Source organism: Ziziphus jujuba, chromosome 10 (assembly GCF_031755915.1).
Source record: "Ziziphus jujuba cultivar Dongzao chromosome 10, ASM3175591v1".
Classification (NCBI taxonomy): Eukaryota; Viridiplantae; Streptophyta; class Magnoliopsida; order Rosales; family Rhamnaceae; genus Ziziphus; species Ziziphus jujuba.
The window spans coordinates 25,001,627-25,073,715 of NC_083388.1; the positions used below are offsets into that span (position 1 = coordinate 25,001,627).

A 72,089-nucleotide genomic window follows, 5' to 3' on the forward strand; every position below is an offset into this window, starting at 1 on the left:
CACCCTAATACTAAAATATTGTATACTTTTTTCTATCCATATTTGAATGGTTAAAAATATTGAGATTTAAAAATGTTATTTAATTTATATACAGGATTTATCTTATTCTTGTATTTTACTAATATTTTACTAAACTAATGTAAATATGTCCTCGTGTTTTACTAATATTTTGTTAAACTCCTATAAATATAATTCAAAAGGCATATCTCTGTCCTCGAAACAGTTTCAGAACTAATATACAAACACCTAAAAGGTGCCTTTAAATGCTTGAAGAAGGACCAGTCAGCCAACATGAGTTGGGTTATGTTGCCAAGTACAAACGTCTATCTATCTATCTATCTATATATATATATATATATATATAGGGAGACATTATAATACAATTTTAATATGGTTAAGACATTATAAAGAATTTATAGAGGGATATATATGCTATGTCAGCAACTACGTGCACGGAGGAAAAAGTATTTAATAACCATAAATGTGTTGAGTTAATCACAAATAATAGTTGATGTTTGATCCGCCATATTTTATGGATTATTTTTTTCCACTTTAGGTTTTATTTTTAATTAATTAAAAAATATTTAAAATATAGATTAACATATAAGTACATAAGAGTTGCTTCATATAAATCCCTCCTTAGATCCTCACCATATTGAATCCCTATATATAATATATATGGTTATTCTCTTATTAAAATGTTTTGAAAATAAAATTATTATGACTTTATTATTAGTTTTCAGATTACTTTAAAAAGTGACATTTAAAAATATATTTATGAACTATATAAATTTAGTAAAATTCTAAAATTTTAAAAAACAAAGTGAACCTTTCTATATTTATATTAGTTTCAAATACTTACTTAAATCTTAGTCATTTAAACAATACAAAAAGTAATAAGGGACAATTGTATGGTTTTCTATTAGAACAACCTTGATTTGAAAATTTTCTATATAAAATTTTATTATAAAACACATGTACACCTCATCAAACATAAACCACTATATTTTACATGTAACTGGATAAAAAATTACATATAATTTAGCCTGCAGGTTTTTAATACCATATGCAAATATCAGTTTTTTTTTTCTTTCTTTTTGGTGACTATACACATATACACATTTGATAGCAAAAATATTCCTATATGCACATAGGATAATTATTAGTTAAATTTTAGCGACTATTAAACAGGCATGTCCAAAAGTGAATAAAAAATTGAAAAATTAAAAGTATACGCTCATGATTTATACTTTGTTGATGTATCCATTCAATGGCTAAGATGATATTTATCAAAAATCTTTGTCAAATGTGATACATATAACTGCTCTACATATAAGATGTATTTGTACCTTCACCCATTTCAGCATTCATATATATATATATATATGAAATGCATGTACACCTTAGGTATCCAGGGCAATGGATTATATGTAATTTATCAATTATATCCGATACATATAATTAAGTCATTATAACTCATTGTAATAAATAAGTTACATATAATTGATCAAACACATTTTTAATATCGAGAATATATCTGTATTTTATAACAAAATTATATACATACAGTTTTAATCTATAAAAATTATATTTTTATTTTATATTAAATATTTAATAATATATATATATAATATTTTTTATATCAATTTTTTAAAAAAATTATCATTAATATTATTACATAAAAATAATAATTTTTTTAAAAATTATCATTTTTAAAAATATTTATACAATAAAAAAAATAAATATCCACACCATAAAATTATCTTATATATAAATATATTTGGATGTGGTTCCTTCGTTTTCCCTTTCAGCACTTATATATTCCCATTTAAAAAAAAAAAAAAAAAAAGAGAGAGAGAGAGAGAGAGAAAAATTAGATATATATATATATATATATTTGCGATCATGATAATATGTAGTACGGTACCACAACTCTTTAACAGGTTACAGTCTGAGTCATATTCGATGGATCGATGCAAGGCTTACCTCGTTTGAGTGATGACCAACAGTAACTAGCTAGTTCTTTTACATAATTAAAAAAAAAATTAAATTAATTGAAAGTGTAAGGTTTTAAGGGAAAAAAAAAAAAAGAAAAAGAAAAAGAAAGTGTCAGGTTTTGTAATCAGTGGAGAAATTTAAAGTAAGAAGAAATTAGGACCCATTTTGTAATGAAGAGGCTGTTTGAAATTTAAGCGGCATCATGGAGATTTTTTTTTTTTTTTTTGGATAAAAGATCATGGAGATGTTTTGACAAGAAGAGTCTGAGTTGGGAATTGCTAGCTGCTCTCGTTGTCTCGTTTATCCTTAATTAAATAATCTATTCTTCAAAAAGTTAAAGTATGACAACCAATTGACAAGAAAGAGCAACCATTTGCTGTCACTTTGGTATGATGGGATTAGACATTGTGCTAAGCCCTCATTGATTTCACTAATTAATATTAACTTTGCCAACGCATATGTATATGTCAGACTGAGATAACATTTACTATATTTAATCACTCTACTTGAAACATTTGAAAATTATCGTAACAATTTGACTTTTACGACAAAGGGAAGGGAATTACTAACATAGATAGAATTACAAAGAGGATTCACAAAAACCATTGTGGATCTATGTTAATTAAAAATATAGGGTTAATTGCATTGGAAAAAATTTCATTTTTAGGTTTTTGATTTTATCTTAATTATATTTTGATTCCATATTTTTGAAAATTTTTTATTAACCTACCATTTACTAACTTTTATCATTGATTTTAATAACTAAAGATAAGAATTGTATTTTTATAATATTATTCGATTATAAATATTTATTTTTTTAATCTTTTTTGCTTTTTAATTTTTAAAATTAATTTATAAAAACTAATAAATAAATTTATTCTGATAGATATAGAAATTAAATGGAAGCTAAAAATAATTTTCCAAAAATATAGAGTTCAAGTGTAATTATGAAAAAATTAAGGAAGCTAAATAAAATTTACTCATTGTATTTTGGTAGTTTCAAATTTTAGAATTTTACAATTTAGATTATCAACTTTTAAATTTGGCAATTTAGGCTTTGAACTATTCAATTTATTGCAATTTGGGCCTTGATTGGCTTTGATTATTGGATTTAATACACATCTTACATGGCTAATATTTAATTATATCAATTTTCTAACTATAACACGTTTTATACGGCTAATATTTTATTGAATTTAATACATATCCTTGATTATTGAAATCTATAAAATTCTATTATAATCCATCAAATTCTTTAAAATCTATAATTTATTTTAAATTCATTAAACTCTATATTTAATACACTCCCTTAAAAAGTTATTAGATTTCCACTTTGGTATCTTTTATTTTTATTTTATTTTTCTAAAACAAAGGGGTGCAAATAACCTAGATAGTATTCACTTGTATCAAATTCTAAATTAAATGATATTTAGAATGTAAATTTCTTACAGCCAATTTTAAACCTTTGTAGTTTAATATCTTATAGTTCGAAATTTAATATATTTAATATCAATCATATAATATAACTGTTAAACTATCTAAATCAAAAGTTAAAAAGGTTTAGATTATAATAAATTAAAAAAAATCAAGAGCCTGAATTTTTAGGTTGAAAAAGTAAAAATACAAATTATAAAATCTTAAAATTAAAAATATTGGAATGTAATTAATCTTACCAATATATCCTATTACTATGATTAACAGTAGAAAATTCTCCTCTCGTGGTAATTAACTTGTAGTGGAATGCTCTGATGGCACTTTAATTAAATCATTGACCCTGACTTTCTGATCAATATAGTTAATTATATTATTAATTAACCATTATTTTTATTTTTGTTTGAAAGAGAACCATTATTTTTACTTCTAGTTCTTACATATTTGCATTCGGTTGCCTTATCAAATTTCACTCCAATCAACTAATGATTAATCTTTGGGATCTGGTATTAAGATCCCAACTGGAGCCACTGCTTGACCTTTCTATTGAAGCACAAAATATCCAACTCATCCTGCTTCAACTTTTAATTTGTCACTGTAATTAAGGATTAAAAAATCGGAATTTTAACTGGATAGAAAATTTTGGTTTTAAATAAAAAGGATAAAAATTTTCAAATTTCTACCAAAATTTTTTATATTTTCATAAAAATTTTATTAAAATAATATCCATATCAATTTTTTCATAATTTCTATAGATATTTTTGAAATTTATATTAAATTTATTTTTTAAAAATTTTTATTAAAAAATTAATAAATATTATTGATATTTAACTGTCTCCTTATCTATTTTTGTTACCATTGTAAATTTACTATTTCTATAAATATTATAAAACAGATATAAACTATAATATAAACAAAAATATGTTAAATAAATTATAAATATTGTAAAAAGATGTGCAGATAATATATTCTCTAAAAATATGGCTAAATGAATTGATAAAATTTTTCAAATAGAGATTTATAGGTACGATTTCAAATTCAATAATTAAATAATACTAATTTTGCATATAGTCAATCAATAATATATAATTATTATCTATAAAAATAATCACATCTAAAGCAAGATTCATATGATTGTCAGATTAATAATTACATACAAAATTATTAAAAAAATATAATTTTTAATAACTATTTTACATATTTTGCATTTTAAAATGAGGATAAGAAAAAGACTGATAATTTGCAACGACTTAGAAATTCTATATGGTATTGAGATAACATTTTATAACATATAATATTATTGTAATAATTATTTTAAATACCCCAATTAAAAAATATTTTTATCAAATATGTATTTTTTGTAAATTTTTTTTATCGATAACAATATATTTATGATAGTTCATACTTATTGTACACTATTAACTAAAAGAAATATGAAATCTATTTAATATTTTTATAATTTTATAGTCAATTTAATAATTAATTGATTAAATAATCTAATCCTAATATTTTAATAAAAATAAAAAATACAATAGCTACTGCTATTAAAAAATTATAGCAAAGCTACAATAAGGAGGGATTGTTTAGATAATTCTTAAGTACGATAAGTGAAAAATGGATAAAATTATTGAAAAAAAGAGAGATGAATATTTTTTTTTATTTTAAACATCTAAAGTAATGAAAAATGCCTACCGCTTTTATTTTCACTAATTTTGCCTAACTTTCTTTTATCCTTTCTAATGAATTACTTAAAATACCCCTTACCGTATATTCAAATAAATCCAAAAAAAGGGGGTTTGATTTACAACTATCATTATTGTCAAATATTACCAAGAAATTTGATAACATAATTAACATAATCGGCACGTAGCTTTGCTACAATTTTGAATAACAGTAGCTATGATGTTATATATATATATATATTTCAAACATTCATCAAAGGGATTTTTTTAAAGTTAAAAATGGGTAAGTTTAAAATTTATAAATCTAACAAGTGATACTTAGTAAACAATAATATCAGATTTTTTATTTTTATTTTGATGATAATTTTCATTTTTATCTATAAATAGTTAAAAAAAAATATTACAAAATGAAAAAATAAAGAAAAATCAAGTAATTGGAGATAGGGTAGTTTTACTCTATTTTCTCCATATTCCTCCCCTAATTATACACCTTGGCCTATGGTAGGGGCTCCCTTCCTGATGAGGATGAGGTGTGTCATCTTTAATTTCAAACTGACATGTTTTTTTTATTCGTGATTCTTCTTAATTTTCTTCATTTTTCTCATTCTTTCCTCGCTATTTTTCATATATTCTTCTAATCATTTAAAAAAAAAATGAAATTATCATCAAAGTAAAAGAAATTCGATAATATTGTTCATTAAATATCTATATTTAATTAATAGATTCATAAATATTAAAACTTGCCCATTTTTAACTAAAAAAATGCTTTCATAAATATCCGAATATATATATATATATATTATAGAAAACATTATAGGTGTCATTATTTAAAAATTTTAGCAAAGCTATAAGTTACGATGATATTGATTATTTTGTAAATTTCTTAGTAATATTAGACAATAAGAATGGCCGCAATCAAACTCATAATATATATATATATATATATATTATATAAAAAACATTATAGGTGTCATTATTCAAAAATTTTACCAAAGCTATAAGTTACTATTATATCGATTATTTTGTACATTTTTTAGTAATATAAGACTATAATAATGGCTGCAATCAAACTCATTTTTTGTGAGTTTATTTGGATATTTGACAAGGGATATTTTAGATAATTTTTAGATAAGATAAGTGAAAGATGGATAAAATTATTGAAAATAAAAGAGACGAACATTTGTTTTCGTTTTGAACAAGCGACGGGTTTTTTGTGCTTTTCCCAAAGAAAATGAATGAGACATAGAGAGTTGGGCCTAGGCTATTTGGGCTCCCCTCTTGTTACTTTCCATGCCACGGGCAGGGGAAGACGCAAGCATGCTTGGGCTTGTATGTTGGGTGGGCTAAAGGCCCAAATCCACATAAGCTAATTTTTTTCATTTTTTAACTTTTTTTTTTTTTTTAATGAAAAATTGGTGGGGTTAGTTGCTTTCAGTTTCAGAAGACTTGGTTGCGGTGCAGGGTTTAGTCAGAGAGTTGCATGAGGTATGTATGATGGTGAATTTTAGGGGTTTGGGAGAGATATGAAAGACGAAGACTGAAGAATAAAAATCGGAAAATGGAATTGGGGGACGTTCGAGAATTGATAAAGAAGGAAGTGCCGGATTGGGACGATGAAGTGCTGGCAAGGGCAAGATTCAAGGCCTTTAGCGGACAGAGACCCGATTGGCAACCCATTTACCTTTTCTGGAGAAATTTGATCCTCACCATAGCTCGCCATTTGGGCCTTGTTGTCCTCCGACCTTCCCAGGTTTTATTTTATTTTATTTTTTAAATATATATATATATATATATATAAAAGAATACTTTGGTTTTTAATTTCATTTTAATTGTTGTGTATTTTTAGATAAAGAAGGATTGGTTTAATCGAGGAGGCTTAACTCCTTTATGTCTTGACCATGTTTTGGTGAGCATTTGGACCCCAGAGCAACCATAATTTTTTCCTTGTTTAAGGAAAAAAAAAAAAAAAAAAAAATAGAATCCTTATCTAACCCTTTACCCAATTTTGTGGTTGTTTTTGTTTACTTATATATATGTGTGTGTGTGTGTGTGTGTGTGTGTGCATATATATTTTCTTTTCAGTTTGTAATGTGTAATGAAGGTGACATAGTACGAAGTGCAGACCTTGTTGATCCAACGGCAGGGCGACTCTCTCAGATTTTCAAAAAAGTAAGAAATTTGATGGTTAGGCCCATCACAACTTGCCAAATCATGGACGAAGATGTTATCATTCTTTTGTCAGTATTGAAGGTAGGAATTGTCTTAAAACTGTTTATTCTTCAACTTCCATATTTATGTATTTCCTGCTCTACTTGCCATAAGCTAAGCTGATATACAACCACCATTTTAGGCAGATGAGTTCTCTTGTGAGGATCGGTCTTCAAATTCCCTCTTTTGGAATCTTGTTTGCCTAATTTATTAATCCTAAATAGTAAATATCACATTTTTTTTTTAACCTTTCATGTGAACTGTTTGAATTGTTTCTTGTTAATAGATTACACTTTGAATGGGCGTAGTAGGTCAACGTGAAGTTGATTTTGAACATTCTAGTTTCAACTATATTATGGAATGGTCATTTGTATACTTCTTACTCATAAAACTTTTTATTAATTTGTATTTAGGATAAAGCTGTTGATGTTGTCAAACTTTTATCTGAAAGTCATTGGACGTCATCGTCTGTTATTACCTTGAGGAAGTTTCAGAACATTTGTGGAGGTGCAGATGAAGCATCTGCCATCTTGAGTTATTTGTCAGGACAAGGAAAAGCCCAGTATATCCAAGTTAATAAGGGAGAGATTATACAGGTAATGCATATGCTTTATTTTTTTTTATCTCTTGTTTGGGTTATTTTTTTTCATGAAATTGTATTGGATTTATTAATTTTCTACATAAGGTTGGCCTTGGGATTGACACATAGTTTTGCACATAAATAAGTTGATTCGATGCTGAAAACATGGATAATTACTTAACCTTATCAGACAGTCAAGATAGGATCCCAGACCAATTTCATAAATGATAAATTAGAGAAAAACTTGTAAAAGAAGCTACTCAAGAATTCAAGATATAATTTTTTTAATTTTTTGTATGGACAAGTAGCTCCAAAAATTTCTAGCGCATAAAAGCCTTCTTGCAAGTTCGTATTTAATCTATGTGGAGGCAATATAGGTTTCTCTAGTTCCTTGAAAGACTTTCTGCTAATCTGGTATGCAAAAGTATTTTGTTTTCATGATCTGTGCTTTTCTGTTTTATAGGGTGTAAAAGTCTCCCTTTCTGCATCTGTCGCTTCTGGTTTTTCAAGTCTGGATTGTGATGTTTTATATTTAATTTGGACAACAGAAAAGCTTCAGCAACAACTTAATGCGATTGACCAACGCTGTGAAAGGTAACTTTTTGTCGCTTGATAATGCCTTTAATGCAGAACTTTCTTGGTTGGGGATCCTAAAATTTACATTAATCTCAATTACCATAGTCATGTTGATCTTAACCAATGTAGACATTAGACACTTGTGGTACTTCTCCAGACACTGGTAAGTGCATGACACAAATGTCACGAATTCTGTCTTATGTGCATTCTTCTTAGTGACACACTCGTAAGAGACTATCGTAGGTTATTGTTTTTCATAAGTATAGTTTGTCATTTGTCAACCCATTTGAGATGACTGACTGCCAGCAGGTTGGAAAGTGTGGTCAATATAATGGACCGTGTGGAAAACACTAGTGCCTGGTTGTCTATATATATGTTAGGCGTAGGATTGGCTAGAAATTAATTGAAACTTTTATGATGTAAATATGGGGCCAACCAGTATATGCTTATTAGGCCAAGTGTGCTATTTGTGCAGGTCAAGAAAATCGGCACTAACTTCGTTGAATTTGGGAAACAAGAATATTGCTCTCAGGCATGCAAGGGCACTAAAGTTGGCCACTGACAGTAGAGAAAAATGTGCAACCCTCTTGAATAGAGTGGAGGAAGTCCTTCACGTTATTGCCAATGCTGAATCCACAAAGAAGGTACCTGCATCATTAAATATAATATTTGCTTAAGTTCTATGCCTTATTTTGACAGTTAAATCACAACAGATAACAAACAACTGAAAATCTTATTTGGACAGTTGTGTGCCTTATGTACTCTCAGTTGTGAAGTCCGTCTAAATCTTATAGAATTTTATTTTATTTTTTATCACCCAAGTTTAATGACTTGAGTTTGTTAATTGGACGAATTACCTAACCAAATCATCAGTTACGGAAAATAAGGTTCCCCATTTGGATTGTTGGCAGGCTTCAGAAGCCATCCGCATTGGAGCTCTAGCAATAAAGGAAAATAGGATTGGTGTTGAAGAAGTTCAACATTGTTTACAAGAACTTGAGGAGAGCATTGATTTGCAAAAGCAAGTAGAAAATTCTCTAGGTAATTTCTCCTTTCCCAAGTTATAAGGCGGGTCCAAGTTGTTGGTATGTAAGATTACTTGGAATCTAGTCAATTTTACTCTTGTATCTAAATTCTCTTGTTCTATTGTAGAATTGAATTCACCATATTCATTAGCTGAGGACGAAGATACCGAAGAGGAGTTCAGGAAATTAGAGCAGGAAATTGAAAGTGCAGGCCATCATCATCCAATTCCAAAAGCTGAGGCTAAGAGTGCAGTTGTAGAAACGGAGGCATTGGAATCCAGTAAACAGCTAACTGAAGCTTTGTCAAATCTCAAGCTCGAGGATAATCCAGTGAGGACTCCAGCAAGTCCAAGCACTTCAGTGAACAGAACAAAAAATCTCAAATTCCAAGCAGCATAGCTAACATTTTGCTATTCATGAATATAATATGGCTCTGTTGTATAGCATTATATATTATATAATACTCTGATGCTTTTTTATATTAAATTTAATGGTCAGTACTTCAAAGAGTAGGTATGCTGTGCTGTCATCAATCACTGATGTTTCTGGAGTACTTTCCAAAATGTTTTTGCTGCAAATCTAGTATAAACGTGATTAGAGATTTCGAATCAAGAAACAACTGAGAAGACTGCAAATGCATCGTTATTAGGCCAACATTTTCGCTGCTACAATAAAAAGAGTCTGCATTCTTTTGCTGTACATCTGAAATTAAGTTGTTATATATATATCTGTGCATGAGTGCTGTACTGTGGCTAAGCAGAACATTGTTTTGAGTTTTGGTGGGTTCCCTGGAGAGAGAGAGAGAGACGTAAATTAAAAGGTCAATATAACAATATATATTCATGTTTATGAACTCTCTCTCTGTTGGTACGTGATTGATTCAATGAATGGTACGTCTATGGTTATTAAAGTTTAAAATATATAGTAAATTAATTTGAAGGGATTCACCTGATGAGTAGAAGTTGATTGGGTAGTCCTGGAGCGCTCAACATGATTTGTAGGAGTGTTGTTGTTGTTGTTGTAAAACATATGGACGAAATGGGGGTTTGAATAATATTTGGAAGCAAAATAAGGCTGATCAAAAAGGGTGGTGGGCCTGGAGATAGCGGGTGGTACGAGGGAATGAAGAGGAATAGTATTGAAGGGAAGCAGATAAGCAGGGAAGGGAAGCATCTGAAATCCAGAATTATAAGGATTAGAATGACCACCAGTTCCAGTGCCAGCGCTAGTGCTAGTACTAGTACTAGTAGTCGTAGGGAAGCAGGGGAGTAGGCTGCTGCTTAGTCTCATCATCGATGGATCACACAAATGTGGCGCTCCAGCAGGCAGCATCATTTGAGGCGCCATAATCTCGTTTCCCATCGACAACATCTGCTTAATTATATGTATATATATATATATATATGATCGATATTCAATTAAGCTCTATATATAATTATATATATACAAAAAAACACGCGCACGCACACACACACACACACACACACACACACATATATATATATATATATATTCAATTAGTTATATTAACAACTTAATATCAATATTATATATATACCTGTAATTGACGCTGAAGTGTCTGGAGATACTCAATGGCCTCGTCAAGCATTGAAACTTTGTCCACCTTTCAGAATTCAGGCGCGCGCAATATTAGGAAACGTAAATAAGGAACATGCATACATATATAGATGATAGATCTATACACATATCCAATATACAAACCTAGGTAGCTAGAACCGAAAAAAGCTAGCTCGCTAGCGTCATTATATATCCCACCTTATTGCAATTGGGTAAGAGCTCTTTTAACTCCCGCATCTTCTTGTTGATGGTATCTCTTCGCCTCTGGTTATTAATATTAATAAAATAAATAAATAAACATATGTTAGCAATTTATCGCCTAACTACATACCGGTTTATTTATTTATTTTTAGGAACATGTCTAGCTAGCTAACCTTTTCGGACAAATTATGGATTTGTGCAGTTCGGTTTCTCTTGGATCTACCTCCTCCGGGAGCAACTGCTGCTTTTATAACAGCCTGAGCCTTGGGTTCATCTTCAACACTCTGAGTGTTGTTGGAACTGTAATTAGCCTACATATATATGTGTGTGAAAGAAAGAAAGAATGAATGAATGTGAAATTAATTGAAGTAGGTGCTTGTTTAATTTTGCACTTACTTTACATGGATAGGCAGACTCTTCAGTGTCCTCAGATGTGCGCTTCAGAGGGTGTGCATGTGCGTGTGCGTGTGCGTGTGCTGGGCTATTTGAAGCTCCCAGAGAGCATACTGAAGCTGATGGAACAGAAGGAGGAGGAGATCGTGTGAAGTACTTTCCAGTTGCAGTTTGGGTTTTCGTTTTTGGTTTTGAGATTTTGGGGGTTTTCGTTTTCTTGTGGGGAAGTTGTTCTTCTAAGGCAACAACTTTGTTACCGAAAGCTTCAGAGTGCTCATCGGCTGGAACATGAGGCCGAAGGGATAAGTAGTGTAGATCTAGTGGTTTGACGGTTGGATTAATTTGGAGATGTTTGACACTAGCAGTATTAGCAGTAAGCGATTCAAGATGATGGTTGGGAACGATGCCTAAAGCATCCGGGCGCCTCTGATGATCTTTGTCCGTGACGATTGAGTACTTGGTAGCAGCAGCAGCAGCGGTGCAAGTGCAAGGTGTATTAACATTAGTAGCTACATTATTAGGTTTAGGAACAGTTGCAAGTCTTATTCCACTGGAAAAGTGGGACAAGTCGCCGCTGTTCCTCCTACTCTTGTTCCACTTCTGGTTCGAATTCTTCGAATTCTTCTCTTGATGATTACTTGCTACTCCTACTCCTAGGAACCACTGGCCACCATAATGAGAATCAGAATGAGAATCATGAGAAGAATGAGAAGAATGAGAAGGAGTTGTTGTTGTTGTAGTAGTTATTTTATGAGCAACACAAGCAGCTTGGCGCTCTAGCACTACTTCTGGCAAGGAGGTTGAATCAATGTGATCACTACAATTCCTCCGTGGGAAAGCTCTCAGCCGATGATTAGTCTGAGTGATTGTTCTCTCCAACTTCGATGCATCGTTAATATTCACTGCTGGTTTTAAATGTGCATATTCATATTCTGGACATTCATTTTCATATTCTGCACAATCATTTTCATTTTCGTATTCTGGAACAATACGGCAATCATTATTATTCCCAGTGGCCGCCGTGGCAGCAGCAGCAATTTTTTCTGAGTAGAACTCATGAGAGTGGTGAGGATGAGGGTGAGGTTTGTAATGATGATCAACACTAGGAGTAGTATATTTCAAACCATGATCACAATCCTCTGTTGCTCTTCCAAAATTCACAATGCTCCCTAACTTGCCTCTCTTTTCTCCTTTAGCTTCAACAATATCACTTTTCCACCTGCAGGATGGTCCTCTCACTTGGATCTCACCTTTTTCCCATACTAACTCCATAAACTCCTTCTCATACCTGAATAGTTAATTAATTTTTTAAAAGTTTTAAATATTAATTATATGGAATACTATATCCCTAGATATAAAAATAAATAAGTAAATAAATTAAACACATTATTATATAATACACAAACGCGATCGATACACGTACATAGAGGCTGCAGCGAAGGAGGTGGATGTCATCCTCGGCTGAGTTGATTTTCGCATAAAAAGGCAGGGCGGGAAGCTTTCCCACCTTTTTTTTTGGCGGGAACATGAAGTTTCAACGACCAACCACTGTTGGTCACTAAAAGTATTTATAAAGGACCAATATATTAATCACTAATAATATAACTTAAAATTTTTTTTTAAGGAAAAATAGCAAATAATGTTAGCATAAGGCATTCCACGACCAAATTATTTTGGGTGGTCAAATGTTATATTTGTGACGAAAATATTGGTCACTAAATAGAATTTAAAATAATAAAATATAAAAAAAAAGTTTATAATAGGTTTGGTTTAATGCCGTCAGTGACCAACTATGTTTGGTGAGTAAATGCAAGGGCGGGAAACCATCCACATGCTTTTCCATTTTAGCGGGAAGTGAGAACCTTGACTAAATGTAAGAAAAAGAAACATGAAATTGGTAATTTAATGGTTTGAGCTACCATGTCAGTGGCTAGTAAATAGATACAAATGATGTTAATAATAATATTAATAAAATAATCCACAATGAAGCTGCATTTTGTAAAGAAATATTTACTTAAAAAAATAAAAACAGATTTTATTTATTTTTTTGTATTTTTGGTTACAATCCCGATAGATCCATTTTTGGATGGATGATCCCCATAAAACCCTTTAGATGATAAAATTGCATCGGCCCTATTTCCTTTCTAAAACTCTCTCCAAGAGTTGTGCTGCCCCCTTTGGATTGCCTCACCTCTCTGACCATTCGTTGCTTCTGACTGCTTGGATTGGCATCTCTCTCAAGCTCCATCTCAGGTGTGTTTCCTCTCCCATTTTCTCTCTGTGCTTTTTCTTTTCTCTGTTTCTTCATTTTTCCCTAAGTTGCTCATTCTATGAAACGTAGGTGAAAGATGGGTTAGTTCTTTGTTACGAATGAAAAAGAGTCAACCGGATTTAATGAGCTGATAAAGGAAGGATTGAAGGATTTATTAGCTAGGGATGTGAGAGGAAGCAAATCTGTTCTTGGTAAGAGACATCTATAACTTCTTTTTTTCCCTCTATGTTTGTTGTGGTGTTTTGTGAGAGATAGGTATATTGAGTGAGAGGAGTCTCTGGCCCTATATGTTATTGGTTTTTGGCAATGTGGTTGATATTTTCAAACAATAAAGTTCTAGAAATTTTTCCCACATGTTGATACATAATTGCATTTTTATCTTTTTTCCTATGTTCTTAACATAATGTAATGAGTTTTCATGGATTGGAATTTTCTTGAACTGCTTTGTTGCTTTTGAAAAAAACACAAGCATCGTAATTTGATTGGCATTCGTTGCTTCTAACTGCTTGGATTGGCATCTCTCTCAAGCTCCATCTCAGGTGTGTTTCCTCTCCCATTTTCTCTCTGTGCTTTTTCTTTTCTCTGTTTCTTCATTTTTCCCTAAGTTGCTCATTCCATGAAACGTAGGGGAAAGATGGGTTAGTTCTTTGTTACGAATGAAAAAGAGTCAACCGGATTTAATGAGCTGATAAAGGAAGGATTGAAGGATTTATTAGCTAGGGACGTGAGAGGAAGCAAATCTGTTCTTGGTAAGAGACATCTATAACTTCTTCTTTTTTTCCCTCTATGTTTGTTGTGGTGTTTTGTGAGAGATAGGTATATTGAGTGAGAGGAGTCTCTGGCCCTATATGTTATTGGTTTTTGGCAATGTGGTTGATATTTTCAAACAATAAAGTTCTAGAAATTTTTCCCACATGTTGATACATAATTGCATTTTTATCTTTTTTCCTATGTTCTTAACATAATGTAATGAGTTTTCATGGATTGGAATTTTCTTGAACTGCTTTGTTGCTTTTGAAAAAAACACAAGCATCGTAATTTGATTGCTTGAGATTTTTTGTTTTTGAGAGATACTGAATCAAAATGTAAAAAAAGAAAAAGAAAAAAAAAGAAAGAAAAAAAAAAGGGTAACCGAAAATGGGAAAAAAACTTGAGGTAAAGAAGTAAATATGGTTTTCCAACCTATAAACAAATAAGACAGTTTCTAGATTTTTACTATATTTTGGTTTTTTTGGATTGGGACTTTTAAGAAATTCTAAATTGTTGAATGTTGAATAATGGACTCTGTAACTTGTCTAATAATAAACACCCATAACATAGCAAAATCTAATTGAATATCAATATATAAAATTATTGCATATTGGGAATTGAATGGAGAAATCAAATTAGAATAACTCCTGTTGAATATATATAACTAATTGTCTAAATATTATTTATGATCACCTTGTGTAGGCATGGTGCATAATTTGTGGAGATTGGAATACTGATGGCATCCTCCATCTACATAGATGTATGTACATATATAAATATGTGGGTTTGAGAGATAGAATAAGAAGGGACTATAACATTTCCACAAGATCAGTGATGATTGCTTCATTTATGCATATATACATGTATGTATATATATATATATACGTATAACAAAAGAATTGAATGATTAAGATTATTGACAATATCAATCCCTTAGATATAGTATTGATATTATTTTTTATGTTTGCAGGATGGTAATATAGGGGAAACAAATATTGCCAAAATATTCCTTTAAATATGCCACCTAAGAGATCAAGATATGTACCAGGAAGAGAGACTTTGGTTCCTAGGAGGTCTCCTAGGACTACCCCAGCACAAAGAGAGACTTCAGTCCCTAGGAGGTCTCCTAGGACTACCCCAGCACAAAGAGAGACTTCAGTCCTTAGGAGGTCTCCTAGGACGACCCCAGCAGAAAGAGAGACTTTGGTCCCTAGGAGGACACCATCACAAAGAGAGAATTTGGCTCCTAGGAGGTCTCCTAGGATGACAGCATCATCTAGAAGGACTGCATCGCCTATGGAGACACCATCCCCTAGAGGTCGACAACCTATGCAAACACCAGATCGTTCCACAACACCAACGCCTAGTGAGACATCAATACCAAGTGGTCCAGAGTATGTGGAAACACCAATTCCAAACATTACATCGTCTAGAGGTCATTCTCCTATAGATCCTGTAGATGAGAGTACTGAAGATACACCTGTATCCACTGGTATGTTGGTAATCTATAATATATGTTATGTAAATTGAGAATCTATATTACATAGTATTATTAATTAACATTATTTCACTTTGTAGGTTTAATGAAGAAAAATACACGTGGCATTACGCGAGGATTGGAAATTCTTAAAACAATGGCATCCAATACTAAACTTCGCGTCCAAGTAAGTGATGGGGATATGCATGCATATGGTGACCATTGTTCTCCCTTTGCCAATCAGATTGGCATTGCTGTGCGTAACTTTGTTTCACCAAGATTGAAGGGATGGAAATATGCTTCTGATGATGAAAGGAAAATTGTCTACAAACATATTGCTGTGAGTAAAACTTAGACTCATATCATTAATATACCATATTAGTATTATAATAACTAACAAGGTTTTATTTTCCTTTTGTGTATAAGGATCGGTTTGACATTGATTTGAATGATCCTCAATGGATAGAGATTGTTGAGAGGCATTGTCGTGATAGGTACAAAAACAATAGGAGTTATTGCAACAATCATTTCAAGCTGTGTAAGATGCAAGGCAAAGACCCATTGCAATTTAGACCAAAAAGAATACGATGTCAAGAAGATTGGGAGTGGTTGTGTGCTCATTTTGAGAGTCCAGAATTTTTGGTGAGTTAGAACTATTTAAACTGTTTCAAACTTTTTTTAAATTCATGTGTATATTTTATCATATTCTAAACCATTTATTTTATATATACAGAAACGTTCTAAAGCAGGGCAATGTAATAGGGCTAAAAGGCTATATAATCATCATGCTGGATCAAGATCGTTTATTGCAACAAGGGCAGCACTGGTTTAACATTCTTCAACAATTACTTTAGTTATATTTGAGAATGGATTATGTTTTCTTTATTATTTTTCCATATTATGGTAAATACTCGGTTCATAAAGTGCTTGATAAGTGAAATTTCCAATTGCATTAATATCTTTGATATCTTAGTGTTTACTTAGCAATTTTAAGGATAAATCTCTTGCTCATGCATCTTATGTCTATTGAAATTTGGTTGTCATTGGATGCTAATGGATTTTTACTAGTTTTGGTCCTTTGATAGTTTATAATATATGTCATGTATCTATAGTAGAATTGGGTTTGAGCTTAGAATTCCATGGCTTTAATGACTATTTAGTTTCATTGCCATGATAAAAAGGCAAAAATGTCAACAGTATCAGCTAAAAAGGACATTTACTATTACTACCTTTGTTATTCCGACAAACCTTTTATGCTTCAACTTTGTTGATATTGGATTTCTACTACCTTGTAGCTATAGTTCTATGTGATTCTGTTGATTTGTTGTTACCTTTGTTTGTGAGCTATTTCTAAGCTATGAATCTTGGTGATTCATTGGGATGTTGAATTGAAGTTGGAGATTATGATTATAATGTTATATAAGTGTCTATATATACATATATATATACATACAGAAGGTTTAGTCCCAAATGTGAATGTGACTTTCCCTTTGTTTAAGCATGCAAGTAAAATTATCTTTCTTTTTATTTTGTAGTCATCTCCAAATGAACCAATTGGTGAGATTGAGTTTTTCAAGAGAACACACTGGACACAAAAAAAAGGATGGAATAATGTTATAGCTGAATCAAGATATGTAAGTTTTACTTATCACTCCTTAACTGGTTTGACATACTTGTAATATCTTATAATGACATTTTTATACCTTTCATGTTGTTAGAATGAGATGGTTCGGCTACAAGAAGCACAAACATAGCAGACACAAGATGATGCTTCTCCTGATGATACTGGTGCACCGGTTTTTTTGACAGAAGCTGACATTCGTGCACAAGTCCTAGGTAGAAATGCTGGATTCATTTCTGGTGTTGGATCAGCTCCAAGAAAGAGCTATAGCAGGCTGCTTAACCAACCTACCCCTCAGTTGGCTACAGAGTTTGAAGATTACAAGGTTGAGGTAAAAAGACTTGCATAAGTTGTGGATCAACAGGCAGAACTCATTGCCAGACTTTCTGCATTCTTGGATGGGAGTCAGCATCCTTCATGTCCCAGCCAGTCGCCGCCACCACCACTACCTACTGCAACAATGACTTGATGTTATGGTTTCTGCTTGTGATATGCATAGCATTAAAATTCACCTATACATAGTTTTTTGATAGTGTACATAGTTAGAATGCAAAATATTTGCATTCACAGGTGAATTTTTGGCACTATGCATTGTTATAGACATTTGCAATCACAAGTCCTTTTACAAAGCATGTACAGGCACAAGTGCTCAGCTTACAGTCCTTTTGATACACTACTTTCTGTTTGTAGTGTAAGTATATAAATGTATGCAATGACAATTATGTGTAGGCAAGGACACTACTTTATAATCCTATAATTATGACATGGATTTTGACTGAATTCGATACTATGCCCTCTCCATGGTAGAATGACATTTAACTGCAATGTTTTAAAGGTTTAGGAGGTTAAACGAACTTGAGGACAAAAATGCAAACTTAAATAATTAAATTAAGGATAAAAAATGCAAAATGAAAAATAGTTTGTGGGATTCCATCTCTCCCCTACATGATTTTAATTTTGTTTTTCTGTTTTTTGTTTTTTTTACATTTTATTGTTCTCAATAACAAGAATAAACATAATGAGACAAAAAAAAAAAAGCTTGTTTATATTAATGTTGTTTAAACTCGAGAGGAGGCAAGCTGCATTTTCTTTATTTTGCACTAGTTTGAATTTTTTTTTTTTTTGTTTTTTTCACTAACTTTAATGTTATACTTATTTTTGAAGTAACTTATTTTTAATTTTTAATGTATTTTTAACTGTTCACATGCAAAATTTTATGTATACACATATATATATGTATATATATTTTGTGCCTCAATGAATGCTTAACTTTTGACTATGAATTTATAATAAACGTGTTGTAAATTAATAATTGGTTCTATGCTAGGAAAAACACTTTTAATGTAATTGATTATTATTTGTCAAATCTTTTTGTTTTACTTAATATTCTTATCATTTTTTTGTTTTCGCAAATTAGTGCCACGATTATTACCGACATAACGTAATAATTATTTATGATTATATATTTTTTATTTTAATAATTAATTATAAAATTTACAAATTCTTACTCCCTTAATGATTGATTGTGAAATTTATATTTATAAGTTGTTGGAAGATATTTTGATATATTGTACAAATAGTTTGATGGAAAACGTCTAACATTCATGGTCTTAGTGTATTTTTCTAACATCAAATTATAACAAACCTTATTACAAATCTTAAGGGCTTAGATGTATTATAGCATAGCTTTTATAAGTAACTATATGTATATAGGGGAATATACTGTGTACAAATTAGGGGTTTAACACATATTAGCGATCCTTAACTGTTATTAGCTAATGGTAAATAATCACTTATTTTTATTAAAATAGATAATAAAAATAATTCTTTTTCAAAATTATAATATATTTAAAATATATCAATTTTCAACTATTGAATGATCCTGCAATTGCTAGTGCGATTTGTCAAACATATTTGTCATATATTTTTGATAGAACACGACTCCATACATATATATAGTCCGCAATTTATTTGAGATACTATATGTCGCCGTATAATTATATATAAAGTATGTGTTTAATTATTATGATTTTGATCCTTCTTTGTTTTCTCAATGAACATTTGTTATGTTATTATAGTTTTTATCATACAAAGAAAGATGTTATTTACATACTAATCTACAAAGATACTTGTACATTTATATATATATATATATATATTATCATTAGTGTTTAAATTCAAACTCATTATCATGATATCAAATAATTGCAAATGCACATAAACATTTCTGATACTTAACCACATTATAAATGTGTTTCCTAATAATTTACACTTGATTAATTAAGATGGACAAAATACATTTTTCACTTTCCATACATATAGCTTTCATTGTTATTTAATATATATATATATATATATGGACATTGTTTTATAGAAAATGTATATTACACTATTTGTCATATGAATATTAAATTTTTATATGGTTAACTCTTAGGTTCATATGATTTGGACAGAAGAAAAAAAGAGAAAAAGAAAGAAAAGAAAGCAAAATAGAAAAAGTAAATGGAAATTTATATTGGAAAGTGAAACCCAAATATGAATTTCTACTTTGGTGGGAAGTTTTGCCGCCTTTTTCCATATTTCCCATTTATTTCATTTTGCTCAAATCCCAATCTGTCCCTTATGTTAACGTTTTAGCAAAAGCAAATCCCCATTTGAAACATTTTGTGTGATAGGAGTCCACCCCTCTGTGTGTCCATTTCGACCGGTAACACTCTCAACCTCTCTCTCAGTTTTGTTTTCTTCGTTTCAAAATACAGCTTATTACCTCTGCTACCACCTATCAAATTTCGTCCAATTCCAGAATTTTGGCTGATTGAAGAAGTCATTCTTCATATGTATTTTTGCTCAGCTTGTAAGGTATACGTGAATGATTGGGTTTTTTGGGTTTTATACATATCAAACAAAAGCAACTGGATTGAGGAGCTGGTTGGATTTTCAGTTGGATGTGATGAGCCGAGAGGGAAAAGGTTCTTCATGACCTAAGGAAGGCATTCTTGGTAAGAGACATTTTCTTTCTGAGTTTGTGGTGTCTTTATGTAAATGACAGAGTTCTAGTACTGTAAATATTGAAAAATATATCAGATTTTTATTTTTGGGTTCATACCAAACTACATGATGAGTCAATAGGAAAACAAATATATGTAACCTGCATTCTTTGTTGAAACAACTTACAGCTTATTGCAGCATATATAGGATTAGGTGAATAATTTTAGTTCCTATGACTTATAAAAATTACATTTCCATATCCTATTTGGTTTTCATAATTTCTAAGCGTAATTATATGTCATTTCCTGGAATTATGGTTTGGTTGTTTGTGGATGAGGTGGTTTTTTCCATTTGACTTACCCTCCAATAAGATTGAAAAAACTAATTCATTATTTTCGTAAAAACAATAAAAGTAGTGCATCTACACGAACTTGAGCCCAAAAATCATGTGGCAGAGCAATTGAAATAACCAAATGTAGGGATACTTGCCAAACTCCAAATCAGCTTGTAAACCAAGTCATCATAGAAACATAATAACATTGTCCACATTCTATTTAAAATATTATGTTACAAGATAACTCTATATCACACAGTTTAGCCATAACTTAATGCCTAGTAAGCTGGAAATTTCTATTCTTATTTTTTTCAATAAAGTATATCTACATACATATAATTTTTATGTGATACATAAATATATATTAGCAGCTCCTGACATTGTGCGTCCACTACCTTGCTGTCACCTTTAAAAAGGATCATGCTATAAGAAAACACACTGGACACAAGGTCATTGAAGTTTTATCTTTATTATGATAAAGTGAAGTTGATTATCAATGTTAATTCTAGATGGCTATGAATATACTCCAAAAACAAATATTAGTGGAATGAATAATGCTTAGTATACCTATCATTGTTCTTTTTGTTGTTTTTTTTTTAAATAGACATTTCATGTCTTTGAGTATATGAACATTGCAATATCTGTTCTCCTTTTGCTAGTTAACTAGTTTATTATTCTTTTAATTTCCTATCCTTTAATGCTATCTTGCTGTGTATTGAGACACTTAAACCCATTTTAGCTTCAATATTGTACAAGTTAAGTTATTTTAAGTGCTTGATATATTATATCCTTATAACTATACTATTGGTTTCTTCTAGGAAGTTATGGAAAAAAAATGGATATGGTGTCATGATAAGCTATCAGATGAATACACAAATGGTGTTAAATCATTTATTGAATTGGCTAAACATCATTTAGATGAAGATAATAGGACTAGATGTCCTTGTCGATATTGTCGGAATGTGTATTTCCAAGATATAAGTGTAGTTGAATGACATTTATGGGTGAAGGGATTTTCACCAGATTATCACAATTGGATTTATCATGGAGAGGCATTGAATTTTCAAGGTATTGAAATGGGTTTTGAGGAAGATGATGAAGCTGTTGAACATGATAGGGAAGAAGATGATAATGATGATATCAGGGTAGCATTGCAAGATGCTGCAGGTGACATGGATATTGATGTAGATGCATATGAAGGTGACATTGGAGATCAAGATCATAGAAATAAAGAATTTTCAGGATTATTTGCTGAAGTTGAAAGCGAGTTATATCTAGGGTGTACAAAGTTCTCTGCATTGACTTTTTTGGTCAAGTTAATGCATATAAAAGCTTTAAACCATTGGAGTAACAAGTCATTTAGTATGTTGCTTGAACTTCTCAAAGAAGCACTTCCAGAGGGTACTAAATTGCCAAAGTCTTACTACAAGGCAAAATGTACACTTCATGCACTTGGATTAGGATATGAAACGATTCATGCTTGTAAATGGGATTGTGCATTGTTTTGGAAAGAATCAGCTGAATTGGATAAATGTCCAATATGTGCTGAACCAAGATACAAATTTCAAGGTACTGAGGGGAAAAGGATCCCTCAAAAGGTGCTTCGATATTTTCCTATCACTCCAAGATTGCAAAGATTATTTACATCTCGCCATACTGCTATTGATATGAGATGGCACAAAGAGAAGCGTCCTAACACAAATGGAGTATTGAGGCATCCAGCAGATGGAGAAGCATGGAAGCACTTTGATGAACAATATCCGATATTTGCTATGGATCCTCGTAATGTCCGGCTAGGTGCTGCCACTGATGGATTTAATCCTTTTAGTAACATGAGTACTTCGTATAGCATGTGGCCAGTGATGTTAGTGCCTTATAACCTGCCACCTTGGAAGTGCATGAAAGAGACTTTTTTGATGATGTCACTATTAATACCAGGCCCAACGGCACCTGGAAAAGACATTGATGTGTACTTACGGCCTATGATTGATGAATTGAAAGATCTATGGACAAATGGTGTCACCACTTATGACATCTCTAAAAAGGAGAGGTTTACAATGCATGCAGCAGTGTTGTGGACAATACATGACTTTCCAGCATATGGAAAACTTTCTGGATGGAGTACCAAAGGATACAAAGCATGTCCGACTTGTAATGAAGATACTTCTTCCCAAGCTTTAAGAAGTAAGATTTGTTACATGGGACATCGTCGATATTTATCCATAAATCATGCATAGAGAAATAATCGACAATATGATGGAAAGCCTGAACGAAGGTTAGCTCCAAGGCAGTTTTCAGGAGCTGAAATATACAACAGTTAGATAGGACAATTGAGAGCAGACCGGGGAAACATCCTAACAATATGGATAAAAAGAGAAAACGTGCTGCCTGTGAATTAAATTGGACAAGGAAAAGCATATTTTTTGAACTAGAATATTGGTCTAAATTAAAATTTCGGCACAATTTGGATGTGATGCATATTGAGAAAAACATTTGTGATAATATAGTTGGAACAATGTTGGACATCAAAGGTAAGTCGAAGGATACTGACAAGGCACGTATGGATTTAAAGGACCTGAATATTCGAAAAGAATTGCATTTACAAGAAACTGGCGGTAAAGTTTTGAAACCTTTGGCATGTTTTTCATTAACAAGGGATGAAAAACATGAGTTTTGTAAGTTTTTGAAGTCTGTCAAATTTCCAGATGGCTATGCTGCTAATATTTCAAAGAATGTGAACATTAAGGATGGTAAGATATCAGGTTTGAAAACTCATGATAGTCATGTTCTTTTGCAACAACTTTTTCCCGTGGGTATAAGACCTTACATTAAGAAAGAGGTTTGTGGAACAATTATTGAAATGTGCATGTTCTTCCAAAAACTTTGTGCACGAACTCTATCTATTTCAGACTTGGATATGTTACAAGAGGGGATAATACTTACATTGTGTAAATTGGAAAGAATATTCGCTCCAGCCTTTTTTGATATCATGGTTCATCTAGCAGTTCACCTACCATATGAGGCAAAAATGGCAGGACCAGTACATACTTGTTGGATGTATCCTTTTGAAAGGTAAAGCCTTTGATTATTAAAGTTGATCAATCAATTTACATTCTTTTAATTTTCTTATTTTTTTACTTTTTTTTATTTTTATGATATTTTTCATTCATTATTAGAGCTTTGGGAACATTGAAAAAATATGTGAGAAATAAAGCTCATCCAGAAGGTTCAATAGCAGAGGGTTATGTTGTCAATGAGGCATTAACTTATTGTTCAATGTACCTTCATGGTATTGAAACTCGATTCAATCGGCCAGAACGTAATAAAGATGGTGAGAATCATACTGCTTCGACTTTGTCAGTATTTACTCAACCTGTGAACTTGTTGGGGAAACCTCAATTTGTTGAACTAAAAGATGATGATTATAAAAAAGCTCATTGGTACATCCTTTACAATTGCTGTGAGTTGTAGCCATATTTTGAGTAAGAACCAAAACTTATATATTATTAGTTGAAGTTCAAAATAAGTAAATTATAAATCCATACTTCTAATTAAATTACATTTTTGCAGTGAGCACACCAAACTATTGCAAAACAGGGGTGTCACAAGTATTCTGCAGGTACAAGAAAAGGAATTTCCACAATGGTTTGAACAAAGGGTATGTATTTTTTAGTTATAAAAGGTAAAATTCCAGCGTGATATGTAAGTATTGTTAATTAATTAAAATTACATTTTCACAGATAAAATATTTCAGTAGATGTAAATATCCAATGGTAACTGATGAGTTGTACTCACTAGCATGTGATTATGGAATAAGATCATATAGTGGATGTGTAGTAAATGGAGTTCGATATCGCACAAAAGTTCGTGATGATAGGCATGTCACTCAAAATTGTGGAATTTGGGTTGTAGGTGATCATGATGGTGAATCTTGTGACTTTTATGGGGTAATAGAAGACATTCTTGTGTTAGACTATAGGTCCAAACACTCTGTTGTACTTTTTAGATGTGCATGGTTTGACACAAATGTGAAAAAGAAAAAGATGATCACAGAGTTTCAAATCACAAGCATTAATGTCACTTCATATTGGTATAAGAATGACCCTTTTGTCCTTGCCTCACAAGCTAAACAAGTGTTTTACGTGGATGATTACAAGATGGGTCAACATTGGAAAGTGGTTCGAAAGGTGCATCACCGTCATCTGTGGGATTTTCCAGATCGATTAGATGAAGGTGATGATCCTGGTGATTCATTTGAAGTTGATGAGTTGGATGCTTATCAAGAAAATGATTCAATGGACATTCAAAATTTATTTGAATCAATTGATATTGAACGTCTTAATCGTGAAGATATTGACCCAATAGAAATTAATTTGAAGAGTGCAACAAACTATGAAGATGCAGATAGTGAGGCAGAGAGTGGAGATTTTGAAAATGCAGATAGTGGTGCAGAGAGTGAAGATTATGAAGATGCAGATACTGGCACAGAGAATGAAGATAATAGGGAGTACAATGAGGAAACCGACAATGATAGTGAAGATGAGTTGTTAAGTAATGGTGAAACCGGTGAGGATACTGACTCATTTGCATAAATAACTATATATATTTTTTTCCTTTTTTCAGTTTCCTATGTAATGATTTTTGTTCATGTTAAAGATGATTATGCTCCATTTCAAACTAATTTAATATAACTATATGTTGCTTTTTTAATATAGCTTACTAGCATATATATATATATATATATTAAGTCCAGAATGTTCATATTGTCAGCTAATAATTCGTTTTTGTTTTTATTGTCATCACTTTACATATACTCTTATTCTTTAAAGTTTTATCACAATATGATTATAATGCACCATGTTATCACCTTGGACATATTAGAAAGTTCCTTCACTTTGCATATACTAATTACTTGTACTGTTGTATTTATGTAATGATTTCTCTTCATCATACTGTTGTATTTGTGTAATGATTTATATTCATGTTTATGCTGATCATGCTCCATTTTAACTATAGGTTAATATAACCTACGCTGTCTTTTGAATGTGGTTTATTTGCATATATTAATTACTTATATTTATATTCTCACTTAATAATTTCTTTATTTTTATGTCATCATCAATTCCAATATGCTTTTATTTTTTAAAACAGGGGTGTTATCATAATAAAATATATTGCACCATCTTATCACCTTGGACATGCACCTAATGACAAAAAAGAGTACTTTTTTTTTTTTGTTGCAATTGATTACATCTACAGTGCCGAATATGATCCTAATAGGATATTTCTTAACGTGAATTAGGAGGATTAGATATGTAAAAATATAAATATATAAATATATATATATATATATATATACATATGTATATTTGTTTTTATTCCAATTCATGATAATATTTAGAGTAACAGTGATTCTATTTCCTTCAATGTTTTACCTTGTGCACGTTATTTTTAGATTGAGAATTACTTGTATATTTGTGTAGAGTTTGTTTTGATTGAAAATTAATTATGTATTTTCATTTGTGAATTTATGCTCAATCATGAATGTTATTGGCTTAATAAAAAATGTTTTATTGTTGAAATTATTATTGCATTTTTTAGAGTTTGTCTTTTTTTTCCTAAATTTTATTATTGCCTCTATTTGTCAAATATTCACAAATGCATTTAGTGTTCTTGGAGAATTTCAATGGAAGTGAGGGATATTTATTATAGAATACTATTGGAGCTGAATCAGTTATGCACATTTTTTTCCCCAATATATCAATCAATTAGTAATTTGTTTTTAATTTGTTTCGTTTGTATTTTGTCTTCAATTTTTTTTAATGTTTTTTTATATTTAAGAATGAGATGGTATGATTACAACAAACATGCGTTGATACGGTTTATGGTACGATTACAATAACCATGGATATTGGTGCGTGCTTTTCAAATTACATTGTAGCATCTCACAAGTATAAATTATATTGTTTGCTTTATTCATGTTATATACAGATGCTTTTTCTTCTTTAATATTTTGTGTTTGCAATGTAAATATAGTGTGATATCAATTTCATGTATGTAATGAAATTTATAATAATATAATCAGTTTTATACTTTTTGGTTAAACATATAATTAAAATTATACAATATTATTAATATTTATTAACATTCATAAGCATAATTCACTACCAATCTATTGGTAATTGATACCAAAATAAAGGTTTATAGAAACCCAATATTGGTAATTGATAATGCCCTTTATTTTGGTATACAGTGAAAAAGGGATACAGTGACTAATATTTTTGTCATTAAAATGCATTTCAAATTGCCAATGATTATTATTATTAACCATAACATTCGTTAGTGAAAGGTTTCTCGACGACCAAATAATAGTTACAGAGTAATAAAATTTGCCACCAATTGTAACTAGCCACTATACCAAAAATTTTAGTGACTACAAAAATGTGTCACTCAAACACTATTTAAGGACCAAATAATAAGTCGTTGAAACTAAATTCTTCGACCAAATCTAATTGCTGCTAAAACCATAGTTTTGCAACCAACTACGTGGTCGTTCAAAACCTCTTTTGATGACTGGAACATTTTGTTATTGAATAGGGTTTTTAGTGCCCATAATTTTGGCCATGAATATTTTAATAATTGGTCCCATAACATTTTTTGGTTACGAAGTTATAAGTTTTTATGACTAAAATATATGCTTAAAGTGACCATAAATAGTCACCAACACAACATTGAGTGACAAAATATTGGTTGCTCATATTTTATAATTGGTCGGTAAAAGCTTAAAATTGGTGTCCTTTTTAATATTCAAGGCGTTTTAAAGACTAATTTATGGTCACAAAATCCTTAAAAACTAGCCACTAAAACCTCAACAGATTTAGCAACCAACATATATTAGTTACTAAATAGAATCTGTTACGACGTTTAAGCGACCACGTGGTGACCACGGTTTTTTGGTCTCTAAAAGCCACTGGCGACCAAAATTGGATGTTTTGCAACCAAATTAATGGTTGTTAAAAGGCATTTTTTTAGTAGTGAGATTTTCAATGACATTCTTGTCAACTTGGAAGGCCTTGGTGAGCACATTAGGATTAATACGAGGATCTGAATCAAACACAGCGTTAGCAATGGTGATTACTCCTGCATTTTGGCTGCTGAGATCGGCAAAGGCAACTGCATTGGTATATCCCCTGTTGAACTGGAAATGAATGAGACCAACTTGGAATACAAATACATCTCCCTTGTTCAGGACTTTAGAAAAAAGGAGGTTCTCGTCCTGGTTGGAGGTGACAAAACCAACCTACAGTGTACCCTCTATGACTATGAGGATTTTGGTGCCGTGAGGGTGAATGTGGGGAGGGTTTAGACCATGTGGTACATAGTCAATACGAGCTAGGGATATGCCCAAAGTGTTGAGTCCTGCTATTTTATCGACGTTGAGTTGAGTTACATTTGAACAAAGTGGGTTCGACGTGTCCCTAGGCTTATCGAGCCCCTGAAAGAAGAAATCATTGGCAGTGACATCCTTTGGGTTCTTGCAGAACTTTCCACTCACAAACACTGCTCCATAAAGAAAATAATTTTTGTTAGTTCAGTAATATTATAGTATCATAGTATTATTGTGAAGTCCCACATCGGTTGAAAAGTGGAACGAAACACTCCATATAAGTGGGTGTGGATACCTTTCCCTTGAGAGGCCTTTTAAAACCTTGAAGGCTGGGTTGTAAGAGGATTCCCCTGGCCCAAAGAGGAAAATATCTCATGCAGGTGGTCTGGGCTGTTACAGATGCTATCAGAGCTAGTACCCGATCAGTGTGCCAGCGAGGACACGGGGCTCCAAGGGGGGAGGATTGTGAAGTCCCACATCGGTTGGAAAGGAGAACGAAACACTCCATATAAGTGGGTGTGGATACCTTTCCCTTGAGAGGCCTTTTAAAACCTTGAGGGCTGGGTTGTAAGAGGATTCCCCAGGCCCAAAGAGAACAATATCTCATGCGGGTGGTGTAGGCTGTTACAGATGGTATCAGAGCCAGTACCCAGATCGGTGTACCAGCGAGGACGCTGGGCCCCAAGGGGGGAGGATTGTGAAGTCCTACATCTATTGGAAAGGGGAACGAAACACTTCATATAAGTGGGTGTAGATACCTTTCTCTTGAGAGACCTTTTAAAACCTTGAGGACTAGGTTGTAAAAGGATTCTTCAGGCCCAAAGAGGACAATAGCTCATGTGGGTGGTCTAGGCTGTTACAATTATAGTATATCTGGTTATCGTAGGATATAAAAAAAGTTACTGAAGAAATACAGGAGAAGGAAATAAAAGGTAAACATACAAGCAGATTCAATTTCAGAGTCTTTGACTGCTACACAGAAGTCCTGCAGAGGACTAGGGTCAGAGGCAGAGGCAATAGAGGATGCCAAACCTAAAACAACAAGAGACAAAACGATACGAATGCCTTTCATCTTAATCATAGAGAGACATGTCTGATCGATGTTTTACAAACTTTCTTGTTGTATATATGCAAGTGAGCGATGAGAAATCTTGGTTGCACACCTTCCTATTTATAGCGGCTTGGAGTCAGGAACTAGTCTCTGCGTATTATATTATAGTAATCAATGTAAAGAATAGTTCTTCATTAAGCACTAAAAGAACAAGTAAAAACTTATTTAATTTCCTCTACAACGTTTACTTTTAACGTGGAAATGGTCTTCCTTATTTTATTTTACTTTTTTGTTTATTTATTTTATTTCTGATGTCTTGCTGGTATCCTTCTCTCTTCAGTTCATTGAAGCCCTTTTTTATATAAGATTTATTTTAACCATTAATATGTTGTTCTCAGTAAACGTTAAGTTGTATTAATTTGTCTCCCAGGAAGCCCCTTGTGTAAGTGCGACATAATTTTATTTAGCCAATTAACATTGATTTTATTATTATTATTATTATTTTTTAAGTTGAAAATTGTCAGTGTTGTGCGTGATTTGATCAATTCAAGTATGATTCAACAAATGTATTTTCAAAATTTTGGTTATATTAAATAAAACATATTTATAAACTGTCTTGGTGGACAACAATTATGATATTGCTTCCTAGAAATTAATTACATGGTTAAAGCTTAACTTAACAACCTAATCTTTTGGGGCTGGAGAGGTTTCTGTTAATGCTAGATAAAATTAAAATGCCTTTGATTGTGTCTTAATTTGCCAGAAGTAATCTAATAACATGATTTATTTTATTAATGCTTCCGGAAATAAAGAAAAATTCTAGATGTTTATTTTCATTTTTATGCTACAAATATTTTATGCCTTTGGTTGACAAGGGATGTTGGAACAAGCAGAAAAGTGTACGTTTACTCCAAATAATCTGTATGACATTTAGAATTAAAGTACTATCAATTGCAAGGAACTAAAAAAAATAAAAATAAAATAAAAAAAAATAATAAAAAAAAGCGCAGAGTTCAAATAGAATTTTTTACAATTTTCTTTAATCCAAATTTGAAATGAAAATTGGCATGTGAATCAAATTATACATATAATGAAAGTAGAATTTTACAAGTAATCAGATTAAATTTTTACTTTAAGAGAACCTGCCATTCATGCTTTTCTGGATTGTCCTATAAAACTTTGATATTGACTCAACTTTTCATATAAAATTTGAAGATATGGGTGCTAATTTGAATTACCAAGTATGAAAAGATCAATCTAAACGACCCAATACCTTAGTGTAAACTGTCAAATCACACGTATCATTCTTGATAATCATTTCGTTTATATTGAATTATATATTATCCCACAGATTATTTGATAAAACTTTTTCATTGCTACATCTTTATCATATTTTTGTCACTGAAAGTAATTTATTGAACTGAAATTCAAAGGCATATATATATATATGGTAAGTTAATTTGTAGTAGTACTTCTCCCATGAATGGTCAAGCAGGGCCTTTATCTTTTCTGGTGGATAGTTGTTCGGTATAAATTGGAATACAATCAAAATGAGACACCAGAGAAATAGTCCAAAGCAAAGTGTAAAATACTCAACAACACATGTTTCTTTCATTTTCTACTATAACAGTAATTTTGTGGTAATGTGAGCCTAAAGCCATTGACCATATATGTAACATCCCGTGCCGAACAACATCGAGATTTTTTTCACGTTGATCGAGATTGACCGAGTTTGACCTCCATTGATCGAGAGGGATCAAAATTTGACTTTTTGTTCTGGATGGAATTTCTCTTTGACTGGGGTATCGTTGCAAAGTATGCATCGATCCGAGTCCATAGACTAGTACCACATCGAAAACGGAGCTACAGTTTGAAAGTTATGGGCAAAACAAGTTGAGGTCCGAACTGTCCAAGGGATGCCGAAGTTGACTTTTTGTTCGTGCAAAGTTGAGCTTTGACCCATGCATGGTTGTGAAGTACTCATTTGTACGAGTTCATAGACTGATGGCACACCCAATACGGATATGTGGTTTACAAGTTATGACTCTGCAAAGTTTTTTTTTTAAACTGTATTATTTTAATATTATTTTATATATATATATTTATTTTCTTTTTCTTTTTTTTTTTCCTTTTCCCCTAGCTTCTTCTTCCTTTCTTCTTCTTCTTCCTTCTTCTTCTTCTCTCTTCATTTCTACTTCCCGTCAATCTCTCTCTCTCTCTCTCGATCTGCACCATTTCCGGCCACACGTGCAGGCCACCGATGAAGTCCATTCGTCGGCGAGCTCAGCTGCCAAGTTTGGCAATCGGTCAACCAGAGATGTGCCCAGATCGGCGGTCAACCAGAGATCGGTCCATTCAACTCAATTCCCTGTTGTTTGGGAGATATGACAAGTTGAAGTTCGGTCGAAACCTTCCGTCCACTTTCCGGCCACCTCCGATCGAGTTGAGTCCAACGGAGTTCAGTAATGTGATCTTCGTTTCATTAGCTTTCCATAGACATCTCATTTGCGAATTTTGGATACTGTTTGTGTTAGCTTCCCCGGATATCGGGTATTATTTATTCGAATAAAATATTAATTTATTTGATCCTGTGTAATATTATTATTCTACGAGCACGTGTGAGTTGTAGAATTGATCCTATGGAAGATCTTGGTTGGATTGCATGCTCGAGGTGAGTGACCCACCTTCAAACTTAATTTTGGGTGTTTTAATTATATGTATTTTGTGATAATTAATTATTTGAAAATATGATATTTTATGTGTTAATTGTTTAGTAAAATTATATTTGGAATTTTGATGGTACAATTCAAATAATTGAAATGTATGTGTATTAAAGCATAATTTGATTTTGACAAATTATGGAGACTTTATTTTTATGAAATTCAATTTTAAAGAAATTGTGAATTTATTTGTGTTTAATAAAAATGTATTTATATATTGATGAATTGTGGAATTTAATTATATTTTGAATTTTGAGGTTTTGAAGGAATATTTATTTTAAAGTATTGTTAATTTCATTGATGGATTTGAAATTGATAGAATTTATGCAATGGATTTATGAGGATGATTTATAAAGGAATTGTGAAAATTTACGGGTTTAATTGGATGGAATAAACCTGGTGGTATTTATGAGATTTTGAGATTTGAAAAAAATATATATTGATTTTATGATTTTTTTTTTTTTTTTGGATGCACCGTACACATACCAGTGTTCTGTATATATGGATATGATTAGCGCGCAGGTGGATGTGGTGAGTGCGCAGGTGGGTGTGAGTAGCGCACAGTTGATTATGGGGTTGTCCTGTGGTTGCCATCGGATGAGGATAGGCTGCCCCTCCATGGTCGGGAAGCCTACTGTATGCCGGTTTCTCTCTCTCTGGTGGTGCTTGGGACGCTGGGTACCGTTGGCATCACTGGTATATAGTGAGTGCATCAAATGGTTTTCTCGATACCATTTCCATAATAATAATGTTTTACAGAGTATTTAAATTAAAATGTATTTAATTATGTTTTATCATTTATTAGGATTAATGGTTTAAAAATGTATTTTTCCACGATTTTATTATTTTAATGGGTTTGATGAATTAAAATGGATTTTATTTGTATTTTTACCATTCATTTCAAATCAGTGTTCTAAGATCTTATTTACCTTTAAAATGTGTTTAATTGTGTTTCATCATTATTCTGTTGATGCTTTAATTTGTATTTTATCATATTTGGAAATATTATTTTAAATTGGATTTTATTATAGTCTTACCATTTATTTTAAAATGAGGTTTAAGAATTTATTTAAATGATTCCTGGATAATTTTATGAATTTTATTGCGACTTTTGTATTATTTAATTTATTATATTTTATTTGTAATTTATTCAATTAATAATTCCTTAATTTTTGGGGCATAAAATGTGACAGTCCAGACTACCCGCATGCAATATTGTCCTCTTTAGGCCTAGGGAATCCTCATACAACCCAGCTTTCAAGGTTTTAAAAGGCCTCACAAGGGAAATGTATCCACATCCACTTATATGGAGTATTTCGTTCTCCTTTCCAACCAATTCGTTCCCCTTTCCAACAGATGAGGGACTTCACAATCCTCCCCCTTTGGGGCCCAGCATCTTCGCTGGCACACTGATCTGGATCTAGCTCTAATACCATCTGTGACAGCCCAGACCACCCGCATGCAATATTGTCCTTTTTGGACCTAGGGAATCCTCTTACAACCCAGCCCTCAGGGTTTTAAAAAGCCTCGCAAGGGAAAGGTATCCACACCCACTTATATGGAGTGTTTCGTTCCCCTTTCCAACAGATGAGGGACTTCACATAAAATGTTGGGCTTTGTGAAACGTTTTAAAAAGGCAACTCTTCCAACTGAGTGAATTGTAAGGGTTTTGAGGGAAAATATTATTTTTAACTACCTATTATTTATTTACTTATTTCTCAATAATCAATTAACTAAGGTATTTATCCTATTATTATTATTATTATTGTATAGTAGATTGGGTCATTCACTGAGATGATTAGCATCTCATGTTTTTAAATTCTGTTCCCTTAGGCCTAGGTTAGTAGATGTTGATCGTCCGGGATCGAGCTCGACGTCTTGGTTCGTTGCCGAAAGTCCAAAAGGCTTTTCCTTTCATTTCTATATTGTATTATTTCTTTTTATCTTGTATTGTATTAAATTTCATATTCAATTGTATTTGATAATGCTCTATATATTATTTGGACGATTATCTATTTAATTATGCACTGGTTCCCTGTCATTTATTTGAAGTTCTAAAAACTTATGGAAGTAAATTGTAGTAAAGTGGGAGGAATAAGGTGGTGTATATAAAAGTATATTTTCAGTGCAGAGAAATTGTGGTAAGTCCAACCCTTATGAGAGATTCTGCTGGATTTTCCATTAGAGAGTCCGGTAGGGTTTCCCTGGGATTAGAATTTGTCTAAAGTTTTGGTGAGGGATCTTGGATGGGTTCTGACAATATAACTCCTAGGTTTTGGCTGGCTAACAGCAGCAAAAGCAACAACATTGTAATCTCTCCTGTTGAACTCAAAATGAATGAGACCGACCGAGAATACAAACACCGTCTCCTTTGTGGAAGATGTTAGTGAAGAGTCAATTTTCATCTCGGTTGGATGTGACAAAAACCTCTAATGTTCCCACTACCACCAAAAGGATTTCAGTTGCGCCAGGGTGTGTGTGTGGATGGTTTAGACCATATGGTGCATAATTGATCCGAGAGATATACCCAAAGTGTTGAGTCCTGGTATCTTGTCGACGTTGGCTATGTTTACCGTTGAGCCAAGTGGGTTTAATATGTTTCCAACCTCGTCGACCCGAAAGCGAAGAAATCATCAGCACTGACGTCCTTTGGGTTCTTGCAGAACTTTCCACTAACAAACACTGCATCACACTAATTTTTGTAATTACTATCAAACACATTTTAACAAGTACCATATAATAGAAATTTAAATGCATGCATATTAATATAATATTGTATATGTACAAGCACGGGTTTTGGTGTCATTTAATGCAACATAGAAGTCCTGAACAGGGTCAGGATCATAGGCAGAGGCAAAGGAAGAGGCCAAAGCCAAGATGACAAAAGACAAAAGGAGATGAGGACCTTGGATTTTAGAGAGACTTGTCTTAACTTGTATTTAGTAACAAAAGACATTTTAATCATGGCTAATACCCTGCTTTTCTGTTGAGTGTTTTTTATGTAAAAGTTCTATAACATCTTTTTTTTATTTTGTTTTAAGTTGCTTCCACGCCTTAATATCTTTAAGTACATGGAACAAAAAAATACGCTCTGCCGAATAAAAAATGAAGAAAGGTAATTTTTTTTCCTGTTCTACAATCCCTTTCTATTGGTTTTTATTTATTGATGTATAAATGTCCGTTACACTGTCAAATTTATGAGAATATTTTTTTTTCCATGGCCAACAATTTCTCAAGCTCGAGTTGAAACTTCTCAATATGATGGAGTGATGGCGTTGTAATCCTAGCTATTTTTAATTTTTACGTCAAATAAAGTTTTCAAAAACTTCAAGTGATGGAAACTTTTCTATAAAAAAAATAAAATAAAATAAAAAAGAGAAAGACAGAAGATAAAACAGAGTTTCTGTTTCAAAGACAAACAAATTTGCTAAACAAATTGGAACTAAAAAAAGTTCAATTAGAGATTTTACAACAACATTCTATTTATTTTATAAATGAATCTGAATCCAAAAATAGGGAAACAAAATATACGAATCCTTATTAAAATGTAAAAGTTTTCATATAGATGAATTCATTGTTTGCTTCATATAATATGAATTAGGGTCTAATTATTGTTGTCAACCCAGAACTGCTTCTGAAGGTAGTCAATGATATTCTTGTCAACTTGGAAGGCCTTGGTGAGCACATCAGGATTAATACGAGGATCTGAATCAAACACAGCGTTAGCAATGGTGATTACTCCTGCATTTTGGCTGCTGAGACCAGCGAAGGCGACTGCATTGGTATGTCCCCTGTTGAACTGGAAATGAATGAGACCAATTGGGAAAACAAACACATCTCCCTTGTTGAGGATTTTAGTGAAGAGTTTGTTGCTTCCATCTTGTTGGTTGGAAGTGACAAAACCAACCTCCAAAGTACCCTCTACGACTACTAGGATTTCGGTGCCCCGAGGGTGAGTATGGGGAGGGTTTAGGCCATATGGTGCATAGTCAATGCGAGCCAGGGATATGCCCAAAGTGCTGAGTCCTGGTATTTTATCAACATTGAGTTGAGTTACATTTGATCCGACTTGGTTTGATGTGTTTCCTGGCTTGTCAAGCCCCGAAAAGAAGAAATCATTGGCAGTGACATATTTTGGGTCCTTGCAGAACTTTCCATTCACGAACACTGCACCATATATAAAGAAAGCACTTTTGTAAGCAGTTCACAAATATTGTATAGTATATGGTTATCTAGGATATAAAAAGTCAGTGATGAAATACAAGAAAGGAAAATAAAAAGGTAAACATACAAGCAGATTTAATTTCAGAGTCTTTGACTGCAACACAGAAGTCCTGCAGAGGGCTTGGGTCGTAAGCAGAGGCAAAAGAGGATGCCAAACCCAAAACCAGAAGAGATAAAAGAAAATGAACGCCTTGCATGCTTGTCAGATGGATAATCTGCTATGTTCTTAATTTCTTAATGCAAAAGAGGGATGAGAAATCTTGGTGGGCAATATTCCCTATTTATAGAGGCCAGAGTCTGGAACTAGTCTCCGCATATTTTGTATAAGAAGTAAGGAAACAGAAAGGAGACTTGAAAATTTATCCACTGGGTATTGATTTAATAATATAATAATCGATGAAGAATCATTCTTTATTAATCACTAAAAGAACAAGTAAAATTTAAAACGGAAATGGTCTTTTTCTCTTTTTTGTTTTTCCTAGTGTGTTACACGTATCATTTTTCTTTATAGTAATAACCATTTTATTGGCCGATCCCACTTGGAAGATTTATAATTTTCTTTAGCTAATCAACGCTGATTTTTTAAAGTTGAAAACTGTCACTGTTGTGCGTGAGTTGATCAATTCAAGTATAAATAATATAAATATATAAATATTTATATATATATAGATATGTTGAAAATTTTGGTATTGAATAAAACATATTTACAAAGTCTTGATGGACAGCAATTGTGATCATTGTTTCAAATGAATTTATTACATGGCTGGTTAGAGCTTAACTAAACAACCTAATCTTTTGAGGCAGGGGCAGAGAGGTTTCTTAAAAATGCTAGATAAATTTTAGATGCCTTTGATTGTGTCTTAGTTTTCCTAAATTAATCTATTAACAGGATTTATTATATTAAAGCTTCTAGAAATGAAGAAAAATTCTACTAGCCTAAAATGTTTCATTCGATTTTTACGTTTCAAAAATTCGATGGCTTTGGATGTCAAGTTTTTGTTGGATTTACTCCAATTAATCTGTATATGTCATTCAGAAAGTACTATTAGTTGCAAGGAACTAAGAAAACTGGAAAAAACAGGGGAAAGTACTACGAGCAAGGAACTAAGAAAATTGGAAAAACAGAGTTTCAATTGGAATTTCTTATAATTTTCTTTAATATATAAATTGAAAACAAAATTGGCATAAGCCTCAGACAATACATGTAATGAAAATGGAATTTGATAGCAATCATATTAACTTTTTTACTTTGAGAACATTTGACAACTAATCATGCTTTTTTTGGGTTGTCCTATAAAACTTTAATACTGACCAAACGTTTCACATAAAATTTGAAGAAATTGGTATTAATTTCAATTGCCAAGTACCAAAAAGGCTAATCAAAATTACTAAGCACCTTTAGCTCATACTGAATTTTAAATACCACTAGTTATTTGAAAAAAAAAATTGTTGTTATATTTTTATCATATATTTGTCACTGAAAATAATTAGAGACAACGAAAAATCAAGGGCATCAACAGGGACATAGTTTTAGCATTTTTATATGCTAAAATTTGTATTCCCCATGAATAGTCAAGTAAGGCCTCTATCTTTTCTGGTGGATGGTGATTAGTCGTTCGGATTAAATGGAATATGATCAGCATGAGACTACAGACTACCTAATTGTTTACAGCAAACTGTAATATACTCAACAACATCCAATGCTATTGATTAGCTGGTATTACAGTAACTATGTGGTCATGCGAGCCCTAACCCCTAAAATCAGTGCTGACAATATACTATGTTACTTAAGGAAACGTTAACTTTGAAAATTTAAATAAAATTAAACTATGAGAGAGATAGAGAGACAGAGCTGGAAAGTAAATAAAACGAAAATGCAATTAGAGAATGGTATACAACACCATTTATTTTATTAGAAATGAATCTGATTCAAACAATAGGGAAACATATTTATCAATCATTATTACAATGTTAAATAAGATAATAAATAGTTTATGAATTCATGGACTGCTTCATATAATAATATAAACAGAGTCTAGTTGTTGTCAACCCAGAATTGCTTCTGGAGATAATCAATGATATTCTTGTCAACTTGGAAGGCCTTGGTGAGCACATCAGGATTAATGCGAGGATCTGAACCAAATACAGAGTTAGCAATTGTGATCACTCCTGCATTTTGGCTGCTGAGACCAGCAAAGGCAACTGCATTGCTATGTCCCCTGTTGAACTGGAAATGAATTAGACCAACTGGGAATACAAACACATCTCCCTTGTTTAGGACTTTTGTAAAGAGGCGGTTTTCGTCTTGGTTGGAGGTGGCAAAACCAACCTCCAGTGTACCCTCTACGACGACTAGGATTTCGGTACCCCGAGGGTGAATGTGGGGTGGATTTAGACCATAGGGTGCGTAGTCGATACGAGCCAGAGATATGCCCAAGGTGTTGAGTCCTGCTATCTTGTCAACGTTGAGTTGAGTAACATTTGAGCCAAGTCGGTTTGATGTGTCTCTAGCCTTATCGAGCCCAGAAAAGAAGAAATCATTTGCAGTAACATCCTTTGGGTTCTTGCAGAACTTTCCATTCACAAACACTGCTCCATAAAGAAAGTACATTTTATTAGTTCTGAAATGTTATAGCACGTGGTATATACTTATAGTTATCTTAGAATATAAAAAGTTAGTGAAGAAATACAGGGGAGCAAAATAAAAATGGTAAACATACAAGCAGATTCAATTTCGGAGTCTTTTACTGCTACACAGAAGTCCTGCAGAGGGCTTGGGTCAGAGGCAGAGGCAAAAGAGGATGCAAACCCAAAACTAGAAGAGGCAAAAGGACATGAACGCCTTGCATTTTAGAGAGACTTGTCTTTATGGATGTTCTACTATGTTTTTAATTTTGTATGCTAAGGGAGGAATGAGAAATCTTGGTACGAAACATGCCTATTTATAGAGGTCATATGAGTCAGGAACTAGTCTGTGCATAGTTTCAATAGAATTGAAAATTTATCCACTGTTTATTGATTTAATATTATATTAGCCAATGAAGAATAGTTCTCCATTGACCACTAAAAGAGCAAGTAAAACTTATTTAATTTCCTCCACAACATTTACTTTTGACATGGTCTTTGTTTTTTTTTTTTTTTTTTTTCTCATGTCTTACACGTATCCTTTTCTCTTTAGTTCATTAATGCCCTTTCCTATATAAAATTTATTTTAACCATTGGGCTCTTTTGCAGTCCCTGTTGTCAATGTGCTATTGGTTTCTTTAGCATTTTTCTTTTATGAATATGGAATGAGGTAGAATTCGAAATCAGATCATTGTATGAGCAAACGATTATGGTTGAGCTATCCCTTCAGGAACTGAACTTCTTTAGCTAATTAACGCTAACTTTTTTAAGTTGAAAATTATCAATACTATTGTTCGTGATTTGATCAATTCAAGTAAAATATATATTTATATATATACATATATATATTTTTGATAATTTTGGTGTATTAAATAGAACATATTTATAAACTCTTGGAGGATGGAAATTGTGATCATTACTTGAAATAAATTAATTACATGGTTAATTAGAGCTTAACTGAACAACCCAATCTTTTGGGGCCCGCACCCCGAGGGTTCTTATTAATTCTTGATAAAACTAAAATACCTTTGATTGTGTCTTAATTTGCCAAATCAAGCTAATAACATGATTTAATATATTGAAGCTTCTAGAAATAAAGAAAAACTCTGCTAGTCTAAATGTTTCATTCGATTTTTATGTTACAGATATTCCATGCCTTTGGATGTAAAGGGTTGTTGGAATAAGCACAAAATATACATTTACTCCAACTAATCTGTATGACATTCGGAAAATGATATCAGTTGCAATGAATTATTAACAAGATAAAAGACAGAGCTCGATTGGAATTTCTTACAACTATTTTTAATATATTATAGAACTGAAATGGAAATTAGCATGTGCGTCAAACTATTCATCTTATGCAAGAGGAATTAGTTTAACCTTTTACTTTAAGAGGACATTGAAGCCAGGCCGTGGGGCCATCCATGCTTTTCTGGGTTGTCCTTTAAAACTCTGATTGACCCAGCTTTAATTTTCATACAAAATTTGATGGAAATAGGTATATATTAATTTTTACTAGCAAGTACCAAAAAGTCAATCAAACTTACTAACCTTAAGTGTAAAATAACAGGTACAATTTTGGATAACAATTTAGTTGTTATTGAATTAAAATTCTTCAAGTTATTTAAAAAAGAAAGAAATGTTGTTGCAACATGTTTATCATATTTTTGTCACTTAATCTAATTATATCGACCAAAACTTGTATTTAAATCAAATTAAAGAGATGCATTCGATTTAAACATTGTGTATGCTTAATTATCTTCTAATATTATTTCCCCAATGAATAGTCAATCAAGGCGTCTATTTTTTCCTGGAGGATTTGATTGTCCACTGCACCAAAGTGTACCCTAATAAATAACATCAGGTGTTACTCATTTTCTTTTATTACACTAATTAATTATGCGGTAATGTGGGCCCTAGATCTATTACTTACCATATGTATAATACAAGTTTAATTAAGTAAATTAACATTGACTTTGACAATTCAAATAAAAGGGCCTATCTATTCAATGGCAATGGATGGATTTGGTGGGTCAGCAAGGAAAAGATAGAGAAACTGTGATTAAGAAATAATTAGAATATATTATAGTGTAATGCCGACAAACAATTATAGAAAAAGGCATCCACATAGGACGCTTCAATTTTATTAATAAATTATAGCAAAACATAGGAAATCTTATTAAAATGCAAAAAATACATAACAGATTATAGTAATTCATGGGCTGCTTCATGCATATAGTTGTCTAATTGTTGTCAACCCAGAATTGCTTATGGAGATGGTGAATAATGTTGGAGACAGAGGACTAAAGGAGAAACCAAGAAAATTAATTTTTATTAATATAAAACAATTTGTACACTCTCACTTATAAAGAGAGCAACACACTCACTCACACAAATGAGCAACACACACTAACACACTCACACTCACTTGATTTTTGACTTACACTAGGACACAAAACACCTTTTCACACTCTTCTCACTCAAAGGACACACACTCACACTCACACTTACAGCACTCTCTCTTTTTTCTATTGCTATTGGACATAACACTTAACTCATACATCATCACCTATTTATAGAAGAGAAAGTCGGCTGTGGATACTTCTAGAAATATTTAATTATCGATATTTTTCTCATCACTTCCAAGGCACTAGTTGTTCTTCATTTTTAAAAGAGAAAACAAGATAACTCTAGATTCTTCTAGGGAGCGAAGTCGGCATTGATATTTATCAATACTCCCCCTCAATGTCGACTCTCTTGTTTGATTCTCTATTCACCATGTTGAGCATTTCTCTTAACTTTGTAAGCTTGGTAATATTGAGTGCTTTAGTGAATAAGTCTGCTGCTTGATCTTCCGTTTTAATGTGTTGCATTTTAATTTCTTCTAGCAGTACTTTTTCTCTGATAAAATGATAATGTATCTCCACATGTTTTTTCCTTGCATGAAATACCAGATTCTCCGGCAATTGTATTGCTGAGTGGTTATCACAATGGAGAGAAACTGCATAGTCAACTTGTTGATGTAAATCTTCAAGTAGCTGTCTTAACCACATACCTTCTTGGCCTGCCATAGCAGCTGCTCTATATTCTGCTTCTGTAGTTGACAGAGACACAGTTGGTTGTCTTTTACTACACCAAGATACTGCTCCTGAACCAAGGCTGAATATATATCCAGTAGTCGATCGTCGTGTATCATGATCTCCAGCATAGTCAGCATCACAGTAACCAACCAACTTGCATTCCTCTCCTCTTTTATACAGAAGCCCCAAGTTTATAGTGCCTTTAACGTACCTTAATATTCGTCGGACTGCTTCCAAGTGAGGTTTCTTTGGACTTTGCATATACCGACTTACAACTCCAACTGCAAATGAAATATCTGGCCGCGTCAGTGTTAAATAGATAAGACTTCCTACCAATTGTTGGTACATAGTAGCATCCTCCAAGTCTTTTCCTTCATATGCAGATAGCTTAGCATTCACCTCCATTGGAGTTGATATTGGCTTGTAGTCCAACATTCCAAATTTTTGTAATAGATTCTTGGCATACTTTTGTTGACCAAGAAATAAACCTTTCTCTGTTCGGTCAACTTCGATTCCAAGGAAGTGCTTGAGCTCCCCAAGTTCCTTCATCTGGAAGCGAACTGATAAATTTCTCTTTGTTTGAGAGATTTCATCTTCATGATCTCCTGTGATAATTAAATCATCCACATATACTAGCACTATTGCTAGTTTTGTTCCTTCAGTCTTCACAAATAAACTAGAATCTGCAGAAGATACTATATATCCACTTTGAAGAAGGAACTCTGCAATCTTACCGTACCATGCTCGCGGAGCTTGTTTTAGACCATAAAGTGCCTTCCTTAGCTTGCACACGTACTCTGGATTAGTTTTGCTTTCAAAACCCTTTGGCTGTATCATATAAATTTCTCTGTCTAGATCTCCATTCAAGAAGGCATTCTTCATGTCCATCTGCCACAGCTTCCAGTCTTTACTTGCTGCAAGTGCTAGTAGAACACGTACGGTAGTGATCTTTGCTACTGGACTAAACATCTCATCATAGTCTAGTCCATATTGCTGTGAGAATCCTCTTGCGACTAAACGAGGTTTATATCTTTCAATTGATCCATCATGATGAGTTTTTATCTTGTAAACCCATTTACAGGATATGGGTTTTACAGTTTTAGGTTTAGGCACCAAATCCCAAGTTTGATTTTGATTTAATGCAGAAATTTCTTCTTCCATAGCCTTTCTCCATTCATGATATTTAGATGCTTCTTCATATGATGTAGGTTCTTTTATATCCTCCATTTCTGTTATTACTACATTAGCGTACCTGGGATTTGGTCTTCGTTGTCTGCTCGATCTTCTTGGTTGTGGAGTTGTCTCTTCGTCATTTTGTTGAAGATTCGACCCGATGTTCTCTGGTATTCCTTGATGTACACCAGACCTCCAGGGACTTTGAGATGATATCGTAGGCTCGTCTGCTACAGTCGGCTCGTCTTCTCCTTCATTTGTTGGCTGGCATGCTTCATATTCTTGCTCCCCCATATTTTGTTGCAGCTTGACCTCAATCTCCTTTGAATTTGGCAACTCTGTATTTTGAGGTGCCCACCAAGAAGATGCTTCATCGAACACCACATTTCATGAAGTATAACATCGTCTAGTATTAGGGTCACAACATCTCCACCCTTTTCTTTGGCTATCATATTCGACAAAAATGCATCTTATTGCCTTCTTATCAAACTTCATGCGTAAGTGAGAAGGCACAAACACATAGCAAACACAGCCAAAGATTCGAAAGTGGCTTACTATGGGTTTTATGTTCCACAGTTTTTCAAAGGGTGAGAGGAATCCTAACTTTGCTTGAGGGAGCCTATTAATCACATGAGCTGCTGTATTCATGCACTCAGCCCAAAATCTTCCTGGAACATTTTTTGCATGTAGCATGCTCCGACATGTTTCTGCAAGATGTCGGTTCTTTCTTTCCACAATACCATTTTGTTGTGGAGTATTTGGACACGTCAACTGATGTCTTATTTTGTATTCTCTTAAATATTGTATAAATTCTCTTGAGGTATATTCTCCCCCATTATCTGTGCGTAGGCATTGTATCCTTTTGCCTAATTCTCTTTCTACCTTTTTCCTTAAATTGCTTAAATTTTGAAAAGGTCTCAGATTTTTCTTTCATAAAGAAAACCCAGACGTACCTTAAAAAATCGTCAATGAATGTCACCATATAATGCATGCCTCCAACTGATGACTGCTTGATACGCCCGAAGACATCAGAGTGAATGAGTTGCAGAGGCTCTTTTGCTTGGAACTTTGAATCTTCAAATGGTAGTTGATGTGCTTTGCCGTATTGACACCCTGCACAGATTGTGTCGACACCGAAATCGAGTTAGGGAAGACCCTTGAGCATTGACTTTTGCATCATCACCTTCAACTTTTTGTAGCTAACATGTCCTAACAGTGTGTGCCAAAGGTCTGATGTCTCGTTCCTTCTTGTCTTGTTTACGTAGGCAGACTCTACTGACATCACATAGATAGATTCCAATCACCGCCCCTTCATTGTTGGTGTACCAGAGATTTTAAGGTCTCGATACACCTTAACATCCTCAGGTCCAAACAATACATAATTTCCTGAAGATGTTAGTTGAGCTACTGACAGCAAATTCTTCTTCATTCCTGGCACATGAAAGACATCTTGCAGTTGAACTTGATGGCAACTAAAACGAGGCATGATTGCTGCCTTACCAACGTGAGCTATCGGCAATCTTGAGTCATTTGCCGTCACCACCATACGCCCTCCTTTATACTTTGTCATGCTTTACAGCTTCTCTTTATCTCCCGTCATATGATTTGAACTTCCAGAGTCTATAATCCAATCATTTTTATAATCAATGCATCTAGGGATAACCACTGCGAGTGCCGTTTCCCTTTCTTGCATTGAACTTGAGCCATCCATGAGCTCAGCAGTAGCCAAAGATGCTTCAACATCCCATTCATCTTCACTTATATTATTTTAAGGCTCTGGGATAACTATATTACTTTCTGTAAATTTCTTCCTTAGTCTACAGTTTTTAATATAATGTCCTTTTCTTCCACAGTTGAAGCATCTTCCATCATCTCTTTTATTTTCAAAAAATCGTCCATTATCTCTTTTATTTGCTAAAAATTGTTGTCTATTTCTATTATTCCTTTGTTCTCCTCTAAAATCTTCTCCATGTTGATTTACCTTATTAAATTTTTGTTGTTTGGGTTGGCCTTTTCTTCTACCGTTAAAGAGCGCTTCTTCATCGCTCTTTAGTGAGACCCCAGCCATTTGTTTGATCATATTTTCTTGATCAATAAGTAATTTTCTAATTCAATCAATGAAGGTTGGACTGGCCAACCTTGAATGGCTGAAATAAATCCTTTAAATTCAGGTCTCAACCCATGTAAAATTATTCTCCTCATTCTAGATTCTGTAATAGGAGAACTAGGATCTAACTCAGTAATTTCGCGACTAAGAGTTTTTACCTTGTTGAAATATTTCTGGATTGTCATGTCGTGCTATGTTGTTGATAGCAATTCACTCTCGAGAAGCTGCAACCTTGTGTCGTTCTTCCTTGAGAAGAGTCTTGTAAACGTGTCCCAGGCCTCTTTTGGAACTTCAATATCCCGTATGTACTCCAACATTTTTTTAATTGAATTAGAAGATTCTAGAATTAACTAGTATATTTGATATACTTGGTTGGAAGTCGAGCATTGGAATTTGTGAAAAAAAATCTAAAATTGAGGATGAGAGCAAGGACATAGTGGAGAAGTCTAGAAGCTTTGAGTAGGCCAAAGCAACTGACTTTGTCAAGTATAAAAGGAAGCTTTGGCTTCCCTGCTTGGTGAGCTACACAAGTGAGCTCCAAGGAGGCTCTCGGTTGGTGTGAGTGAAAGAGCTACTCAATTGAGTAGAGTGAGCTCTTAGAAAGAGAGAGCTTTCATGTGTCAATAAATGTTAAGAGTTGTGTTTATGTGTTAAGTCTTAATTATGTGTGTGGGTCCTGCTGAACGTGTGTGAGTATTTTATATTATGTCAATGTATTTGTTTGTATAAATTATTAGTATAATAGAATTAATTTATTTTCTCCCCCAACAAATAATATTCTTGTTAACTTGGATGGCCTTAGTGAGAACATCAGGATTAATAGGTGGGTCTGATCCAAACACAGTGTTAAAAATCGTGATAACTCCTGGATTTTGGCTGCTAAGGCCAATAAAAGCAACAACATTGTAATCTCCCTGTTGAACTGGAAATGAATAAGACCAACTGGGAACACAAAAACATCTCCTTTATTGAGGATTGTAGTGAAGAGTTTGTTATTTACATCTTGTTGGTTGGATGTGACAAAACCATCCTCCAATGTTCCCTCCACGACTACTAGTATCAGGACCCGTCCAAAATTCCTCACCCGAACCCTAGACAAGCCCTGATCCCAGGGAAACCCAACCGGACCCTCCTATGGAAAATCCGGCAGAACCTCCCCTAAGGGATGGACTTACCACAAATTACCTGCACCGAAAACACACTTCTATAATCACCCCCTTATTTCTCCCGCAAACTACAAGTTGTTCCACAATTTACAGCACTTCACAACAATAACAGCAGCCCAGTGCATAAATAAAACATAAGTGTCCAAATAGTATACAGAGCTTTATGAATTGCTAGTCAACAGAAATACAACAAAGATGAAAGAAATAATACACTGAAATGAATGAGTACAAAGGTACTTCTCGAAACACGATAGTAGCGGAAAATTGGTTCGCTCCGGAAGAACGTCTACCACCTCTTGTACCTAAGGGAACGGAACTTAAAAACGTGAGATGCTAATCATCTCAATGAGTGACCCTAACTACTAAACACTTTTAATGATAAGAATAATAATAATAATAATAATAAGGGAATTGAATTAATACCAACAATTAATAAATAAATAATAACAGTTGGAAATGATAATTTTTCCCTCAAAACCCTCACTAATCACTCCGTTGGAAATGTTCCCTTTTTAAAACAATTTCACAAAACCCGATATTCGTACTTCCCGAAAACCAAAGGATCAAACCATTTGAGAAACAGTGAATAAATAAATACCCCAATATATAATTAAAATGCAATAAATTATAATAAATAATTTTTGAACACCTTTGGGGTTTGAAACTTTATTTGAAAACTACACTTGATGCATCACACCATATACCGGTGATGCCCTCCGATACCTAGCGTCCTGAGCACCGACTGGCGGGGGGGATTAAAGAGAGAAACTTGCAAACGGCACTTCGGCGTCCAAACAGTACTGCTGCTGAAACCATCATCCTGGCCAAGGAGGGGGGCGGCTGAGGCCAATAACAAACTTGCCTGCCCACGGTCCAATGGCAACTCATGGGTGAAATAATAATACTTGCGCGCTGAACCACATATACATATACCAGAACACCAATACTGTATGAATGCGTCTAAAATAATTATTAAACCAACTGTACTGTTTTCCAAAATTTACCGTGGCAAATATACCAAATTTTCACAAAATACCATCCCACATATTTTTATTTAACAAACGGTACGGAAACATCGATAACCAATAAACCATAATTTTTCTTGTAACACGAGGTTCAACAATTAAAATACCGCGGGCATAATTTATACAATTTAAACAAATATTTTCATAAAATAATTAACCCAATTATGCCCGAAAATAATACTTAAAACCTCGTACGAATATTACCGAAATACACTTTGCTCATGCATAATAAATAAATTAAATCACAATAAAACCATAATTAAATTGTACCATATGAGCATAATTTAAATACCAATTAAACATAATTAATTGCCCAAAATATTTTTGAAGGTGGGTCACTCACTTTAAGCGCGTAAATCAACTAAGATCCTCCGCGGGATCAACTCCACTACTCGTGCGCGCACCTAAAACATCCACAGTACCAACCAAATATATTAATATTTTATTCGGGTAATTCCCAAATGGGTACCCGGGGAGCGAACACCAAACGATATCTAAAATTTACGAGTTATATACCGAATCGAAGCTCGAGTGATGAGGATCACGGATTCGGTCTTAATTTCCGGTGATCGGACCCGAGGTGGTCGGAATCTCACCGGAAAGCTTTTGGGTTTCGACTCCGCAATTCTCCCAAACCGTCGCGAATTGGCAGAAACGGATGCCGGATTTGGGTTCAGGAGGTTGAACACAGTCGGGAGGGATCGGCGGTGTGACTAGGTACTCGCCGGAATAGTAACTTCCAGCGAGCCGCCGCGGTCACCGGCAACCGTCGCCAGCGGCGGCGCGTGCGGTGGCCATTGGCTGAGAGTTTTTGCAGATTTGTAGATCGAGGGGAGAGGAATCCAACGGGACCAGCGGTGAGGCAAATGGAGGCCGGATGGCGGAGAAATCGGGGTTTGAAGAATTTCGGCCCCTCGCCGGAAAAAGCTCCGATCCCGGCGCGTCGGAGGTCCGGTGGCCGTGAAATTTGGTGGGTAGGCCGGACTTGAGGAGGTGGTGAGGGGTGGCTGGCGCGTCTGACCGGAAAATGGCCGGAAAGGGGTCAATCGGCGATGGAGGGAAAAATCACCGCCGATCTTGGCCGTCTCGATCCGAGCGCGTCCGGCGGCCAATGGCCGTGAAACTTTGGTGTTTTGCCGGAAATGGAGAGAGGATTCCGTCTGCCCGGCGCGTGTAAGGTGAATCGGCCGAAAAATTTAAAAACTCCGGCAGCCTGTCGGTTTCTCTCTCTCTCTCTCTCTCTCTCTTTCTCTCTCTTCCCCGAGATTTTTGTCAAATAAAAGCCACGGTGTGACGCTGTTCATTCCACGTGGACCAATCAGGTGATGGCACGTGGCATCACTGTGCACTTAAGCCAGATATAATAAAATATTACGGTATCCGGTGAATTTCAAACGTCCATAACTTTTTAACCAAATGTCCGATTTAAGCGTGCCGCTAGTCTATGAACTCGTATCGATGAGTACTTTACAACCATACAAGAGTCAAAACAAAATTACACCACAAGAGAAAGTAAACTCCCAGCACCTTTTAGACTGTTGGTACCTCAACTTGTTTTGCCCATAACTTTCAAACCGTAGCTCCGTTTTCGACGTGCTACTAGTCTACAAACTCGGGGCATCATGCACTTCGCCACGGTACCCTGGTCAACTGGAAATTCCAACTGGAACAAAAAGTCAACTTTTGACCCACTCGGTCAACGGTCAACCTCGGTCAACGTGCACGGATTCCGGTGCGATTTGGGATGGGGTGTTACAACCTCCCCCCCTTATAAAAATTTCGTCCTCGAAATTCCGCACGTCACTGGAACAGATAAGGGTACTGATCACGCATCTGCGCTTCGGGCTCCCACGTTGCTTCCTCGACTAAATGGTTCCGCCATAAGACTTTAACTAGAGGAATAGTCTTGTTGCGTAGCACCCGTTCCTCGCAATCCAAAATCTGTACTGGCTGCTCCACGTACAAAAGATCTTCCCTTAATTCTATGTCCGGACTCTCGAGTACGTGTGAAGGGTCTGCAATATACTTCCGTAGCATCGAAACATGAAACACGTTGTGCACTCGGGCTAGCTCTTCCGATAACGCCAACCTATAAGCCACAGGGCCAATTCTCTTCGTAATCTCGTAAGGCCCAATATAACGAGGACCCAAGTTACCTCGTCGACCAAAGCGTACTACTCCTTTCCATGGAGATAACTTTAGGAATACCCAATCTCCTACTTCGAATTCCAAATCCTTCCTATGCACATCGGCGTAACTCTTCTGTCGATCTTAGGCAACCTTTAATCGGTCCTTAATGATTTTCACCTTGTCCAAAGTCATCCTTAAATACTCAGATCCAACCACATTATTCGTTGCAAGGAGTCTTTCTTCTCCTACCTCACTCCAACACAAAGGTGTCCGACACTGCCTCCCATATAAAGCTTCATACGGGGACATCCCAATGCTTGCCTGATAACTATTGTTGTAGACAAATTCTATCAATGACAATTGTTCATCCCAGCTACCGCGAAATTGCATAATGCAAGATCTTAGCATGTCTTCTAATGTCTGAATTGTTCGCTCAGCTTGTCCATCGGATTGCGGGTGAAAAGCAGTGCTGTAGTTAAGTCTTGCTCCTAGAGCATCAGCCAAATTCCGCCATAGTCGTGAAGTGAAGCGCAGATCTCGATCTGAGACGATGGCTAACGGTACTCCATGAAGACTTACAATGCGTTGCACGAACAACTGAGCTAACTTCTCGGGTGAAAAACGTTCTCGTACCGGTAGGAAGTGTGCCGACTTGGTAAGACGATCGATGATTACCCAAATGCCGTTGTACCTTCTAGGTGTGGGAGGAAGCTTGAATACGAAGTCCATGTTTATTGAGTTCTTCCCACTTCCACACGGGAATCGGTAAGGATTGGAGTAGTCCCGAAGGCTTCTGTCTTTCTGCCTTTACTTGTTGACAAATTAAACACCTTGATACAAAATCCGCCACTTCTCTCTTCATGCCAATCCACCAATAATACTTAACAAGTGTTCGGTACATTTTGGTACTTCCAGGATGCATCGCATACATTGAGCTATGCGCCTCTTCTAAAATCTCCTTCTTGAGCTCTGGGTTATCAGGAACGCAAAGTCGTCCTTTATACACGAGGGCTCCATCCCTCCTTATGGAAAACTCCGGATCAAGACCTTCTTGTACCTTGCCCTTAATCGTTCTCAATTTAGGATCTTCCATTTGAGTCTCCAATATACGATCCACCGACACCAGTCGCACCTGGAAACTAGCCATAAAAACTCCCGAAGGATGCATATGCATTAACGCCCCCATCTTCTTCAACTCCACCATGAGAGGTAGTTGGATGACTTAAATGTGAGCAAGAGATCCAATAGCCTTCCTACTCAAAGCATCTGCCACTACATTCGCCTTGCCTGGGTGATAATCAATCACGCAATCATAATCCTTCAACAACTCCACCCATCTCCTTTGCCTCATATTTAACTCCTTCTGAGTGAAAATGTACTTGAGGCTTTTGTGGTCGGAAAAAATTTGGCATGTGGCCCCATACAAGTAGTGTCTCCACTTCTTTAAAGCAAAGACTACCACCGCCAATTCTAAGTCATGCGTAGGGTAATTCTGTTCGTGCTGCTTCAATTGCCGTGATGCGTACACCACCACCCTTTGATTCTGCATTAACACGCAACTCAACCCTTGATGGGATGCATCACAATGGACTTCAAATCCTTCATTCCCATCAGGTAAAGTTAAGACAGGCGCAGATGTCAACTTCTGCTTCAACTCCTGAAAACTCTGTTCACACCTGTCCGTCCAACTAAATTCAACATCCTTTCGGGTTAAATTATGAAGCGGTCCAGCGATCTTCGAAAACCCTTCTATAAAACGACGGTAGTATCCCGCTAATCCAAGAAAACTTCGTACTTCCCTCATAGTGGTAGGGCGCTCCCAACTCAACACTGCCTTCACCTTATCGGGGTCCACATAGATGCCTTCGGCTGACACGATATGTCCGAGAAAACCCACTTGATTCAACCAGAATTCACACTTGTCGAACTTAGCATATAGCTGATGCTGCCTTAGAGTTTGGAGCACTCTCCTCAAATGCCTCATGTGCTCTTCTTGGCTCCTTGAATAGATCAGGATGTCATCTATAAATACAATGACAAAACGATCTAAGTACGGACGAAACACCCTATTCATCAAATCCATAAAAGCTGCTGGGGCGTTGGTGAGTCCGAACGACATCACTAGGAATTCATAATGTCCGTACCTCGTCCTAAAGGCAGTCTTAGGAATGTCCGACTCTCGGATCCTTAACTGATGGTATCCAGATCTCAAGTCGATCTTGGAGAACACCTTGGCTGTAACACCCTGTCCAGAACCATGTCGGAAATTTTTGCACGTTGACCGAGGTTGACCGTTGACCGTTGATCAAGGGGTCAAAAGTTGACTTTTTGACCCGGTTGGAATTCTAGGTTGACTGAGGTACCGTTACAAAGTAAACGTTGGCACAAGTTCGTAGACTGGTAGCACGTTGAAAACGGAGCTACGGTTTGAAAGTTATGAGCAAAACAAGTTGAGGTCCAAACTGTCCAAGGGGTGCTGGAGTTGACTTTTTATTCATGCAAGGTTGAGCTTTGACTCATGCATGTTTGTGAAGTGCTCGTTGATACGAGTCCGTAGACTAGCGGCATGTCCGATTTGGACATGTGGTTTGAAAGTTATGGACCTGTAGAATTTTTCAAACACCGTATTATTTTAATATTATTTTTAAACGCATAACGAGGTGCCACGTGTGACTTAATGAAGGTGACCATGTGTCACCATGTGAAAAATCATATTATTTTTATTATTATTTTAAATAATAATATTTTTATTTAATTATTTAATTATTTTTTATTTATTTCATTTTATTTTTCTTTTTCTTTTTCTTTTTCTTTTTCTTTTCTATTTTTTTCCCCCACGTGGGAAAACACCTGTTTTTTTTTCTTTTTTTCTTTTCCTTTTCTTTTCTTTTTTCCCTTCTTCTTCCCCGAGCCATCAAAAAACCCAGCAGAAATTTTTTTTCTCCCTCCCGTCGTCTCTCTCTCTCTCCCGTGTGTAACTTTTCCGGCCACCGTCCAAGCCCACACGCCGGTGAGCTTACCAGCCAAATTTGGTTGCCGGCCGGCCGGCGACGCGCCCAGATCGGGCCGGCGAAGTCGCGGCGGCCGGTTATCTTTTTCCGGCGATTTCGCCGTATTCTGGCCAGCCCAGTTCGAATTAAGCCTCCTCCTCCCCTATTTTGAGTCCTCTGAGTTCAAAAATGGCCTCCAATCTAAAAAATTCGAAGCGGTTTGCGAGATACGAGGAATTGAAAACCGGCCGAAGCTTCCCGACCAAATTCCGGCCACCTCCGTCGGAATTGGGGTCGATGGAGACCGGATTGGTAATCCTCGTCGTTCAAGCTTCGATTCGGTATATCATTCGCCTATTTTGGATAACGTTTGTGTTTGACCCCCCCGGGTACCGGGTATTATTTACCCGATTAAAATATTAATTTATTTGACTGTGTGTGAATTGTGTTTTAGGAGCACGGGTGAGTCATGGAATTGATCCCATAGTGGATCATGGGTTAATTGCGTGCTCCAGGTGAGTGACCCACCTCCAAATTTATTTTGGGAATTTAATTGGTGAATATATTATGTGTGATTTAAATATTTGGAATTTAATTTCTATGTGCCAAATATTTATCTGATTTATTGTGGAATTATTTGTGAATTTATTGGATTTAAGAAAATGTGCATTTTACAAATTTATGCCATGTGGAATTATTTTATGGTTTTGAGAATTTTGAAATTCTTGTGGTTTTAACATTAAATCGGGCATGATTTGATTTTCAAATATTTCAAGGAAAATATTTGCTTATGTTGGTGATTTCAATTTTTATAAAATATGCCCATGGAATATTATAAGATTTGATTATTATATTTCGAGAATTATTTATGCTATTGGGAAAATGTGGATATTTGAATTGATGGATTTGGGAGTTGGTGGATTTGAAAATCATGGAATTTATGGTATTGATTATAAAGAAATTGTGGAGAATTTCCCGGTTCAAGCGGATGGAATATACCCGCTGTGTTTGTGCAAAATGTGAAAATTGTTATATAATTTAAATTTGTGAATTTTATGATTTTTAGATGCACCGTGCACGTACTGGTGTTCTGTTTATATGTGATATGGATATTGTGCACACGGTTATGATTAGCGCGCAGGTGGGTATTATGAGGTTGTCCTGTGGTTGCCATCGGATGAGGGTGGCCACCCCTCCATGGCTGGGACACCAGGTTAGCAGCGGCGCAGTGGGACGCCACGCGACCGTATGCCGGTTTCTTTCTATAACCTCCTGTCTGGTGGTACCTCGGGACGCTGGGTACTGTTGGCGCCACTGGTATATAGTGGGTGCATCAAATGATTTTCAGAACTGGGTTTTAAAAATAAAATGTTTTAAAACTGTATTGGAATTAAAAATATAATTATTACTGTTCTGGTATTTATTTGGTTGGGGATCTTAAATTGGTTTAATTTTATCTTTACTTAATTATTCAATAAATTAATTTCCTTTAAATTAAAATTGTCGGATGCTTGACTTATTATATTCTATTTGTTATTTAGTGAATTAATTGATGTCTTGGTTTTCGGGGAATACGAACAAAGGGTTTTGTGAAAATGTTTTAAAAGGGGAACTTTTCCAACTGAGAGAATTGTAAGGGTTTTGAGAGAAATTATTATTTCCAATTAATTATTATCTATCTACTGTATTACCGTGGTATTATATTGTATAGTAGATAGGGTCACTCACTGAGATGATTAGCATCTCACACTCTTAAATTCCGTTCCCCTAGGTCCAGGTTGGAGACGTTGATTGTCCGGGGCGAGCCCAACGCCTCAGCTCGTTGCCGAAGGTTCAAGAAGTATTTCTTCCCTTTTCCTCTCTATCCTGTATTGCTTCTTTATCTATCATTTTATAAATTCCACATTTATTGTATAATGCTCTGTATACTGTATTGGACGTGTAGTTATTATTTATGCACTGGGTTGCTGCTGTTGTTATATGAAGTGCTGAAATTTGTGGAATAATTTATAGTCTGTGGGAGGAATAAGGGGATGAATTTTAGAAGTGTGTTTTCAGTGCAGGTAATTTTTGGTAAGTCCTACCCTTAGGGGAGGTGCTGCCGGATTTTCCGTTGGAAGATTCGGTGGTATTTCCCTGGGATCAGGGCTTGTCTAGGGTTTCGGGGAAGGAATTCTGGACGGGTCCTGACATTGGCACCCTGGAGTTGGTCAAAGAGATCATCTATCCTTGGCAACGGATAGCGATTAGGGATGGTGACCTTATTAAGTTGTCGGTAGTCGATGCACAGTCTTAGACTACCATCCTTCTTCTTCACAAACAAAACTGGAGCTCCCCATGGTGATATGCTTGGTCTAATAAACCCCTTATCTACCAAATCTTGCAATTGGAGCTTTAGCTCCCTTAGCTCCGCTGGAGCCATCCGATATGGCGGTAGAGAAATAGGCACGGTGCCCGGAATTAATTCAATGGGAAAGTCAACTTCTCTTTTCGGAAGCAATCCTGGTAACTCTTCAGGAAACACATCCGGAAAATCCCGCAAAATGGGCATGTCTTCCAACCTGACCCCACTTACTCGGGTATCTATCACGTGAGCCAAATACCCTTGACAACCTTTATTCAGTAGCTTCTTAGCGGTAAGAGTAGATATCAACCTCGGCAAAGGTCTTCCAACTTCCCCATGGAATACCACTTCTGGCAACCCTGGCCTCCTGAATGTAACTTCTTTGTTAAAGCAATCTACAGATGCATGGTTCCTTGCCAACCAATCCATGCCCAAGATTACATCAAGTCCGGATAGATCCAACAGGATCAAGTCTGCTTCCATCACTTGATCTTCGATGCAGAAGAAACATTCCTTGATTAACTGGCTAGGCCACAAGGATTCTCTTGCAGGAGTGGCTATTTCTAGCAGACATTCTAAAGGAGTAGGGGTCATACCGACCCGAACGACAAATTCTCTTGAGATAAACGAATGTGTTGCTCCTGGGTCTATAAGCACACGTGCATCATTACCAAAAATATTCAAAGTACCTATGATAATGTCAGGCGTAGTCCTGTCCTCCTACTGTGTCATAGCAAACACCCGACCTTGACCTGTCTGCTGGGGTTTCCTTCCTCTACCTCGACTCGATCCTGCAGATGGTTGGGCTGATCCCGAAGAAACTCCTACTGCCTGACTCCCCTGGGAACTCTGACCTGGAAATACACCTGTATGCTGTGCTCGCCGACTTGCTCCTAGCACACTGCCACTACCATAAGGGCAATCCCTCCTTATGTGGCCTGGCTGCCCACACTGAAAGCATAAACCATCCATCTGACACTGCCCAGAATGCTTCCTCCTACAAATTTGGCAAATCCGCGGAGAACCAAAGTGTGACTGCTGATACGAGCTTGTATCCCCACTGAGCGAATGGCGAGCTGGCTGGGGCATACGATAACTACCTCTCCTCTGAAATTTGCCTCGTGGGCTTAGCCCATCACTATCTGAGCCTGAACTATGGCTTTTCTTAGCTGCCCCCTGTCGAGGTACCCCACTATATGAACCTTCGAATGATCTACGCCTCGAGGGTCTGCACATCTTCGCCTGTCTCTCTAGCTCGAGCGCTGCATCCCTGGCGGACTGATGAGTGGGATGTACTGATCCAGAAAGGGTGAGGCCGATGTTCTCGTTCAAGCCGTCTATGAACCTCACCTTCTTCGCATGATTGTCGTGAATCAGGTGCATGCAGAATTCTGATAGTTCCTGAAATCTTCTCTCGTACTCGGACACTGTCATGTTCCCCTGTCGCAGTTCCTCGAACTCTCTCCTTCTTGCCTCACGGTAGGCAGGAGGACAATACTCAGTAGAGAAGGCAACCTTAAACTGATCCCACGTATGCCTTCTGCGAGTCTTTTCTATTTGCCACCATTTCCGAGCATCTCCTTCTAACATGAAACCAGAAATCCTCACCATGTCCTCGTTGGGGCACTGCATCCCCTCTTCCAAGATCTTCTCCATGCTGGATAGCCACTTCATGGCTGCAGCTAGGCCTTGGCTTCCATCGAAATCCACGGCTCCTAAACGTCGAGCCTGATCCACGGATCGATTACTAGAGCTTGAACCTCCTAAGGCTCTAGTTAGTTGAGAGACCAGATTTCTAAGGCTCAATCGACTCCCGGAACTCTCAGCTGAGCGTTCCTGAGTTCTACGTGTGTCCCGCCTACTCATCGTAGCAGATTCTGAGGAAACAAACAAGAGTTTAGAAACAGAGACACTTAAGCACGATTGCAAAAGGAAGAATTTATGGATGGGCTGTACAGCAATGCACAGTCCCTTAGGATTACAAGAACCTATGCTCTGATACCAACTGTCAGGACCCATCCAAAATTCCTCACCGAAACCCTAGACAAGCCCTGATCCTAGGGAAACCCTACCGGACCCTCCTATGAAAAATTCGGCAGAACCTCCCCTAAGGGATGGACTTACCACAAATTACCTGCACCGAAAACACACTTCTATAATCACCCCTTTATTTCTCCCGCAAACTACAAGTTGTTCCACAATTTACAGCACTTCATAACAATAACAGCAGCCCAGTGCATAAATAAAACATAAGTGTCCAAATAGTATACAGAGCTTTATGAATTGCTAGTCAACAGAAATACAACAAAGATGAAAGAAATAATACACTGAAATGAATGAGTATAAAGGTACTTCTCGAAACATGATAGCAGCGTTAAATTGGTTCGCTCCGGAAGAACGTCTACCACCTCTTGCACCTAAGGGAACGGAACTTAAAAACTTGAGATGCTAATCATCTCAATGAGTGACCCTAACTACTGAACACTTTTAATGATAAGAATAATAATAATAATAATAATAATAAGGGAATTGAATTAATACCAACAATTAATAAATAAATAATAACAGTTGGAAATGATAATTTTTCCCTCAAAACCCTCACTAATCACTCCGTTGGAAATGTTCCCTTTTTAAAACAATTTCACAAAACCCGATATTCGTACTTCCCGAAAACCAAAGGATCAAACCATTTGAGAAACAGTAAATAAATAAATACCCCAATATATAATTAAAATGCAATAAATTATAATAAATAATTTTTGAACACCTTTGGGGTTTGAAACTTTGTTTGAAAACTACACTTGACGCATCACACCATATACCGGTGATGCCCTCCGATACCTAGCGTCCTGAGCACCGACTGGCGGGGGGGATTAAAGAGAGAAACTTGCAAACGGCACTTCGGCGTCCTGACAGTACTGCTGCTGAAACCATCATCCCGGCCAAGGAGGGGGGTGGCTGAGGCCAATAACAAACTTGCCTGCCCACGGTCCAATGGCAACTCACGGGTGAAATAATAATACTTGCGCGCTGAACCACATATACATATACCAGAACACCAATACTGTATGAATGCATCTAAAATAATTATTAAACCAACTGTACCGTTTTCGAAAATTTACCGTGGCAAATATACCAAATTTTCACAAACGGTACGGAAACATCGATAACCAATAAACCATAATTTTTCTCGTAACACGAGGTTTAACAATTAAAATACCGCGGGGATAATTTATACAATTTAAACAAATATTTTCATAAAATAATTAACCCAATTATGCCTGAAAATAATACTTAAAACCTCGTACGAATATTACCGAAATACACTTTGCTCATGCATAATAAATAAATTAAATCACAATAAAACCATAATTAAATTGTACCACATGAGCATAATTTAAATACCAATTAAACATAATTAATTGCCCAAAATATTTTTGAAGGTGGGTCACTCACTTTAAGCGCGTAAATCAGCTAAGATCCTCCGCGGGATCAACTCCACTACTCGTACGCGCACCTAAAACATCCACAGTACCAACCAAATATATTAATATTTTATTCGGGTAATTCCCAAATGGGTACCCAGGGAGCGAACACCAAATGATATCTAAAATTTATGAGTTATATACCAAATCGAAGCTCGAGTGATGAGGATCACGAATTCGGTCTTAATTTCCGGTGATCGGACCCGAGGTGGTCGGAATCTCGCCGGAAAGCTTTCGGGTTTCGACTCGGCAATTCTCCCAAACCGTCGCGAATTGGCAGAAACGGATGTCGGATTCGGGTTCAGGAGGTCGAACACAGTCTGGAGGGATCGGGGTGTGACTGGGTACTCGCCAGAACAGTAACTTCCGGCGAGCCGCCGCGGTTGCCGGTGGCGGCGCGTGCGGTGGCCGTTGGCTTAGATTTTTTGCAGATTTGTAGATCGAGGGGAGAGGAATCCAACGGGACTGGCGGTGAGGCAAACGGAGGCCGGACGGCGGAGAAATCGGGGTTTGAAGAATTTCGGCCCCTCGCCGGAAAAAGCTCCGATCCCGGCGCATCGGAGGTCCGGTGGCCGTGAAATTTGGTGGGTAGGCCGGACTTGAGGAGGTGGTGAGGGGTGGCTGGCGCGTGTGGCCAGAAAATGGCCGGAAAGGGGTCAATCGGCGGTGGAGGGAAAAATTGCAGCCGATCTTCGCCGCCTCGATCCGGGCGCGTCCGGCGGCCAATGGCCGTGAAACTTTGGGGTTTTGCCGGAAATGGGGAGAGGATTCCGTCTGGCCGGCGCATGTAAGGTGAATCGGTCGAAAAATTTAAAAACTCCGGCAGCCGGTCGGTTTCTCTCTCTCTCTCTTTCTCTCTCTTCCCCGAGATTTTTGTCAAATAAAAGCCACGGTGTGACACTGTTCATTCCACGTGGACCAATCAGGTGATGACACGTGGCATCACTGTGCACTTAAGCCAGATATAATAAAATATTACGGTATCCGGCGAATTTCAAACGTCCATAACTTTTTAACCAAATGTCCGATTTAAGCGTGCCGCTAGTCTATGAACTCGTATCGACGAGTACTTTACAACCATACAAGAGTCAAAACAAAATTACACCACAAGAAAAAGTCAACTCCCAGCACCTTTTGGACTATTTGTATCTCAACTTGTTTTGCCCATAACTTTCAAACCGTAGCTCCGTTTTCGACGTGCTACTAGTCTACGAACTCGGAACATCATGCACTTTGCCACGATACCCTGGTCAACTGGAAATTCCAACTGGAACAAAAAGTCAACTTTTGACCCGCTCGGTCAACGATCAACCTCGGTCAACGTGCACGGATTCCGGTGCGATTTGGGACGGGGTGTTACAACTAGGATGTCAGTTGCTCGAGGGTGAGTGTGTGGAGGGTTTAGACCATATATATGGTGCAAAGACGATTCGAGCCAAGGATATGCCCAAAGTGTTGAGTCCTGCTATTTTCTCAACATTTGCGGTGTCTACAGCTGAGCCAAGTGGTTGATATGTTCCCAACCTTGTCGAACCCGAAAGTGAAGAAATGATCAGCATTGACAACCTTTGGGTCCTTGCAAAACTTTCCATTCACAAACACTGCAGCACATAAATTTTGTTAATTAATATCAAACACCTTTCAACGACCATATAATAGAAATTAAAATGCATGTATAATAAAATATATACATAAAACCAGATTCGGTTTGGTTTACTGCGACGCAGAAGTCCTGAATAGGGTCGGGATCAGAGCCAGAGGCAAAGGAGGAGGCCAAAGCCAAGATAACAAAGCGTAGGAAAGGAGAAGATGAACACCTTGCATTTAAGAGACTTTGTCGACAAGGAAGCGAAAATAAAAAAAAGTTTAATAATAATAGTAAAAATAATAATATTGAAAAAAAAGAAGAGAATTTGTTTGGAATTACAATAAAGATGAACACCTTGCAATGATTACATATGAACACCTTGCAATGATTATATTTTTTTTTTGTTTATTGCAATGATTACAATAAAGAGAATTTGTTTAGGATCACGTCCTTTCTTTTTTTTTTTTTTTTTCAAGTCACATCCAAAAATATACATCTGGAAAAGGTTAACTTTTAACACTTTTTGAGACTCTAACTCCAACCAAATATCATACTAACTGACCAATAAAAGAAACAAAAGGTCCATATATCATGCTTTTTTTTTTTGGGCAATATATAATTAACTAATAAAAATATATGACATACTAATTATAAAAACTTTGTTTCATATTACTTTCATTTAAAATTAATCTTGATCCAGACTTTTAAATTCAAATTAATTAAAAACATGACAATGAATGTTTATAAGTTTCAAGTCAGAGAAGATAAGTTACTGGGGAAGTGAAGGCCAAGAAAAGTAAAATGAATCACTGACTAAGTCAAAGGGCCAGATAATATGGAGAATATTTTCTCGATGGCCAACAATTTCTCAAGCTTGTAGCCATCTTGAAACTTCTTCATATGATGGGTTGGTGGTTTTGTAATCCACTATTTTTTGATTTTTAGATCAAATGGAGTTTTCAAAAGCTTCAAGTGATCAAAACTTCCATATGGAATTAAAAAGAGAAAGACAGAGATAAAACAGAGTTTCTGATTCAGAGATAAACAAAAGTGCTAAACCGATTGGAACAATATATATAACTGAAAAATTCAATTAGAGCTTTTACAACACCATTCTACTTATTTTATAAATGAATCCAAATCCAACAATAGGGAAACAAATATACGGATCCTTATTAAAATGTAGAAGTTTACATATAAATTATGAATTCATTGGCTGCTTCATATAATATAAATTAGGGTCTAATTATTGTTGTCAACCCAGAACTGCTTCTGGAGATTTTCAATGACATTCTTGTCAACTTGGAAGGCCTTGGTGAGCACATCAGGATTAATACGAGGATCTGAATCAAACACAGCGTTGGCAATGGTGATGACTCCTGCATTTTGGCTGCTGAGACCGGCAAAGGCAACTGCATTGGTATATCCCCTGTTGAATTGGAAATGAATGAGACCAACTGGGAATACAAACACATCTCCCTTGTTCAGGACTTTAGAAAAGAGGCGGTTCTCGTCCTGGTTGGAGGTGACAAAACCAACCTCCAGTGTACCCTCTATGACTACGAGGATTTCGGTGCCGCGAGGGTGAATGTGGGGAGGGTTTAGACCATGTGGTGCATAGTCAATACGAGCCAGAGATATGCCCAAAGTGTTGAGTCCTGCTATTTTATCGACGTTGAGTTGAGTTACATTTGAACCAAGTGGGTTCGACGTGTCCCTAGGCTTATCGAGCCCCTGAAAGAAGAAATCATTGGCAGTGACATCCTTTGGGTTCTTGCAGAACTTTCCATTCACAAACACTGCTCCATAAAGAAAATACGTTTTGTTAGTTCAGTAATATTATACTATCATAGTATTATAGGATATCTGGTTATCTTAGGATATAAAAAAAGTTAGTGAAGAAATACAGGAGGAGGAAAATAAAGGGTAAACATACAAGCAGATTCAATTTCAGAGTCTTTGACTGCTACACAGAAGTCCTGCAGAGGACTGGGGTCAGAGGCAGAGGCAATAGAGGATGCCAAACCCAAAACAACAAGAGACAAAAAGATAGGAACTCCTTTCATCTTATTCATAGAGAGACTTGTCTGATCGATGTTTTACAAACTTTCTGTTGTATATATGCAAGTGAGGGATGAGAAATCTTGGTTGCAAACCTTCTTATTTATAGAGGCTTGGACTCAAGAACTAGTCTCTGCGTATTATATTATAGTAATCAATGTAAAGAATCGTTCTTCATTAAGCACTAAAAGAACAAGTAAAAACTTATTTAATTTCCTCTACAGCGTTTACTTTTAACGTGGAAATGGTCTTTTTATTTTATTTTACTTATTTATTTATTTATTTTATTTCTGATGTCTGGCAGGTATCCTTCTCTCTTCAGTTCATTCAAGCCCTTTTTTATATAAGATTTATTTTAACCATTAATATGTTGTCCTCAGTAAACGTTAAGTTTTATTAATTTGTCTCCCAGGAAGCCCCTTGTGTAAGTGCGACATAATTTTATTTATCCAATTAACATTGATTTTATTATTATTATTATTATTTTTTAAGTTGAAAATTGTCAACGTTGTGCGTGATTTGATCAATTCGAGTATGATTCAACAAATGTTGTTTCAAAATTTTGGTTATATTAAATAAAACATATTTATAAACTGTCTCGATGGACAGCAATTATGATATTGCTTCCAGAAATTAATTATATGGTTAGAGCTTAACTTAACAACCTAATCTTTTGGGGCCGGAGAGGTTTCTATTAATGCTAGATAAAATTAAAATGCCTTTGATTGTGTCTTAATTTTCCAGAAGTAATCTAATAACATGATTTATTTTATTAATGCTTCTGGAAATAAAGAAAAATTCCACTTGTCTAGATGTTTATTTTCGTTTTTTATGTTACAAATATTTTTCGCCTTTGGTTGACAAGGGTTGTTGGAACAAGCAGAAAAGTGTACGTTTACTCCAACTAATCTGTATGACATTCAGAATTAAAGTACTATCAATTGCAAGGAACTAAAAAAAAAAAAAAAAAAAAAAGCGCAGAGTTCAATTAAATTTTTTTACAATTTTCTTTAATCCAAATTTGAAATGAAAATTGGCATGTGCATTAAAAATTATACATAAAATGAAAGTTGAATTCTACAAGTAATCAGATTAAATTTTTACTTTAAGAGAACCTGCCGTTCATGCTTTTCTGGGTTGTCGTATAAAACTTTGATATTGACTCAACTTTTCATCTAAAATTCGAAGATATGGGTATTAATTTGAATTACCAAGTACCAAAAGATCAATCTAAATGACCCAATACCTTAGTGTAAACTGTCAAATCACACCTATCATTCTTGATAATCATTTCGTTTATATTGAATTATATATTATGCCACAGATTATTTGATAAAACTTTTTCATTGCTACATCTTTATCATATTTTTGTCACTGAAAGTAATTTATTGAACTGAAATTCAGAGGCATATATATATATATATATACATATATATATATATGGTAAGTTAATTGTAGTAGTACTTCCCCCATGAATAGTGAAGCAGGGCCTTTATCTTTTCTGGTGAATACTTGTTCGGAATAAATTGGAATACAATCAGAATGAGACACCGGATGAATAGTCCAAAGCAGAGTGTAAAATACTCAACAACACACGTTTCTTTCATTTTCTGCTACAGCAGTAATTTTGTGGTAATGTGAGCCTAAAGCCACTGACCATATAACTCCTGGGTTTTGGCTGGCTAAGAGCAGCAAAAGCAACAGCATTGTAATCTCTCCTGTTGAACTCAAAATGAATGAGACCGACTGAGAAGACAAACACATCTCCTTTGTGGAGGATTTTAGTGAAGAGTCAATTTTCATCTCGGTTGGATGTGACAAAACCAACCTCTAATGTTCCCACTACCACTAAAAGGATTTCAGTTGCGCCAGGGTGTGTGTGTGGATGGTTTATACCATATGGTGCATAATTGATCCGAGAGATATACCCAAAGTGTTGAGTCCTGGTATCTTGTCGACGTTGGCTATGTTTACCGCTGAGCCAAGTGGGTTTAATATGTTTCCAACCTCGTCGACCCGAAAGTGAAGAAATCATCAGCACTGACGTCCTTTGGGTTCTTGCAGAACTTTCCATTAACAAACACTGCATCAAATAAATTTTTGTAATTAGTATCAAACACATTTTAACAAGTACCATATAATAGAAATTTAAATGCATGCATATTAATATAATATTGTATATGTACAACCACGGGTTTTGGTGTCATTTAATGCAACACAGAAGTCCTGAACAGGGTCGGGATCAGAGGCAGAGGCAAAGGAAGAGGCCAAAGCCAAGATGACAAAAGACAAAAGGAGATGAGGACCTTGGATTTTAGAGAGACTCGTCTTAACTTGTATTTAGCAACAAAAGACATTTTAATCGTGGCTAATACCCTGTTTTTCTGTTGGCTAACATCTTTTTTTTATTTTGTTTTAAGTTGCTTCCCCGCCTTAACATGGAACAAATAAATACGCTCTGCCGAATAAAAAATGAAGAAAGGTAATTTTTTTTTCCTGTTCTACAATCCCTTTCTATTGGTTTATATTTATTGATGTATAAGTGTCCGTTACACTGTCAAATTTATGAGAATATATTTTTTTTCCATGGCCAACAATTTCTCAAGCTCGAGTTGAAACTTCTCAATATGATGGAGTGATGGCGTTGTAATCCTAGCTATTTTTAATTTTTACATCAAATAAAGTTTTCAAAACCTTCAAGTGATGGAAACTTTTAAATTAAAAAAATTAAAATAAAATAAAAAAGAGAAAGAGAGAAGATAAAACAGAGTTTCTGTTTCAAAGACAAACAAATTTGCTAAACAAATTGGAACTAAAAAAAGTTCAATTAGAGATTTTACACAACATTCTATTTATTTTATAAATGAATCTGAATCCAGCAATAGGGAAACAAATATAGCAATCCTTATTAAAATGTAAAAGTAAACATGTTCCAACAATAGGGAAACAAAATATACGAATCCTTATTAAAATGTAAAAGTTTTCAAATAGATGAATTCATTGGCTGCTTCATATAATATAAATTAGGGTCTAATTATTGTTGTCAACCCAGAACTGCTTCTGGAGGTAGTCAATGATATTCTTGTCAACTTGGAAGGCCTTGGTGAGCACATCAGGATTAATACGAGGATCTGAATCAAACACAGCGTTAGCAATGGTGATTACTCCTGCATTTTGGCTGCTGAGACCAGCGAAGGCGACTGCATTGGTATATCCCCTGTTGAACTGGAAATGAATGAGACCAATTGGGAAAACAAACACATCTCCCTTGTTGAGGATTTTAGTGAAGAGTTTGTTGCTTCCATCTTGTTGGTTGGAAGTGACAAAACCAACCTCCAGAGTACCCTCTACGACTACTAGGATTTCGGTGCCCCGAGGGTGAGTATGGGGAGGGTTTAGGCCATGTGGTGCGTAGTCAATGCGAGCCAGGGATATGCCCAAAGTGTTAAGTCCTGGTATTTTATCAACATTGAGTTGAGTTACATTTGAGCCGACTCGGTTTGATGTGTTTCCTGGCTTGTCAAGCCCCGAAAAGAAGAAATCATTGGCAGTAACATCCTTCGGATCCTTGCAGAACTTTCCATTCACGAACACTGCACCATATACAAAGAAAGTGCATTTGTAATCAGTTCATGATTATTGTATAGTATATGGTTATCTAGGATATATATAAAAAGTCAGTGAAGAAATACAAGAGAGAAACATACAAGCAGATTTAATTTCAGAGTCTTTGACTGCAACACAGAAGTCCTGCAGAGGGCTTGGGTCATAAGCAGAGGCAAAAGAGGATGCCAAACCCAAAACCAGAAGAGATAAAAGAAAATGAACACCTTGCATGCTTTTCTGACGGATGTTCAACTATGTTCTTAATTTCTTAACGCAAAAGAGGGATGAGAAATTTTGGTGGGAAATGTTCCCAATTTATAGAGGCCAGAGTCAGGAATTTGTCTCTGCATATTTTGTATACGAAAGTAACGAAACAGAAAGAAGACTTGAAAATTTATCCACTGGGTATTTGATTTAATATTATAATAATCAATGAAGAATCATTCTTTATTAATCACTAAAAGAACAAGTAAAATCTAGAATGGAAATGGCCTTGTTCATTTATTTATTTTTGCCAGTGTCTTACACGTATCCTTTTTCTCTTTATTAATACCCTTTTCCCATATAAGATTTGTTTAAACCATTTAATTGGTTGACTCCACTTGGAAGTTCCACAATTTTCTATAGCTAGTCAACGCTGATTTTTTTTTTTTTTTTTTTAAAGTTGAAACTGTCACTGTTGTGCGTGATTTGATCAAATCAAGTATAAATAATATATGTATATATATATATATTGTTTGATAATTTTGGTACTAATTTTCCTAAATTGATCTACTTACATGATTTATTATATGAAAGCTTCTAGAAATGAAGAAATATTCTACTAGTCTAAAATGTTTATTTCGATATTTATGTTGCCAAAATTCGATGGCTTTGGATGACAAGGGTTGTTGGAATGAGCAGAAAAGCCTACATTTATAGATTTACTCTAACTAATCTGTATGACATAAAGAAAGTACTATTACTTTCAAGGAACTAAGAAAACAGGAAAAACAGGGTGTACTATTACTTGCATGGAACTAAGAAAATTGGGAAAACAGAGTTTCAACTGGAATTTCATAAGCCTCAGACTATACGTGTAATGAAAATGGAATTTGGCAGCAAACAGATTAACTTTTCTAATTTAGACTTTTTTACATGCTAAAATTATTTTCTAGTAGTACTTTTTCATGAATAGTCAAGTAGGGCCCCTATCTTTTTTTGTGGACAGTGAGTGGTTGTTACTTAAAAGAAAATTTATCTTTGCCCTCCCTTTGCACGTCGGAATGATCGGTTGGTGGTATTGTAATCCACTATTTTGTTTTTTTTTCCTTAATTTTTACATCAAATGGATTTTTCAAAAGCTTCAAATGACCAAAACTTCCACATAAAATTAAAAGGAGAAAACAGGATAAACAGAGTTTCTGATTCAGAGATAATAAAATGTGCCAAACCGATTGGAACGATATATATAACTGAAAAATTCAATTAGAGCTTTTCCAACATCATTCTACTTATTTTATAAACCTGTAGTTTCTCTTTAGTTCATTCATTCCCTTTATCTATATAAGATTTATTTTAACCATTAATTGGTTGTTTTAGTTAAAAGTTAAGTTTTATTACTTTGGCCCCCTTGTAGTCCCTTGTAAAAGTGCCATAATTTTCTTCAGCCAATTAACGCGCGCTGATTTATATTTAAGTTGAAAATTGTCACTGTTTTGCGTGATTTGATCAATTCAAGTATAGTCAACAAAGATTGTTTCATAATTTTGGTTATATTAAATAAAACATATTTATAAGCTCTCTTGATGGGCTGCAATTATAATATTAATCTCTTCAAATAAATTAATTACATGGTTAGAGCTTTACCTAAACAACCTAATCATATGGGCCGGAGATGTTTCTATTAATGCTAGATAAATAAATTTGAAATGAAAATTGGCATATATAAATATATATGTATATGTATATATGCAGCAAAATATGTATATAATGAAAGTAGAATTTGACAAGTAATCAGAACAAATTTTTACTCTAAGAGGACCTGGGGCCATTCATGCTCTTTCTGGGTTGTCCTATAAAACTTTGATATTGACCCAACTATTCATATAAAATTTGAAGAAATGGGTATTAATTTCAATTACCAAGAATCAATCAAAATGACCACATGCCATAGTGTAAACTGTAAAATTACATTGTATTATATAAAATGCCACAAATTATTAAATAAAAAAATTTGTTGTTACATTGTAATATTATCATATTTTTGTCACTGAAAGTAATTATATAGAGAAAACTGAAATTCAGGGGCATCAATTGGAACATAGTTTTAAACTTATTCTATATGCCAAATTAATTTCTAGTAGTACTTCCCCCATGAATAGTCAAGCAGGGCCTCTATCTTTTTCTGGTGGATGGTTGATCGGAATAAATTGGAATACTATCAATATGAGACTACAAAGGATCTAATAATCCAAAGCAAAGTGTAAAATACTCAATAGCATCCATTTCTTTAATTTTGAGTTACTACAGTAATTATGTGGTAATGTGAGCCCAAAAATCACTGACCATATATAATGTTAGTTAGCGAAACTAACTTTGAAAATTCAAATAAAAAAATTCTCAATCTATTTGGTGGCGAAGTGTGTTTATTTGGATTTGGCGAATCAGAAAGAAAAAAAAAAAAAAAAAAAAAGAGAAATCGTGACTTCATGATTAAGACATAATTAGAACAATATTATATATATAGTAATAGCCAAAACAATTATAGAAAAAGGCATCCATAGGTCGACCCTTCTACATTTATTCATAGATTATATTTTCATTACAATGACTGCAACACATAGCAAACCTTATTAAATGGAAAAGTACATAAGGATAGTGTATTAATCCATGGTTGCTTCATATTATATAATAAGGGTCTAATAATTATCTTCCCAGAACTGCTTCTGGAGATAGTCAATAATATTCTTATCAACTTGGAAAGCCTTGCTGAGAACATCAGGATTGATACGAGGGTCTGATCCAAAAACAGCGTTAGCTGCTCAGAGCAGCAAAAGCAAGAGCATTGCAATCTCCCCTGTTGAACTGGAAATGAATGAAACCAACTGGGAACACAAACACGTCTCCTTTGTTGAGGATTTTAGTGAAGAGTTTGTTGCTTCCATCTGGTTGGTTGGATGTTGAAAAACCAACCTCCAATGTTCCCTCTAAAACTGCTAGGATTTCGGTTGCTCGAGGATGAGTGTGCGGAGGGTTTAGACCATATGGTGCAAAGTCGATTCGAGCCAAGGATATACCCAAAGTGTTGAGTCCTGGTATCTTGTCGACATTGAATCCGGTTATAGCTGAGCCAACTTTTTTTTATATGTTTCCAACCACGTCGAACCCGTAAGTGAAGAAATCGTCAGCATTGACGTCCTTGGGGTCCTTGCAGAACTTTCCATTCACAAACACTGCAGCAAATAAATTTCGTAATTATAGTATCATCAAACACATTTCAACAAGTACCATGTAATAGAAATTTAAATGCATGTATATTAATATAAAATTGTATACGTTCAACCACCGGTCTCGGTGTCGTTTAAGGCCGCACAGAAGTCCTGAACAGGGTCGGGGTCAGAAGCAGAGGCAAAGGAGGAGGCCAAAGCCAAGATGACTAAAGACAAAAGGAGATAAGCACCTTGCATTTTAGAGAAACTTATCTAAAACTCGTAGTTTTAAGTTTTTGGTAGTACAATGCGAATTGAGGGATGAGAAATATTTGTGGAAAACATGGATATTTATAGAGGGGAAATCAGTAAACTAGTCTTTGTATCCATTAAAGCAGATAGGAGACTTGAAAAACCTCTATCCAATGGTTATCAATTTAGTCTCTTAAATCAAGTTAAGGTAGAACAATCCTTCAACCACTACATACATGTACATATAATTACTCTTTTTTTTTTTTTTTTTTTAAATTAATTTCTCTTGACCCTATGCTTCCGCTTTCAAATTCTTGCTTTGACGTATAGAAATGATCATCTTTCTTTCTTGCACTTACCTTACCTTTGCTTTTTGATTTATATTTGTAGTCATTTGGTTACTTTAACTAGGAGTTGAATCTTATTGGGCTACGGGCTACCTCAGTGCCATGCATATCCAGTACTGTATGAGGTTTGGACTAAATATTTATGTAACATTATTGCTATGCGCGGCTTCGATTAATTCAGTTGAACAAATACCTTTTTTTTTTTCTTTTTTTTCTTTTTTTTTTGGTGTTTGGAAATCATATATAAATCTAGATATTTAAGCTATAATTGCTGGGAAATTAGGCATTGATAAATATTGATTAAAGCAAATTGTCTTAGATTGATTAATTAATTGGACCTTATCACTCATTAACAAAATTAAAACCAAAAATAAAACTACAAACACTCATCAACAATACAATATTTTGGTGTTTGCGGACTGATTTTTTTTAACTGTTCTTATTCGTAGCTATTCATCCCTACTGAAACCATTGCTAATGCGGCAATTATTTATTTAATGGGTGACATTAATTATTATTATTATTATTGTTAAGTGAAAATCTTTTATGGGAAAATAAATCCTTCAGAGGTGGCCAATTAAATTGTGACGTGATAGACGTAAATCACACTTGTGTTCAGTGATAAATAGCATTTTTCTTTTTTTCTTTTTTTCTTTTTTTGAAGCTCCAGCCTCTGATCATACCAATGATTTGGCATTGTATGAGTTCTCCAATGGTAAATATAAATGTGAATGTTAAACTTTAATATTGCACTCCAGTAACAAATGATAAAAAATGATAATGAAAAATTATAAATTTTATTAAATGGTGATGAGATCCATTTTTTACCAACAAAAAATAAAATAATAATACAAAGGTTATGGGATCCACTTACACTATTATTGTGGGATCCAATGCTAAATTTGGTATTTAAAATTGCATCTTACATGTCAGGACCCGTCCAAGATCCTTTATCGGAACCCTAGACAAGTTCTGATTCTAGGAAAACCCTATCGGACCTTCCAATGGAAAATCCAGCAAAACCTCCCCTAAGGGTTGAACTTACCATAAATTTACTACACTAAAAAGACACTTCTATATAAATACCGCCTTATTCCTCCACTTTACTACAATTTAATTCCACAATAATCAGCACTTCCATAAATTAAATAGGGAACTAATGCAGTATTTAATAAAATATATCCAATACAGCATACAGAGCATCATAGGGTACAATTAAGTATGGAAGTTATACAACAAAGGATGGAAAGAAATATTACAATAGAAATAAATGAAAAGAAAGAGAACTCCTCGAAATACGATAGCAACGAAGGTCAAGCTCGCTCCGGACGAATGTCTACCAATCCTTGTACCCAGGCGAACGGATTTAAAAAATTTGAGATGCTAATCATCTCAATGAGTGACCCTATCTACTGTACAATTATAATAGTAATGATAATCATAGTTCACTTGATTAATTAATAATAAATAAGTAATTAAATAATAATTAATTGAAAATAATATTTTCTCTCAAAACCCTCACCATTTACTCCATTGGAAAGGTTTTCCTTTTAAAACATTTTCGCAAAACCCCATCTTTTATGCCCCAAAAATCAAGGAATAATTAATTTAATAAATCATTAAATACTCCAAATATGAATAAAATATAATAAAATAAATTTAGAATATTTGCATTAAAGAAATATAACATAAAAGTGAAATTCAATATGTAATTCATAAAATTTGATTTAATAAACTAAAATAAACAGTGTAAAAAATATAATTTAAATAATTACAAACAATCATATAAAATAAATGGTAAAAATATATTATAAAATTCATTTTGAAATATTCAATCAATCTATATAATAAAAATATGGCAAGATACATTTTAAAAACATTAATTTAAAATAAGTGCCATAAAATATGAATAAATACATTTTAGAAAATACTAATTGGAAATAGGTAAATAAACAAATTAAATACATTTAATTTAAATACAGCTTTAAAACTTTAGGATTTCAAATTTATATCAGAAAAATAATACTTGACGCATCACACTATATACCAGTGATGCCTTATGATACCCAGCGTCCTGAGCACCGTCCAGCGGGAGGTTAAAGAGAGAAACTTGCATACGGTCGCTTCGGCATTCTTGCAGCGTCGCTGCTTAAACCGTCAACCTGGCCATGGAGGGGGGTGGCTTATGGCCTATATCAAACTTG

General features: G+C 34.7%; 5 protein-coding genes and 4 pseudogenes across 11 annotated transcripts; 1 reads left to right on the plus strand and 8 right to left on the minus strand.

Annotated features, from left to right (window-relative positions):
• The first annotated feature begins 6,535 nt into the window (after positions 1-6,535).
• On the plus strand, positions 6,536-10,012 carry LOC107426222 (uncharacterized). Of its 2 annotated transcripts, XM_016036343.4 has the most exons (8): positions 6,536-6,861; positions 6,958-7,017; positions 7,194-7,361; positions 7,733-7,915; positions 8,363-8,493; positions 8,951-9,119; positions 9,387-9,516; positions 9,628-10,012. In XM_016036343.4, the coding sequence occupies exons 1-8, from the start codon at positions 6,670-6,672 to the stop codon at positions 9,897-9,899; spliced, it is 1,305 nt and encodes a 434-aa protein (XP_015891829.3). In that variant the 5' UTR covers positions 6,536-6,669; the 3' UTR covers positions 9,900-10,012. The 2 variants fall into 2 exon arrangements, with proteins under 2 accessions (XP_015891829.3, XP_060668232.1); XM_060812249.1 differs by lacking the exon at positions 6,958-7,017.
• On the minus strand, positions 8,988-13,146 carry LOC107426221 (uncharacterized). Of its 6 annotated transcripts, none has more exons than XM_060812246.1 (7): positions 13,096-13,146; positions 11,676-12,960; positions 11,453-11,590; positions 11,277-11,342; positions 11,059-11,124; positions 10,449-10,874; positions 8,988-9,123 (listed from the first exon to the last, which is right to left on the minus strand). In XM_060812246.1, the coding sequence occupies exons 1-7, from the start codon at positions 13,125-13,127 to the stop codon at positions 9,091-9,093; spliced, it is 2,046 nt and encodes a 681-aa protein (XP_060668229.1). In that variant the 5' UTR covers positions 13,128-13,146; the 3' UTR covers positions 8,988-9,090. The 6 variants fall into 6 exon arrangements, with proteins under 6 accessions (XP_060668229.1, XP_060668231.1, XP_060668230.1 ...); XM_060812247.1 differs by lacking the exon at positions 8,988-9,123 and adding an exon at positions 9,717-9,855 and having other exon boundaries at positions 11,453-11,563; XM_060812244.1 differs by lacking the exon at positions 8,988-9,123 and adding an exon at positions 9,717-9,855 and having other exon boundaries at positions 10,449-10,871.
• Positions 13,147-23,937: 10,791 nt separating this feature from the next.
• Positions 23,938-29,573, minus strand: LOC107435888 (germin-like protein subfamily 1 member 14; annotated as a pseudogene).
• Positions 29,574-35,785: 6,212 nt separating this feature from the next.
• Positions 35,786-36,825, minus strand: LOC107404349 (germin-like protein subfamily 1 member 13). Its single transcript, XM_048468987.2, has 2 exons — positions 36,564-36,825; positions 35,786-36,439 (listed from the first exon to the last, which is right to left on the minus strand). The coding sequence occupies exons 1-2, from the start codon at positions 36,691-36,693 to the stop codon at positions 35,877-35,879; spliced, it is 693 nt and encodes a 230-aa protein (XP_048324944.2). The 5' UTR covers positions 36,694-36,825; the 3' UTR covers positions 35,786-35,876.
• A 1,614-nt stretch (positions 36,826-38,439) lies between these two features.
• Positions 38,440-39,345, minus strand: LOC132799764 (germin-like protein subfamily 1 member 14; annotated as a pseudogene).
• Positions 39,346-61,326: 21,981 nt separating this feature from the next.
• LOC132799184 (germin-like protein subfamily 1 member 17) lies at positions 61,327-62,327 on the minus strand. The gene is made up of 2 exons (XM_016047520.4): positions 62,146-62,327; positions 61,327-62,008 (listed from the first exon to the last, which is right to left on the minus strand). The coding sequence occupies exons 1-2, from the start codon at positions 62,282-62,284 to the stop codon at positions 61,452-61,454; spliced, it is 696 nt and encodes a 231-aa protein (XP_015903006.3). The 5' UTR covers positions 62,285-62,327; the 3' UTR covers positions 61,327-61,451.
• Positions 62,328-63,873: 1,546 nt separating this feature from the next.
• On the minus strand, positions 63,874-65,117 carry LOC132799709 (germin-like protein subfamily 1 member 7; annotated as a pseudogene).
• A 42-nt stretch (positions 65,118-65,159) lies between these two features.
• LOC132799754 (germin-like protein subfamily 1 member 13) lies at positions 65,160-66,143 on the minus strand. The gene is made up of 2 exons (XM_060812270.1): positions 65,978-66,143; positions 65,160-65,863 (listed from the first exon to the last, which is right to left on the minus strand). The coding sequence occupies exons 1-2, from the start codon at positions 66,105-66,107 to the stop codon at positions 65,301-65,303; spliced, it is 693 nt and encodes a 230-aa protein (XP_060668253.1). The 5' UTR covers positions 66,108-66,143; the 3' UTR covers positions 65,160-65,300.
• Positions 66,144-68,630: 2,487 nt separating this feature from the next.
• Positions 68,631-69,544, minus strand: LOC132799710 (germin-like protein subfamily 1 member 7; annotated as a pseudogene).
• Between the last annotated feature and the right edge of the window lie 2,545 nt (positions 69,545-72,089).

Coding starts and splice junctions, on each gene's coding strand:
- LOC107426222 (XM_016036343.4), top strand. CDS start 6,670: ATGGAATTGGGGGACGTTCGAGAATTGATAAAGAAGGAAGTGCCGGAT. Junction 6,862..6,957: donor TTGTCCTCCGACCTTCCCAG/GTTTTATTTTAT, acceptor GTGTATTTTTAG/ATAAAGAAGGATTGGTTTAA. Junction 9,517..9,627: donor GCAAGTAGAAAATTCTCTAG/GTAATTTCTCCT, acceptor GTTCTATTGTAG/AATTGAATTCACCATATTCA.
- LOC107426221 (XM_060812243.1), bottom strand. CDS start 13,127: ATGACATCCACCTCCTTCGCTGCAGCCTCTAT. Junction 10,875..11,058: donor CACTTCAGCGTCAATTACAG/GTATATATATAA, acceptor CATATAATTAAG/CAGATGTTGTCGATGGGAAA. Junction 9,856..10,448: donor AATCAACTTCTACTCATCAG/GTGAATCCCTTC, acceptor TGTTCACTGAAG/TGCTTGGACTTGCTGGAGTC.
- LOC107404349 (XM_048468987.2), bottom strand. CDS start 36,693: ATGCAAGGCGTTCATTTTCTTTTATCTCTTCTGGTTTTGGGTTTGGCA. Junction 36,440..36,563: donor CTCTGAAATTAAATCTGCTT/GTATGTTTACCT, acceptor TATATGGTGCAG/TGTTCGTGAATGGAAAGTTC.
- LOC132799184 (XM_016047520.4), bottom strand. CDS start 62,284: ATGAATAAGATGAAAGGAGTTCCTATCTTTTTGTCTCTTGTTGTTTTG. Junction 62,009..62,145: donor CTCTGAAATTGAATCTGCTT/GTATGTTTACCC, acceptor TTTATGGAGCAG/TGTTTGTGAATGGAAAGTTC.
- LOC132799754 (XM_060812270.1), bottom strand. CDS start 66,107: ATGCAAGGTGTTCATTTTCTTTTATCTCTTCTGGTTTTGGGTTTGGCA. Junction 65,864..65,977: donor CTCTGAAATTAAATCTGCTT/GTATGTTTCTCT, acceptor TATATGGTGCAG/TGTTCGTGAATGGAAAGTTC.